Source organism: Gymnoscopelus braueri, assembly GCF_963280865.1.
Source record: "Gymnoscopelus braueri genome assembly, chromosome: 15".
NCBI lineage: Eukaryota > Metazoa > Chordata > Actinopteri > Myctophiformes > Myctophidae > Gymnoscopelus > Gymnoscopelus braueri.
Genome location: NC_137620.1, coordinates 17,803,069 through 17,875,157, shown reverse-complemented (window position 1 = coordinate 17,875,157; position 72,089 = coordinate 17,803,069). Strand labels below are relative to the sequence as shown.

The 72,089-nt window shown below is 43.3% G+C and overlaps 1 protein-coding gene across 3 annotated transcripts; it reads right to left on the bottom strand.

The window, feature by feature from the left end:
* Positions 1-17,976: 17,976 nt before the first annotated feature.
* casq1b (calsequestrin 1b) lies at positions 17,977-51,888 on the bottom strand. 3 transcript variants are annotated; one of them, XM_080450626.1, is made up of 13 exons: positions 51,394-51,888; positions 28,044-28,196; positions 27,924-27,956; positions 24,121-24,214; positions 22,120-22,220; positions 21,668-21,779; positions 20,905-20,978; positions 20,603-20,733; positions 20,441-20,486; positions 20,246-20,300; positions 20,004-20,104; positions 19,523-19,597; positions 17,977-19,103 (listed from the first exon to the last, which is right to left on the bottom strand). In XM_080450626.1, the coding sequence occupies exons 1-13, from the start codon at positions 51,631-51,633 to the stop codon at positions 18,831-18,833; spliced, it is 1,488 nt and encodes a 495-aa protein (XP_080306752.1). In that variant the 5' UTR covers positions 51,634-51,888; the 3' UTR covers positions 17,977-18,830. The 3 variants fall into 3 exon arrangements, with proteins under 3 accessions (XP_080306752.1, XP_080306753.1, XP_080306754.1); XM_080450627.1 differs by lacking the exon at positions 28,044-28,196; XM_080450628.1 differs by lacking the exons at positions 27,924-27,956; positions 28,044-28,196.
* Positions 51,889-72,089: the final 20,201 nt, after the last annotated feature.

Below are 72,089 nucleotides of genomic sequence, written 5' to 3'. Positions count from 1 at the left end.
GGACACTTCAGTAAATCAGTAAAGAGTTTGTTAGGCCTGCTGTTAGCCTAATTTATTTTCTGTATTTCCGTTCTATGGTTAACACCTGTGTGTACTCATTTACTTCATTTGCTTTTGGGTTTTGGGTTTTGCGTATTCATATTATTTTAATGATCTTATTTGCTGTGTACTACAGTAGGTTAGAGGCCCCTTTAGTAGGCCCTGAAGCCTTCACCCCCTTTAAGATCTTGACTTCCCAGTTATAATAAACCCCCTTCCCCTTTGTATTTTAACCTAACTTATTTTTCATACTTGTTGAATAAACTTGACACTTTTGATACATCAGCCTCTGGTTCTGTTCTATTTACAAAATAACTAATGTGCAAAGCTGTCCCTTTGACCCTGATTCATGGTGTCATGGAAAAAAAACATATCGTCATAAAACAATCAGGAAAAAGAAATTCAGTAATATAACTGGTGAAAGACGTATGTACCGGTTTCTCTATCCATAAAACACATGATGTTAACAAGATAACATCAAACCATTGATGATTTACATCATTCCTGCCACTAACATTTTAATGATCTACATTTCCACTGCAGATTCAACTTGTTTCCCTGTGTTCTGATGTGTTCCTGTGTGTCTTAAATGCATCAATGAAAACGACTAGTCCAAACATCGATCTTAGCCTCACAGTATTGGTGTCATTACTATTAATATTTTCTTACTTTGTTTCTTTCTTCTACTTTCTTCTTTTCTTCTTCTTTCTTTTTTAGCACTTCTGGAACCTGGTAATATAGAAAAGCTGTTGAATTAGAGTTCTTTTTAATTAGTGGCATTCTATATCCCCTTTACAGAATTTGGCAAGTGTGGGGACACTTCAGTAAATCAGTAAAGAGTTTGTTAGGCCTGCTGTTAGCCTAATTTATTTTCTGTATTTCCTTTCTATGGTTAACACCTGTGTGTACTCATTTACTTCATTTGCTTTTGGGTTTTGCGTATTCATATTATTTTAATGTTCTTATTTGCTGTGTACTACAGTAGGTTAGAGGCCCCTTTAGTAGGCCCTGAAGCCTTCACCCCCTTTAAGATCTTGACTTCCCAGTTATAATAAACCCCCTTTCCCTTTGTATTTTAACCTAACTTATTTTTCATACTTGTTGAATAAACTTGACACTTTTGATGCATCAGCCTCTGGTTCTGTTCTACTTACTAAAGAACTAATGTGCAAAGCTGTCCCTTTGACCCTGATTCATGGTGTCATGGAAAAAAACATATAGTCATAAAACAATCAGGAAAATAAATTCCGTAATATAACTGGTGAAAGACGTACTGTATGTACCGGTTTCTCTATCCATAAAACACATGACGTTAACAAGATAACATCAAACCATTGCTGATTTACATCATTCCTGCCACTAACATTTCAATGATCTACATTTCCACTGCAGATTCAACTTGTTACAAATGTGTTGTTTCCCTGTGTTCTGATGTGTTCCTGTGTGTCTTAAATGCATCACTGAAAACGTCTAGCCAGCCTGTGTGTGGAATGGCACTTTCTAACGCTCTATACAGCTAGTTATATTTGAGAAGGTATTGATTTTTATTTTATTTTTGTGATTTTGTTTGCAAAAGACAAATTTGTTTTCATTTCAAATGAGGAATTTCAAAAAATAAAATAATAACAAATACAAATATTTGATGTCCAAACATTGATCTTAGCCTGACAGTATTGGTGTCATTACTATTTAATATTTTCTTACTTTGTGGTCTTTCTTCTTCTTCAGCACTTATATGGAAAAGCTGTTGAATTACAGTTCTTAAAATTTCCTTAGCTGTTTCCTTAAATGTTACGAGATTAATACTATAAGTATAGAACTTACCGCAGCAATTACCCATATCAATAAAACAATGGCCGCGTTTCCCAACGAGATTCGTAGAGATGCTGCGTTGAGATCCTGCGCAGGTTGTACGACGGGTCTAACGTGCGTCCACACAATCTGCGCAGTACCATAGCAGCCACGTAGATTTCAGCTCATGCGCTGCCTACGCAGCCTGCGTAAGAGCCTGGGACCCGGCGAAACCAACGCTCTACCCTCATTAGTAGCAGCTGGTTCTGCCCAACGTGCAATCGCTTCACACGTCCACGGCGTTACGTTTCTGCTAAAACTACATTTGGGAGACAGAATGGCGTATCCTACTCTCCTCCTACTTCTGCGAGAGGCGTAGCCCTGCAGTGCTGTCCTACGAAGCAGTTTGTTACTAGCGCCCTGGGGCGGTAGTAACACCGATCGTAGCGAAATAGATCCATGAAAAGACCGACCGACCACACACACACACACACACACACACACACACACACACACACACACACACACACACACACATTTAATTTATATATATATATATATATATATATATATATATATATATATATATATATATATATATGTATATATATATATATATATATATATATATGTATATGTATATGTATATACACACACTCACACACTCACACACACACACACACACACACACACACACACACACACACACACACAACGCGGGCAGCTGCGCTGCTTCTAGCCCTGATTCAGAGCGTTAGTGGGTACAGCCACACATCCGTAAAGCGTCCGTCAAGTTTCCGTACGGTCGCCGGAAGTCCCATCCACTCCCATGTTAAGTTTAAAACCGGAAGTACCGTTCCGTTTTTTTTTTTAACATGGGAGTGGATGGGACCTCCGGCGTCCGTACGGCAACTTGACGGACGCTTTACGGACATGTGTGGCTGTAGTTCACTAACGCTCTGAACCAGGGCTTCGTCCTCTATATGCATGAACCCGAAGTTTACAAATTGTACTCTCACGGATGATCCGATCGTCTGATAAAAATATTAAGCATATGCCAAGTTAACTAAAGGTATATAAATGATGCTGAGCTAAACATGTTTACTTAATTTCGAAGTTTTATAGTTAAACGTTATGATGAAAGTCCCCAGTTCCTCTCACAAAGTGACAGCTGTTGCGCTCGCCATGTTTATGAATGGTTAAAACATCTTTTGAAACTAGCAGATCTACAAGCTCACAACGCTTCACAAGCTTGTAGATTTGCTATTTTCAAAAGATTTTAATACATATTAATTTTGGGAAATGGGACATTCTGCATTCCTTTTGGTATTTTAAGTATATTTAATTTACTTGCATAATGGGGACACTTTAGTGTTTTATTTAACTTGCAGATGTCAACTCACCACTGTAATTTCATTCATAAATATATTATTCAAAAGTTGTATTTGGAGTGGACTGCTTCAGGACATCTGACAGTTGGCTCTGGTATTTTTATGATCCATTTCACTTTCGCAAAGGGTGTTTAAACTGCAGTGTAGCGTGACAGCCCTACGTAGTTTACGTCGGCTTTACGTAGACTTCGTCCAGGAGGTCTTTACGTCTATGCTGTCTCGCGAATGTAGTTTTAGCACACACGTAATGAGAACCTGCGACGATGGTGCCTCCTGAAGCCAGTTTAGATACCACGTAGAGCACACACAGCTGCTACTAATGAAGATAGATCGTGGCGGGGTTGCTACTGCGCAGGTGCGTGGAGGCTCTCACGCAGCTTCTAGGCTGCGTCTGAGCTCAAAGTCGTTTGGGAAACCTGGCCAATACCAGTCCAGCAGCACCAACGGCAATCACAATAGAATTCCACCAAATTTCAAATATGGTCATCTGGTCTCTCCTGAAAGTCAGTTGTGCAATCAAAGCAAGAAATGTACTGTAGTTAGAGGTGAAATATTAACTAGGATGAATCTAATCTCCAGAGGGCATATGTGTGTGGATGCATGTGTAGTGGGTTGAGCTTTCTCTTAGTCATGTGATGCCCTGTAAACACCCATATTCAGGACAGCTGAGACACCTGGCTGATTAAAAGGGAGTCGCACCCAGCCATCAGAGTAGCTGGCTGACTTGTGTTTGCCTGGTGGTGTGTTGGGTCCTACGTGCAAGAGAATGTCATTGACAGTATGCTGTATGCACTGTCTTCACGTGTGTTTTTGTAAATGTGTCTAGGGCTGGACTCACACACAGACGTGAAGCAAGTTATGCCTCGCGCTTATTGGTGACGGATCATAATACGCATCCATTTCCCACAGTGCTCTGCGGATAGTGGGCAGTGGGCAGTTTCTCGAGAGACGCAAACAGACGTAGATTTCAGCTGTGGTCTTTCTGCAGTTATTGAGGAGCGATCGCAATTGCTGCTGCTACAAAAAATATGTCTAGTAGACAAAAAAGGGCTTGCTGTCAAAATCACATCCACATGGTGAATGTCTGTGTAGAGTGTTTTTATTTTGTTTGTGTTAATTGTTTGGAGTGTAAATGGTGTACATGTTGTTTTTGCACACAGAAAGATTAAGGGAACATTGAAAAATGCAGATATTATTGTATGTGCAAGGAAAACAAGACCAGGAGACCTGGTTCTGCCAGACCCACAAGGAACAAATTCCTAGTAGGCAACACACCTACAAACCACTTTATAAGTGAAAAGTATAAATCATTTTAGGCATTTTGTGTGTGTGTTTTCCACTTCCTGTCGATTTGATCCAATGCAATCCAATGAAACTGGTCAGATGACCAATGATATCCAATGAAATCGACAGGAAGTGGAAAACACAGCCTAGGAAACTAGAGGTTACGTAGTTAACCCTGGTTCTTTTAGTTCTGGAGTGAGACACTTCTATGGGAAACCACGCCATCTGGCGATGCAACAGAGCTACACAATACGCTCCCGGGGCCCAAGTATTGGGCAAGAGGGTATGTCACGTGACCGGCCGTCCTTCCCCTTTCCGGAAGGCCATATAAGGCCCGGTCGTGACGTAATACTTCCTCTTAACACAGTTCCTCTGTTTGCAGTGGCGAAACAAAAGGGGTGTTTGGTGAGTGTCTCACTCCAGAACTAAAAGAACCGGGGTTACCTACGTCCTACGTAACCTCTAGTTCTTTGTCGTTCTTCCGTGAGACACTCACTATGGGATCTATAAACCCCCCGGAAGCGTTAAAAACGTTCAATCCCTGAAAGAAAACCGCACATGCCCCCTCCGGCCCTGGGACCCGCACACGGCGGGGCCTGACCTCTGGGGCGCCCAGACCCATCGGGCCCGGCACTGAGGAGGCCGCCACGTCCAGGCTGTAAAAGGCCGCAAAGGTCGAAGGTGACGACCAGTTAGCGGCCGTGCAAATCTCCTGGACCGAAACCCCCCCTAGAGAGAGCCCAGGATGCAGCCACCCCCCTAGTCGAGTGAGCCTTCAGTCCATCAGGTACTGGGTCCCACCACTAGTATAGGCGAGCCTTATAGCCTCCACTATCCACCTGGAAAGCGTTGGCTTGGCAACCGCCTTCCGCTGGTCACCGCGGCCATAGGAGACAAACAGCTGCGTAGACGACCTGCTGGCCGCCGTCTTCCGACAGTAGAGCCTCAGGGCCCTCACTGGACAAAGACAATGCAACCACTCATCCTCCGCCGAAGCGAAAGGAGGTGGATGAAAAGCTACCAACTCGACCGGAGCCGGTGCTACCACCCCGGTCTTGGTAACAAATGCCAGGTTAGGTTTCAACAGAACCCTCCTGTCATCACCCGAGAACCTCAAGCACGCCGAACTTACCGAGAGTGCATGCAGGTCACTAACCCTCTTGGCCGTGGACAGGGCCACCAGGAGGATCGTCTTAAGACTCACTATTTTCAGGCTCGCAGTCTCGAGAGGCTCAAAAGGAGAGAGGCAAAGTGCATTCAGCACCACCGCCAAATCCCAGGCTGGAAACAGAGGCATGTTAGTCGGCCTGGCCCGTCTGGCGCCGCCCATGAAACGTCGCACCATGGGATGTTTGCCCACCGTCCCGACATCGAAACCTTCGTGGCAGGCGGAGATGGCCCCCAGGTACACCTTGACCGTCGAGAAAGCCAAGCCCTGATTTAACCTGCTTTGCAGGAAAATAAGAATGCTGCGCACCGGAGCCCGAAAAGCCACCACCACCGGTGACTGTTCCCGGCACCATGACGCAAAAACATTCCATTTAATGTATTAGGCAGCCCTCGTAGATCCGGCCCTGGCCCCATGGATGGTAGCCACCACGTCAGGGGGCAAACCACACAAGTCTAAGTTGGCCCTCTCGCCAGACCCACAGGTCCAGGTCCCGGGGTGCTTGATCTCGTTCCCTGCTTGTCGCAGCAGGTGCTCGATCGAAGGGAGGCGCCACGGCTCTGCGTAAAGGAGAGGAGTTATCTCTGATCTCCACACGCCCCATGCCGGAGCTACCAGCAGCACAGACAGACCCTGAAGTCTGAACCTCTCTAACGTTGGGCGGATCAGTTCCAGTGGCGGGAATGCATACAGCAGTTCCCTCGGCCAGCTGTGAGCCAAAGCGTCCAGCCCCAACGAGAGGTCCGTCGCCTTCACTGAGAAAAAGCGAGAGCACTTCGCGTTCTCTGCTGAGGCAAATAAATCGACCTGTGGTCGGCCGAACCTGGTCCAAATCATGTCCGCCACTTTCGGATTGAGTGACCAATCCGTGTACCAATACCGGCCCCTGGACAGCAGATCTGCCCCGCTGTTCTGGAGGCCTGGACATGGACCGCCCGGATCGACAGCAGGCGCGAGTCGCACCACATCGTCAGCTCGCGCGCCAGGTTGTCCAACACTCGGGAGCCTCCCTGCTTGTTGATGTAGCACATGGTCGACCTGTTGTCCGTCCTGACCAGGACATGACAACCGCTTATGCGCGCCTCGAACCACTTGAGAGCGAGAAGCACCGCCATCAGCTCCAGGTAGTTGATGTGGGCCAGTTGTAGACTGGAGTCCCACACTCCCCTGGCTGCATGGCCCTCGTGAACGGCGCCCCAGCCTGTTAGGCTGGCGTCCGTCGTGACAACCTTCCGTGAAATCACTGCACCCACACTGACACCCTCTGACAGAAAAAGTGCGTGTGACCACGGTTCGAGTGCCTCCATGCAACGTGGAGACACCACAACCCCTCGAGACCCCATGGTGGGCGGGATGTTGAGATCCCGCACCCACCTCTGAAAAGGTCTCATAAGGAGCCTGCCTATGCCGAAGCCATGAGACCCGCTGCCTGCATGCACAGCCTGTACGTGACTTTCTTTCCTACTCGAAAAGACCTCACACAGGCTAGGAAACTGTCTATCCTCTCCTTGGATAGGCGTGCCCCCAGCTTAGTTGAATCCAGTGAAATCCCTATGAAAGAGGTTTGTTGACATGGAATCAGCACGCTCTTCTGAAAATTGACGGTGAAACCCAACGACGTCAGATGCGAGATAGCTATCTCCGTGTGTCTCGCCACCTCTTGACTGGAGACTCCTGCCAAGAGCCAGTCGTCGATGTAAGTCGACAGACGTATCCCCTGTCTCCTTAACGGAGCTATAGCCGCCTGTGTGCATTTCACAAACACACGGGGGCTCAGGGACATTCCAAACGGGAGGACTGTGTATTCGTACACTCGGCCCTCAAACCCAAAGCGCAGAAACTTTCTGTGCGGTGGGTAGACAGGAATGTGGAAATAAGCATCCTTCAGGTCTATGCTGGTCCACCAGTCGCCCTGACGCACAGTGCGTAATAACGTCGCGGTCGTCAACATGCGAAACTTGAATTTCGTTAGAAATTTGTTGAGACCTCTCAGATCCAGGATGGGTCGTACACCCCCCCCCCCCCTTTTCTTGAGTAGAAACCCAGTCGTTTCTGATCCGGAGATAATTCTCTGATGGCGCCTTTGCTTAGGAGAGAGAGAACCTCCTCTCGTAAGGTTATCGCCGCTCCGCCCTTCGCCTGTGAAAACAATACCTTGTCTGACATAGGAGGTTTCGTGGAGAATTGTATCTTGTAACCCTTCTGTACGGTGCGAAGCACCCAAGGAGACGGGTGACAAGCTTTCCATTGCGCCAAGCAGCGAGCTAGACGGTGGGGGAGGGGTGCTGCTGTCACTTGTCCCACAGACCGTTTGGTCGTTGTCATGGAAACTAGTGACGTGGCCGATCGCTCCGGTGGGACCATACGTGTGGTGCCCACTAGAGACGGTATAGGCGTTAAATGACTGACTGGGACATTCAAGGAAGTCACGTAACCCCGCACGCGATGCCTCCCTGACCTCAGCTTCCGGTCTGGACAGGTTGTAGTCATTGTAGTCGTCTAGCCTACCTTCCGTGCGGCCATCTTGTGGAAACCTCTCACTAAAGTGGCGTTTTGGCACCCTCTCTCGGATGGGAGGATTGGGAGGCAAAACCCTCTGGCGGACAGGGGTGATACTGATTTTATTACCTGCATTGGTGATTTTATTTTCTGCATTGGTGTAGATACATTCAGTAGGTTTGTCCCACAAGTGTTCGGAAAACCGATAAACGGGTTTACCGAGCACTGTGGGCTCATAGGGGGACAACCGAGAACGGGAGGCCGCCATGTAGGTGGCTCCCGCTCTCCCTGGTCTACATGCAGGGTTGGAATAAGACAAGGTTTTGTAACTTGCAACAAATTTATTGGAACAATTACAGGGTATTGCATTACAGACCTGACAGAAATGTGCGACATTTTGCTCTGTTTGGCTGTGGAGGAGTGGTCCATGACTCTGTCCTCGAGATGCAAAAACAATCCCTGTCTCTTCCCCGTTAAAATCGGGGGGGTCCGCGTCCCTCCAGCCTGAATGTGCAGCTCTGGGTGGAGCGGCTGGCAGTGTTGTGTCTCCTCCCATGCCTGCCTGACATTGGGAGGAACAAATGGGCAAATGTCACCTCGCACGCCCGCGACGGGAGCGTGTGGCGTCGCGACGTGGAGCCCTGGCAGCAGGGGTGGGGCGAGATGCTTGAGGTCGAGTACCAACCTCCTCTTGGGGCCTCTCTCTGTCCCTGGACGTAGCCGGTGTGGGTGCGTTCGGGGGACGTCCTGACCTGGTTTGGCGGGAGGAGGAGCGCCCTCCTCTCGCCACAGGTCTCTTCCCTCGGGACCTGGTGTTGGAGGAGGAGGCGAGTGGTTCGAAGACGCCCGTGGTGGCCTCCTGTGTCGTCCTTCTCTCCTCTGTGAAGGATTTGATGAAATTGGCACCGCCCTTGAAGAGGTTCTCAGGGTCCAGGTCGAGGGTCAGAAGCTGCTTTCTGGCCTCCTGGCCGGCTTCGGGAAATGGACGAGGTCCAGCCACCTGGTCCGTTCCTGCATGGCGCAGAGGTCCAAGGACCTTCCGGTCCAATGAGTGGCGTGCAGGTTCAGCTGAATGATGAGCTGCATGACCAGCTCGATCTCCTCAGCGTGTTCGCCCAGTGCAGGTTTCAGGTCCTGAAACGGTCCTCGTCTTGGCGACGAGGGCCGTCGCTTTGAAGGACCTCTCAGTGGCTGCTGAGGCAGCTTTTTGCCGGTGGAAGCAGCCCGTCCGGGCTAAGCATGGTGACGTCCGAGGAGTCCTGAGCAGATGGGAGCTCCTCATCGTCGTATTCCTCCTCGTTGTAATCGCCCTCCTCGTACTCTTCCTCCTCGTTGTAGTCCCCCTCCATGGAGTAGTGGTCGTCCTCCAGCTGGAGGTTGCTGCTGGAGAGGAACGGTTGGGGTGGGGGGGGGGGTAGAGGGGGAGAGAGCCTGGTGCTGTGGGGGCTGAGATCCAGTCCCCATGGCGGCGATGGCTGCTTGTTGTTTTCCGCGGCCCTGTGAGAAGCTAGCTCCGCTCTCCGCAGGGCCCGAGGCGGTAGGAGGTGGCATGCTAGTATCAGCGGAGCGCCGTGAGCGTTGAGATCCACCGCTCGCGGCAGCTGAGGTTGGGGTGGGGGTGCGTGAGGGTTGCTGCGGGGCTAACAGAACAACGCTAGTCCCGCCAGCATTCCCTGCACAGGCCCTGGCCTGGCCGTATCGAGCTCTCAGGAACCTCTCTGAGTAGCGAGAGCAGGCTCCGCAGAAAGAAGCGGGGTCGGAGAGCGCGTTAAACGTGTGAGCTATACCGAGACAGCCAATGCATATACGGTGTGGGTCATCCCCGGCAATGGTGGCGGAGCAGTCGGGCACTGTCTCGCTGGCAGAGGGCCCTCGTAGTGAGAGACGCCCTTGTAGGAGGCCATTGTGTGGTGGTGGGGCTAAGCTACCAGCTCTATTCGGGGAGTTAGCTTAGGGAGGGGTGCTAGTGGCTGTGGCTGTAGCCGAACAGCTAAGCTAGTAGCAGCTAGCGGCTAGAAGGGGCTAAGTAGCAGCTAAGCCGGTTAGCAGGCCAACTCACCACGAGGCAAGAAGAAGTTGATTAACGTTGTTTTTCCGACGCGAGAGAAAACCCGTGGGGTTTTTTATAAGCGTGTAGCCTTGTGCATCTGTCAAACAGAGGAACTGAAGAGGAAGTATTACGTCACGACCGGGCCTTATATGGTCTTCCGGAAAGGGGAAGGACGGCCGGTCACGTGACATACCCTCTTGCCCAATACTTGGTCCCCGGTAGCTCTGTTGCATCGCCAGATGGCGCTGTTTCCCATAGTGAGTGTCTCACGGAAGAACGACAAAGAACAGGTGAATAGGCTAGACCAGCAAACCTTCCAGTCTGATTACATTCACCTGTCCCTTGTCAGTCAGTGCACAGAATAGGCTCTATGCACAGCAGCCATATTGTGAAGACATTCACAGGTGTTACCAATGATACTAATGAAGGCTCTGTTAGTGTAGCACAGTGGTTCTCAGATTTTTCAATTTCCACGACCCCCATAACTCTGAGAGTGTACAAATGGAACCTTACGGGTCCATTTAGTTCCATTTGTACACTCTCAGAGTTACACACTCGTAAGGGGCCATTTGGAAACCCCTTAAGGAACCATGAGGGTCCCTGGACCCACATTTTAGAGCCACTTGGTGTAGCAGAGTGTTTCCAGTGAGCCAACATGCACAATATCAGCACCCTGACTCTGTTTGACCAGAATTGAACAGAGCCTTCATTAGTATCATTGGTTTGGGAGAAGCTCAAAGGACTCTTGCATATTTTCAGATTTACTGTTGTGTATACTTTAATATCTGCTTCTACACTGAACTTTTATTGTACTGATGTCTCTCATAAAGGGAGGAGTGGTGTGATGTTATCTCTGCCTGGACTGTACACAGTTCACAAGACTGATATATCCTTGGACGTTCACAAATTACGGTATACAGGAGTAACCTTACTTTTCTTTTTTCAATAGTATTTCACTTGTTAAAACAATCAATATAAGTCAGGTAATACATTTATTGCAATGGAGTGCAAATCAAATCGTGAATGTTCTCACCTTGCAGACTTCATTTGTGATTTGTCATATCCTATTGATTTGGGACATTGAAATGAGGTTGACTTTACAAAGTGCCCGATACTGCTAGTATTCTGTAATTTGTAAGCTACAGTTTCAGTAATATGTAATAACATAAATTAAATTAATTTTGATATTTTCTTAATAATACATTGTTGCTATTAATTTCCTGTTTAGCATGTTAAAATGGAGTAGACTACTATTATTCCGTTACTGAATAACTTTTATGTCCTCTGACAGGTGTATGATGGAGATTTTGATACAGAAAATCTGTATGAAAATAGCAATCATTGCTATCTTTGGTGTCAGCACCAATAACGCTGGTAATTAAATCCTGCCATTACTCACTATTTATTTACCTTTCTGGTACAGTCTCTTACACACAGATCAGACTCTGAAACTTGATGTGCAAATGCAGTACTCGTAAACGTGATTATTGGTAGCCTATGTAACAAATACAGTAAATATATAAATATATTAATACAACAATCACATGGAAATGAATTAATGGAGAGAGACTGGTCCTCATGTATCAGTGGAGTGTTAAATCTGTCCGTAGGCCAACGTCCAAGTGGCATTTATCAAAGGATCCTATACAGCCAATCCTAGCGTACATTTGGTCGGAGCTTTGATAAATCTGACGGCTGAAACCGAGCGTCATTTGAATAACACAGCCTTAGATATTCTCGAAACGCCCCGATTTTACGACATGAAGAACCGGAATACGTCCAAAAAAAGTGACAAGAATGGGTTATTGAGGGGGATTGCGGTTGTGCCATTGCATTGGTGTAGGCCTGTAGGCGCCGGATGTTGAAGAGACTGCCGTCCAGCCGAAACTGTATGTGGATGCCGTCTGTGGTTCCCAGAGCTTTGTGTGAGAGGAGAGTGACTGCTGAGAGGAAAAGGTTGAAGATGACAGGGGCTAGGACACACCCTTGCCTGACCCCCACTTTCACATTAAAAGAGGGGGATTGCTGGCCTCCGATGCGAACACAAGCTTGCATTCCGTCGTGTAGTTGTCTCAAGGTGTTGAGGAACTTCAGCGGGACCCCCAGCCTTCCCAGTAAGTCCCAATTCCGATTCCGGTTGACGGTGTCAAACGCCTTGGACAGGTCGATGAAGGCGATGTACAGATCCTGGTGGTGTTCCCGGCACTTTTCTTGTACCTGCCTGGCTACAAAGATCATGTCACTAGTGCTGCGATCTCTTCTGAACCCACACTGTGACTCAGGCAGGATGTTCTCAGAGATGTGAGCAACTAAACGAGAGAGCATGACCCGGCCAAGAACTTTTCCAGCAACCGAGAGCAGGGAGATTCCTCTGCTGTTTCCACAGTCGGCTTTGTCACCTTTCCTCATGTAGATAGTAATGATGGTAGCATCCTTCCATTCCTGGGGGATGGTTTCAGAGGACCAGATGGTGTTGATCAGTTGGTGGAGCCGACGGGTGAGGAGGTAGCCACCACGCTTCAGTACCTCAGTTGGGATTCCGTCGGGGCCTGGGCTTTGTTATATTTAAGGCCCTTGATGGCTTTGTGTACCTCGGTGAAGCTAGGCGGGGAGTCCAGATGTTCAACAGGGGGAATTGTTGGGAAATTGGCAAAAATGTCTTGGTCAAAGGAGATTGAGAAGAGTGTTAAAGTGCTCAGCCCATCTATTCAGGATCTGGTGTGTGTCCTTATAGAGGGTGACTCCGTCTGCCGATCTGACTGCCAATGTTTGGAGCGAGGATGTTGCCAAGAGGTCTTGAATTTATCCTTGAGCTGGAACAGGGTGTTGGTGATGATCAGCTGATGTTCAGAGCAGAGTGAAAGGAGGCATAGGCCATTATCATTAAGCCTACCAACACCGTGCTGACCGAGGGTTCCTGTCCAAAGCCCACTGTCAGAGCCACCCTCGCGTTAAAATCCCAGAGGAGTATGAGCTTGTCGGTGGGAGGTGTTCCATCTATAGTGGAGCTTAGGGAGGCATAGAATGTATCTTTGCTCTCGGGTCTGCTGTGCTGTGCTGTGCTGTCCTGTCTGTCTGTATTAGTGAAAACAACTTGACCTTCATTGTTGAAGACAAGAGCTTCTTTTTACCAGCTGCTTGAAAAGCAGCGCAGTCGATAAACAGTATGAGTACATCGTCATCCACGACATGTTTTCAATCATTGACTGTCCTGGCTGTCCTTCATTCCTTTGAGCCAATGGGGACAGTTTCCCCGTTTTAAGCCAATGGGGAGACGGGCCGTACTCCCATGCTATGGGATCATACGCCCCCTCCCCTGTCTATAACAGGCCACACAGCTGAGCTGACCTACAAGCCCACACCGCTTCCATCAGCGATGCGTTGTGGTCTTGCAAATCGACTGGGGTGGGGCTAACAGCTCCGCTCGTCTCCCCCTCTCCCTCTCCCAAGTTCCTCACACACACACACACACACACACGTCAGCTCCGATGAAAACAGCTAATCTACAAGCTCACAACGGTTACATGCATCCTATCCGCGATTATAGCCTATATGTTTGTTGTTGATTTTCCTCTGAGGGCAACGTTGCGTTCAACTGTCTGTGATGATGCGTTAGCTACATGCTAACTTCAATAGTGCCGTTCCTTCTGCCTCTGAGGGACAGAGTGAGGGGCTGAGCTGATGTATATATATATATACATATATATATATACATATATATTTATATATTAGATGTTATATATAATATAATACTTATATATTCATATTATATATATATAATATTTTCATTGAAACAATGACAATCGTGTGAGAATCGTGATCTCAATTCTTATGGAGGAAAATCGTGATTCACATTTGCACAAGAACCGTGCAGCACTAACACGCACGCACGCAGGCACGCACGCACACACACACACACACACACACACACACACACACACACACACACACACACACACACACACACACACACACACACACACACACACACACACACACAGAGAAAAAATACAGCATGCAGCTGGTAATAATATGACTTGTCATTTATTCTTGTTTTACCTGGACTCGGATATGAATGAGACTTAAGTTATATTAAAGAATGTATCATCGCACTACACTTCTGACCAAGTGTCTGTAGAAACAAATTATACTGTTCAATCAATTAGAAATGTGTCATTTTTGTGAACTAACACGTTGACAGGGCTTTATGAATTAGCTTTAAAAAGCTTCTAATTGGATATAATTATTGGGTTGTGTTTCCCCTCTGCATTAATACAATCTATTCCCTTTTTCAATCTTACTCTACAGGAATTGTTGGGAACATTCCAGTGGCTGGTACAGTACTGTAAAATCATTGTCTAATCTTCTAAAATTAAACATGCATATAATTAACCTATAATTTATCTCTTTTGTTTTAGTGTGGCAATTGATGCATGCCCATGCAGGTAATGTCAACACAATTTATCCACATTAATAGATAAAATATGATTTAATAAAAAAAACAGGCTATGTAGATACAGTTATGGATACTGTAGATACAGATAGATGGACGGACGGACGGACAGACAGACAGATTGCTACATTCAAATGGTAATGAACAGGTGTGCCTGGAAGATTTACAGCTGTATGTATTGTAATCTTTCAGTGGAGGCAATTCTTGATCCAGACACTGCTCATCCTAAACTCAAAGTGTCAGAAGACGGGAAGTCTGTGGCACTAGTTGAGAAGAGCATCACAAAAAATGAGGAACATAAATATTTTGATTACAGGTGTTGTGTCTTGGGAAAAGCTGGGTATGACACAAGTAGACATTACTGGGAGATTGACCTGAGGGAGAAAGTCCAGTGGAGTGTTGGTGTTGCCCAGTTCCCAGATGGTGAATGGACAAACCTCCATATAAACCCACATGCAGGATACTGGTGCATACGTTTAGAAAATGGAAAGTTGGAAACATGTGAGTGGAGTCCCACTTCACTTCCCATTGAACTGAAACCTGAGAAGCTTGGAGTGTTTCTGGACTGTGAAGGAAAGACAGTAACATTCTTCAATGTAGAAAAAAGATGCTGCATCCATTCCTTCCATTCCTGTGATTTTAAGAAGACACTCCATCCCTTCATTGGTCCTTTGAAACACTGCATAAAGGAACTTAAAATCTTGACAGTTGAGTAAAAAAGCTTTGCAATGTTAAGGAGACTTAAAAAGGTTTTCAGTGTCTAGAATCTGTACCGGGTCAAAAAATACTTTTGAGGCTGATTGGTCGTGGAGACCACATTGCTGTCCCCTTAAATGAGGGAACAGTTTGTGGCTTCCAGGACTAATTGGCTTCACGTACTGTTGCCTGTTTCTAGGTCTAGTCACTTTTTAACATTAAAAAAACTATTTTATAGAACCCACTAGACTAGTGGGTTCTATAATTTATTTATTTTTTAATGTTAAGAAATATAGTTTCATAGTTTGTTATGAAATCATGTATAAATGTTTGTTATGAAATCATGTATAATTCTTGGTACCGCCCCTGATTACCAGATGGGGCTTCTAGACAATTTATTCACACATTTTTGTATAAAAATATGTAATTTCCTGTTTCTTGTTTATACTTGAAAAAGGCTGCAAGGTTTTAAACGGTGTATCTGCCACTGTTTGCCGTAAATACAATTTGGAGCATTTAAAAGTGAGTTGTGAGACCCCATCTTGTTTTTCGAGACTTAAAAAGGCCCATCGATGAGACTGCGACCTAAAGGTTTAATTTTTTTAATAGGGTTCGTATCCCCCCCCCGCACACATGCATGCCTGCCTGCCTGCCTGCCTGCAGCTAATCTTGCAAAATCAGTATACCGATCACTGCCCAATTTTTTGTACTCACCAGTAGACCAAGAAAGTACATTCTAGAATATATTTCACATATTGTGAACATTTCTAGTGTGTGAGTATTGTTCATAGAGGGCTCGCAGGATTGATATACATGCCAGTTCATAGCTAAAGTATAAGTAGTAGCAGTTTATTTCATAGTTTGTTGCTTCGCTATGCTGGAGCGACATTATTATTATATATATATTATATATAGGGACCGTGGCAGGCCGAGCTGACTGACAAGACACACACACACACACACACACACATACACACACACACACCCACACGAGAAGTGCTGCGGCAGGGAGAGCTCACTTGCTCGCCCGCCTCGCCGAGAGCAGAGCAGGTCAGAGTGATCTGTTGTGATTTGTCGGTGATAAAGGCTATTATTAATTAATGACAGTACAGTATGTAGTCATTTTAATATTCGTTTTTGTGGGTGTGTGGTGATTCCATGTCAGCCTCCGGCGTTCACTGATGCTGCAATACCCCGCTCCGCCCGGTGAGAACCGGGCAAGGTAAGGGGGACCACGGGGGACCGTGTGACAGTCCGCCCCCACATCGCTCTCCTCTCCCCGGCCGGGAGAGCTGGATAGCCTACTTGGTTGTGCACCAGTGGTGCTCACCGGAAATAGCCGAACTACAAGCTCACGACGTATCTCACCAGCACATTGTGAGCTTGCAAATCTGCTATTTTTTGGTACGCGTCAACGGCAAGTTAAAAATCGCGCCCACATTCTGAAACTCCCGCAAATGATACTTTGACTTGGCTCGCTGAACAGGGTACAACAAAAACTGAATAATTAATCTGATTATTCTGACTGAGGACACGCCAACTAAATATCTTGCGTGTTAGTCGCTGACTGGTAAGATGGTGGGGCCCCAACTGACTCAGTCGGGGGCCTCCCAGAGGGCCACCTCAGAAGGTTTGTAAATGATTTGATAACTTCCTTTGTTATATGATGTGCTAAATAGCTCTATATTCTGATAGTAATCATTGCTATAGAATGTTTGTTCAGTAACAGGGGTCTCCCCATCTCTCCACTTCTTTAGTATTTTCAACAGAAAATACATGTTCAAGTCTACAATTTCATCCAATCGGGAGAGAGAACTGAAAATAAACAATTGAAATTGGAAGTGATTAAAATTAAGAAAATAAACAATGAAAAACAAGAAAAGTTAGCTGAATAGGATCTCGATCCTGATTGGATAAAATTGGTGACCCACCTGAACTTTTATGGTTGTTTATTAAAAAGCTGAAGAGACAGGGAGACCCCTCTTACTGAACAAACACTTTATAGCAATGATTAAAATCAGATCAGAATACAGCTTGAGCTTTTAAACAAAACATTTTTTTTAAACAAAAAATATCACTTACAGCACCCTTAAGTACATAATATACACAACAGACTAGTTGAGGGTTTATGTAACCATATCAGTTAGACTAATCAAACGTTCTCTATTCAGCATAAACCAAAATCACCCATCTTGTGATTTCAACAGTAACCACCTAACTGCTATCGTTTAATGTCTGAATGTTGCTCCTCTGTTTTTCCTTACAGTAATTGCATCAACGCAACATTTCTGACCCTATATTTAATGAAACAATACAGGCAGATGTCACTTTAGTGACTGAAACATTAGCCGGTGGAAATGTTTGTTGTGACATAAGCTCTTGCTAATCCCTTCTCCAATCTTTCATAGATGTTTTCCTCTTGCCATCTTGGTCCAAAATCGATAGTGTAGCCCACTAAGGAAGCATTTGCATTCCTTATATTTTCTTCACTAATTTATTGAGGGTTTTGATTTAATTTGTCACCTATCTGTATAATCACACACTGATAAATAAATGACAAGCCATATATAATCACACACTGATATAGAAATGACAAGCCACACCAAATGTTTTAAAATGTGTATTTCTTTTTTCTCATTAATTCCAAATATATATCATACGTTCACATATTTCTTTCTCTTTTGTTTGTCTGTTCCAAAATCGTAATAATTGTACATGAATCTCGTAATCTTAAGACTTACCAGTGAGCTTAAGTTTAATTAATTTTTACAAAATAATACAAAGAAGATTTATTTTCTGTTCGTCCAGTAGAAAACATGATGTTAAAACAGTGTAAAGGAATACATGTACTGTAAGGGCTGGTGCTGATCTTTGAGACACTGGTCGACAACACAACAGGGAACGTATCTCCATTAGCCTACCTGTTCACATTCACCCCACGGTTAGGAGAGATAAAAAACATGTAACAAATGACGTGTGACACATGTACAACCACAGGCCTTATTTTTCTGCTTTTTACCCTGCGTTTCTGAACCTTTTCAGGCAGTTTCAACAGTCGTAGGCTCAAAGCAGATTGAAAACAATCTGAGCTCGTAATAATGGATAAAATATCTTATGGACATGTTTCATAGGCTAGCTTAGTAGATCGTTAATAGCTGTTTCTTGGATCTCAGGGCGACGGTTACAAGCCGGATGTTCACAAAAATGTTGGAACATTCAGGGCAGCGGTGTTATTTGTTAACCTGAAACCATCTACATCCTTTAAAAAATTATAGCTTTCCTTTTGGGCTGTGAGTTTTGTCCATCAAAAAACGTTTGAGGAAACAATACAGGAAGCAAACAGGAAGTGACAGGGCCAGGCTTTTGTGGCAGGATATTAGAAAACTGAAGATTGCTGCTGCACTTGATTTTAGCCATCATTGGCGAAAGGAAAGTAAACTCAAAGATGGTCGTGAACATTTATTCATCATCGTCATCGTCGTCGTCGTCATCGTCGTCATCGTCTTCGTCATCGTCGTCCTCGTCATCATCATCTTCCTCATCGTCGTCATCATCATCGTCATCCTCGTCAGCATCCTCCTCATCGTCATCATCGTCATCATCGTCATCGTTATCTTCATCATCATTATCTGGGTCGATCTTCCCAGACAGCACGTCTTCGATCCACTGCTCTAGCTCATCTGCTGTGGGCATGTCATCATCGTCATCCATTTCCATCCACACACTGTCAGCCTGCAAGGGAAGAACACCATGAAACCAGCAATGTGAGCAATTCATAAAAAAAAAATTACATCTTTTTTTGTTCGTCTTTTTTGTTTGTAATATTAAATAATTCAAATTGTACGTAATGTAAAATGGTGAGGTTCTCGCATAGGCTCCCCTAGGGTATCCCACCTCACCGGCACAACAACTAACCGTCAAATTTCCCATGGAAAGAACTAACATGTCATGCATATGTATATATAAACTGTTGTGCACATCAAATCAATTAAAATGCTTTAATTGCTGGACCTATAAAGGAGAAAGTCACATTAGGCCAGGGACCTCTTTTGGAGCTCGTTTTCTGTTTAGGCTATGCTAAGATTATTACTGGGTTTTTGTTGTTGTTGTTTTGTATTTTGTCGAGAACATTGAGAAGAATTAGGACTTACATCCTCAACGTCTACCACGCCAATCTGAGGGGAGGAGAGGTCAATGCGGAAAGTCTTCTCCCAATAGGGCACCAGCTGAAAGTGGCAAAGAGAGACAGAGAAACAGGAATAAGGGGAAAGCTTGGATTGTGCATGCACTTCATCATTGTGCACATATATCGTATTTGCAGTGAAAAATAGAAAAAAAGAGTTCGGAAAAATATATTTTTGTGCAAATTAATCGCAGGGAAAAAACGACCACAGTGTGTCACCTTTACAAAGTGATAGAACCCTGGGAGATGGATTGGTGAGGTGGCGCACCACACCTACAGTACCGTCAGCTCGTAGTACTTACTTACCGCACACCGCCAACACTGAGTTGCCGGTGGCCAGGATCGATCCCAGAAGCTTGCAATTCAGCACTTTACCAACTAAGCTACAAAATCAATACACGATCGCTATCATTATGATTTGATATGATCACTAGTTCTTGTGTTCATACCAGGGGGAAGTTGTCAGGGTCGATCCAGATGATGCTGAGGTTGGGGTTAGCTGTGTTCTCACGGGCCACCTCCTTCAAGATTTCCAGGAACTCAAAACCATCTGAGTGTGAAGTTCAAAGGTTGTGTATTTTGCTAATACAATGTAATACCATTTTTTTAAATACTCTAATACTATAAATACTATAATACTATAAATACTCTACACAATAATGACATTCTTATTATCATTTGTACTTTTTACCTGGGTCATCCTCCTCAGCAAAGGCAACAATGTGCTCTCCATCAATGTCATCCTCCTAAGAAAATAAGTGTGAGAGGTGAGACAATTAAGGGTTTCCATTATTTCCTCCCCAGATTGACTTTCAGGTCATACTTAATTCTTCAAGTGCAGCAATTGAAGCTAAGAGGAATCTTAGAGGGATTTTAAAAGTCTTACCCAGATCTCGTACATGCTGAAAGGCTGAAGTTTTCTCAGGGTTGGCCTGGATATAAAAACAAGATAATGATAATTTAAAAAACAGCCAAAAAATAAATAAAAAAATCTTAGTCAAAAATGTATTTTTTTCCTTATTACTTTGGAGTCTCCTCACTGTCTCACCTGTCGTGCTCCTCAATGTAGTCTACAATTTCAGCCTCAGTGTAGGGCTTTCCTGGAAGGGTGTCAGGCTCTTCCATGAAAGGCTCGTAGAAGTCAACTTCATTCATCCTCAGCTTCAGTTTCTTGGCAATCTGAAATGAGATTTGAATGAGGTGGTCATGAAAAAAAATGTGAAGGAAAAATGAGACAATACCTTTTTTTCGGGAATGTGAAAAGTATTTGGTCACCACATACTGTACTCTTGGATATTACCTCTTATTAGTCAGCCAAAACTAATGAAATGTTTGATTGGATGTCCATACCTTAGCGTCGAAGGTGGCGTAGAACTTGATGAAGGGATGGAACTCCTCAGCAGCATCGTCATACTCGATGAAGTCTGGATGTTGGAGATTAAAAGTTAAAACGTACTAGAACTACAGTATGTGACAACTGATAACAGTCAGCCATGCTAATGCATTCATGTGGAAACCCTTTAACCTCTTAGACCATGGACACTACTTTGTCATACAAAGCATAATGAAAATCGTTTGTAAATCTGCTGCGTTACCTATTTTTGAAAATCATGGAATATTTTGAAATTCTTTAAAAGTCTTCAACATTTGTAAGAAAGGCCACGTTTGTGCAGGTGTTGTCAATGATGATTCCCCAGGTGTTTCAATTTTAGTTAATATGTATAGCATAATTCACAACCAGTCCCTTACAGGCTGAATGGTCTTATTGGACAGATAGTTATTGAAGCCGGCCCACGGCAATCATATTGTATTGTTTTCAGGTTGATGTCCCGCAGTGTGTAATTTTTAGATTAGTTTGCCTCCAGAAAGGACCTCTGTGCAGTGTGTCATTCCTGATAAGTAAGTGTTGTGGGTTTTGTGCTTCTGTTTTTGAGTTATTTAAATTTTGTGTCATTGTTTGTACTATGTGTTCATTTGATATGGCTTTGTACAGTGTTGCTTTTTTATTAACCTTAAAGGTAGCCAAACAGCAAAATGACCACCATGTGAATAAGGTCAATAGCATATCTACCGGTAGTTGTTTTCATGGTTAGGATATCGTGGTTGCACTTACGGGGGGATTTCTCGCTCTTGAAGTAGCCAACCAGCTTGGTGACCTCATCGATGTTGTGGAAACCCTTCAGCTCACGCTCGTTGTCAATGACCTCCACAGGGTCTTCAATCACCTGTGTAGAGACGACAGGAGATATTATTAAATTTGCATGGGCTTCTGTAGCGGCCAAAATTCATTCACAAACCTGTTTTAAAATGTGCAGAATACAGTTATTTTCAGTTGCACGTTTAGCCATTCAAGGAAAGTTGTGCAATAGAGAAAGGGCATGATAAGAAAGAACTGTGGCACATTGGCAATTTATGACCATTTATCACTTTTGGTGAAAGCCCTTCTTCTGTGTTTGGCTCTTGGCATAAGATCTCCTCAAACTAAGGCTTAATTGATACTTCGCACAGCCCGCCCGACAGAAATCACTCTGCAAAAATACAAAAATGTGCCTTTATATTACTTACATCATAGAGGAATTCCACCAGAGTGTCAGCAGCCAGCTCACCATCATACTCGATGATCTCATTGTCGACAAAGATGTAGATGCTCTCCACCTCATCCAGGCCTGATGAGAGAAAAGAACCCTGTTCATACCTTTCTCACATGCACATGGCAGGGTAATGTGAGATAAATAACTTCAGATGGGCAGATTATTGTGAAACTTAATGCATGGGATGGGAGTGATCAGTAGGCTGCCCCAAAGACATGATTTTTGGATGTCAAAGGTCAAGGTCACAATCAAGGTCAAGGTTCAAATTTACATAATTGGTCACATCTCAGGAACAGAGAGACATAAAACAAGATACCCCAGGTGTGTTTATTTACTTATTTATCTTTTTTAAAGAGAAAGAAAGCACAACTTCAGACTAATCAGTCATCATCTTGGATGTGGATGTGCCACATTGGTCAAGGCAGATGGCCACCCACCCTAGACCATTGTTCAGGTCATGGCTTCTTCAGGAGTTTGTCCTTGCCACTGTCACCAAATGCATATTCTATATGTAAAGTGTTTTTGAGACAACTTGTTGTGATTTGACACTATGATAATATTGAATAAAAGACCATATAATACACGATAAGATCATCAGTGTTAATTCAACTCTGAGAGTGTAGCTCTAATTGGCCAAAAGTATTGTGTTTCTATTGGTGTCCATAAAGCAAGTATAAAAAAGAAAAGTCTGGCATGTTTTTGCTTGCCTTTTATTGGTGGTGTATAGTTTTACTGGGTGCCTTTGTCTGGGCAAAGGTTTATTTAAAAGTGTCAAATAAGGTCACATGTTTTTTTGTGCATTGTAAATCTTACCGAAAATATGTGGTAATGGAAAAGATCTTTAGATTAAATGAGACCAGACATAGAGATAATTAAGATCCTCACTGTACAAAGTATGTATGCTTTACACTTAAGTGTCATGGTCACAAGCAGTGGTGGGAAGCCACTGCATGCAGCCTATACAAGCTTTATGAGTCCAGATGAGATTTATTTCCAAGATTTCTACTTTCTCTTTCGGCTGTCAATGACCCCTTTAGTCATACGCACGCGCATGCACACACACACACACACACACACACACACACACACACACACACACACACACACACACACACACACACACACACACACACACACACACACACACACACACACACACACACACACACACACACACACACACAACGTTTAGCATGATGTCAGTAGTCCACAGTTCTTAACTGTGACATTTCTAGTGACCACATGAGGGCAGTATTGCATCATTTTGTCTCCTTGTATTATCATAGTCAACTGACACATTTCTTGCAAAAGGTCTTTGCTCTTATTGTCTGAAAAAAATTGTTCTTCCTTTGTTGTCAGCATAGGTGCAAAGTTTCACTTAGTACTTGCTTCTCACGGTATAACTACTGATATTCAGCCAGGGTTTGATGTTGGCTTCTTTTCAGGTAATTCTGTATAAAGCTAACATTAGTTACTGTATCTAAGCTAAAGCCTAGAGAGTTTGTATTTACTGTCTGTTTTCATTACATAACCTACTCTAAGGTCACAAATCTAACATTATAATAAGAAAATAAAAGCTAATTCTCAAGAAGAAGTAAATACTTTTTATGGTAGGCATAACTAGAATTCTTTTTCTGGAGATGTATTTTATTACAGTAACTTGAGGATCTGTAACTAAAAGTAGTACAGTACTACAGTACTTCGCAGATGATGTCTGAAAGAAATTGTACAATCTTCAATAGTTATTGAATAACTATGTTTGAGTAAAGGCCATATGTTTAGTATCAGTGTTGTCATATATTGTAAACCACAATGAAAGAACCCAAACCAAGAAGTGGTCATGCTAAGGTCATAGGTCAATGTCACAACATGAATCCAACATTGCATTCACATGTTAAAGTAATACCCCCTATACAGGTATAAGTGGAGGACAAGAAGACAATCATTTAAATAATGTAAATGTCCACAGGCTTACCCAGCTTTTTTGCAACCGCCGTGTCTTTCTTCTCATCCACCAGGCCAAAACCAATGTCCTCATCATCAAGATCATCCAGGACCTGGGCTGCAAGCTGGAAGCAGAGCAGAGAGGGCAGTGGAGTGGTGGATAAAGACAGGGACAGAAGGTTAGTGAAATTAAGGCGGACGGAAAAAGAGAGAAACTGGAATTAGTCTGTTTGTGTGCCTATAGGACGCATCTTATCTCAAAGCTCTTGCTATGGTTATTAATGAAAACACTTGCAGTATACAGTATGTAGGGCTGGGTGATAGGCAAGGGATAATCAATGGGGAGCAGGTCATTATTGAGAAATAAACCCTGACAGGGTGATTTAGACCCAGACGCGAAGCAGAGGGGTCTTTATCACCCTGAAGGGGTTTATTTCTCAATAATTACCTGCTCCCCCATTGATTATATCCCGCTTATTACACAGCTACTAAATACATTAATTAATAAATTGATCCAAAAGTAACAACAAAACTATTTGATTGATTTTAAAAGGATGTCATTGCGTATGGTAATGGCAGTAGTCCGTTAATTTATGCCAGGTGCGTCCAGTGCGATGCAGTCGGCTCGGAAAACAATTGAATGGAATCAATATTTGGTTACTGCATTGTCTATTGCTCGCTTCAAATGTTTTCAAAAACATTCTTGAGTGTTCTGTTTAGCTGTAAATGACATTGTGTGTTTGTTTGCATGGCCGCAATGTTGGATACAGCAAAAATCAAGCCGCAGAAATTGATATGAGCCAGGTGCTCTGAGCCTTTGATTACACAGCGGCCTGTTATTGAGTTCAGCGGTCATTATTAAAAAATAACAGAGCCACGAATGCTGACCAATCATAATCAAGCATTCAAACAAGCCGTGTAATAAGGACCAAATAAAGCATAACAATATTTTTTACCCAGTACCGCAATATCGATATTGTGACAATATTGTATTGTGAAGATAATATCAATGTTCTTTTAAATGTTTAAAAAAAATATGAAATTGGCCGATCTGCAAGCTCACAACGCGATGTAAAGTTTGTAGATCGTCAAATTTCTGAAAACTTTTGAAAGACAACACTTTTACAATATCACGATAAGCAATATTCCAGACGATCTCATCAATATCGATAGAGCACCGAAGTCTGACATCACTGCCGCTAGAGGGCGCTATCCCCCTGGGTCACAGCGTTATTTTTTGTATTGGAATTCCCATAGGGTAAACTTAGATTGCGTCATATAAGAACTGTGTTCGAAAAACAAACAAAGCACCCTGGCGATTTAACTCATATGGATATGAAGCATCAACTGATGATGAAAAGGTACTAATTTATCCAACGAGTAAGATGTTTTTAATACATTTTTCTCCAAACACAGACGTTATCAAATGTAACTCATTATCATAAATGACACAGAGTCACAGAGCCTGACAAAATCGTGGGGGTGGTTCGTTTATTTTTGGAATACAGTTCTTATATGACGTGATCTAAGATTTGCCTATGGGAATTCCAATACAAAAAATAACGCTGTGACCCAGGGGTAGTGGGCGTGACATCAGGACTTCGGTACTCTATATAATATCGATATAAGCACCCAGCCCTGGCTGCATGCAGTGTTACTAACTCCCCAGAGAGCAATGCATTCCTGTGTGCTCCCATGACAGACAGCCACAGATGATCTCTCTGTGAACTGCATGGAAAACACACTTCCTGTATGCTTTACATAAGCAAACCCTTGGCATTTATCCTCAATCCCAAGGCCTTAAAAGCAAAAGCCTCGGAGCGCTGCCTTGCACTTTCTAAATCCGAGTGAAATCTGAGCCAGTGATTGACAGCCCCCGTAGCCAATGGGGAGGGAAAGCTCGGACAGCAGGGGTTCCAGGAGGAGGGGCGGGAGGGGGGGGGGGGGGGGGGGGGGAACTTGAGCCAGCCATGTCGAGGGAAAGAGACCCAACAACAGGTGTGTTGGAGAGGAGGGGGCTTCACGCCTTGTGCAAGCTGGTGTGGGCGCACGCATATACCCTATACACACATACACATACATGTACACATAAATCAGCAGTGTTGCCATGTCCGTTTATTATGAGCGACTTTGGGCTTGTTTGTTGCTTGTAAAATATGTATTGCTAGTTGCGGGTTGCGTTTTTTTTGGCGGTTTCTAAAGCTTAGTTGCTTATTTAGGCTGCCACCCTAAATGTTGTTTAAACCAGTGGTTTAAACATTTTAATGTCAAGGAGGACCCCCAAATTAGAATGTATTCGGCCACCCCCCATCTAACATTATTTTGTGCCAGAGACCCCCAAAAATATTCCACAATTACCTTCTTTTTTTTCTCCAAGATATTTTTTTTTGTTGATGCGACACGTTGTGAGCTTGTAGATCTGCTATTTTCAAACAGCCGTAGCCTAGTCGCTTCTTTTGTACATGTTTTCATGGACCTGGTTGCTTATTTCTCTCGCTAAATAGGCTACACACGGACGTATGACACACATGCAAACACACACATGTAGGCCTACAGTTGCTGTTCTCTCTCTTTCCACATCTATATTGATTTGACATTTTGCCCACGGCAGTATATACGTATGTATGACATAAACAAGCAGCCTGTCTGATGTGAAACTTTATAATGGTTCAAAGGGTGGTGTAGGGATGTTTTTGGGTTAAAATGATATATTTATTGTTACAAACTTGAAGCTCTAAAGAAGAGTGTTTGTTCATTAACAGGTCCAGCTCTTTTGTAAACAGAAAATACATTTTCAGGTGCGTTACACATGTCATCCTCTCTGACAAATGTGAGAGAGCCACTCACATTTGTCCGCTTGTGTTCCAGTTCCAATTTTGACTGCTAATGTATTTGTTTCATTGCATCTGATTTCACTTGTTTATGCTGTCCTACAGGACCTTTAATAATTAATAATTTTGTTATTACTGGATTGTCATACCACCTATCACAAAAAGGATAGAGAGGCATACATTGCCCTTTAATTGCATAAAGACAGACAAAAGCGCCACCTAGTGGAGGACTAAAGATCAAAGCAACAACAACCGCATGGTCATATCGATGGCCGCAAAATGGACGCCAGTCAAAAGCGGCCAAGACTCCACAAGCACCAGCCAAACAAATCGTCAGATTCCTATGCAGCAGGGGAAGTGTTCAGATGAACGGTGCCACAGCCACAACCATCCATTTCTATGGTCTCAACAGCAGCCATGACCTCATGGTTGGACCTGTGCCCAGCAGCCCTTTCCCCTGCTATGGGATCTTGGCCCAGTGCCTGGCAATGCTAAATTAAGATAAGCACCATGTAAAAGCCAATGGGACAGGCTCCATTCCAGGCCAAGATGTTTTTTCTTTGCAAACATGTTGGATGGACGGATGTCAGGATAAAATAATGGATTAATATAGATGGTTGGAACCCATGGCTTGATAGACATGGATGGACATAATACACAAGTGCATATTAATGCCCCCATATCTCCTTTACCCATATGACCTTTACACATGTGTGAGTAAGATGGCGTTATTTGCCATACAGTCCCAAGCCACAGCCAGCTTGAGCCAGATGGCAGCTCATAGCCTCTCTGTGGGACTGCGATGTCTGTTGGTTCTTGTCTTCTCCTGACCACAATCTTGGACAATGAACTAAACCGATGACATACTTTTAAAGGAGATGGAGAACGAACCAGCAGATAATGCAGCTGCAGGAGAAGTTTGCAAAGGGTTTGTTGTTGTTGTTGTTGTTGTTGTTGTTGCGGCCTAGCTGTGGCGTTGACAACAGAGATGCTCAGAACCTACCTGATAGATCAGTGCTTCTCGGCTGTCGTGCAACTGTAAGGAGAATAGGACTTTAGGGAATGAGACAGTAACACAGACACTGAAACACAGGCTGCTGACTTACAACAGAGTTGACCTTACAGGGCAGGGAAACCAACCAGCCCCACATTGCGTGGGCGACTTCCAGGCGGCACGGTAACTCCGCCGGTTTAGAAGCCCACTTCTGGAACCTCTTAAGGGTGCAGTTCCCATTAATCGCCCAGCAGATGTTGTTGCTTTTTCACCTCCTGCAGGCTGCAGAAGCATTTACACACAATACAAGTGAACATGGTTTTGGCCAGACTTCACTTGATTTTTATTACCTTAGTAAACATTTTCATAAAAACTTTGTTTTTTTCAATTATAATGATATGCGTTTAGTAAAAAGAAAAAAAAAAAGTATGATAAAGTAGGGTATGCTTCTAGGGCTTCTACTGGTTCTACCGAGTGTAGACCCGCCTCGCTGTGGTTGCAGCCAAAAGCCGTCGTTCCCGGTTTCTTATGGGGGCCGCAAGTTCCAAGATGGCGGATTTGAACAAGTGACTTGTCCTCGAATATACAGTGGGTTAAAAATCACTGTCCGATCATGTAACTATAGGTGTAACTCGGGCCTTCGTTAGCATGCATATACACACACTCGCACAGCAGGATGTTTTCTGACCATGGCTGTACTGCAGGTGACATTCCTAGATCCTGGTCAGTCAGTCTATAGTACCTTGAATTCATGTAGGTCGGCTGTTACTGTATGTGTTTTTATGACGTTTATCTGAAGCTGTTTATAGCCTAAATACAGCAAACTGTAACATGTGTTCAAAAATACAAAATACCGTACTGCAAGCGTCCAAAATAGCATAGATATACAGAAAATCAAAGGGAGATTACTTTCCTTTTTTTTGGCAAAGTAGGGAATTAAGCAGGCCAGGCCAGAGGAATCACATTTTAAAGCATGGGTCTTCAACAGGGGGGTCCTCAGAGTTACTACAGGGGGTGGCGCCTAATCTTTGTGTGCTAGGAACTTAAAATAAATAGCCGATCTACAAGCTCACATTTCGGCAAAGAGGTTTGGTGTAGACTAGGGATTAAAGAGAAGACCATACAAGTTTTGAGGGTTTACGTGTCTGAAAATACACATGAACATGAATCCAACAAACACTGATGACTGTGCTGTTAAACGAGTCTATGAAGCTATATGTAATCTATGAAAAAGTTGAATCTGCAACACAATTTTAAACAATATGTAGTGGGGGGTCCCTGCTTCATCTCTCTCTCAGCTAAAGGGGTCCTTGGCCGGAAAAATTTTGAAGACCCCGTTTTAAAGCATAGGCTATTGACTGACCATATTCAGTCATATGAATGTGTGTTGTTGCTGTGTAGTCCATCCAAGCCCTTGTCAAAAACACACATCCTACTTAAGCCCCCCCTCCGACCCCCTATGGACCTCCATACTGTCATAGGTCACGGCCATATTTGTAACACATGTTTATTTATAAGAGAGGGACGGCCGTGGCGTGGGAGGGAGGGAACAAAGCAAGGAGCCGCTCAGCTATATAAGGGCTTGTGGGTGAAGGCAAAAGAGTGTAGGATGCAGAAGAAAAAAATGAGGGCTGGGTCTGGTTGCGTATCGGACAACAGAGGTAGGAAGGGAAGGAGGGAGGCGGGACAAGGAACCATGGGATGACGGATGGAAGAAGACAACTGATACTTGTGTCACAGCACTCAAGACCCGCGGGGACATCCATCAATTTCCTCAGGCCATGATCGTTACAACTCCACTTGAACAGCTAACATGTCATGAACTGCATGACTGACTGACTGACTGACTGACTGACTGACTGTGTGTGTCTCTCTCTCTCTCTCTAGACCCATAGTACGGGGTTGTAACGCTCTATAAGAGTGTGCAAATGGTACTGCGCATTTAAATACCATTTTTAACAGTCAAGAATAAACTAATCTAAGTAGCGAAAACATGACAACAAGTGACCTAGCTATAAGGAGTGCTATGGTATGAGATTTGGGTCTCAGAGATACAAATCACATCAAATAGGTCTGGCAGTGGTTCTTAAAGTGGGGTCCGGATACCCCCAGGGGTCCTTAAGGGGGTTCCAGCGAAAGTAGTTAATGTAGCATCACAATCATTTGAACCTCTTTATCCATTTATACGCTGGCTATTAAAAAATAGCATTGCGGCACAAAGTGGGGAAAAAAAATCTAAAATGTTTGGAAACTTTTATGGGTTTTCTTTTTTTTTACATACATATTCTCTTCAGGGGGTTCCTGGCCCAAAAAAAAATCAGATGGGGTCCACGGCCAAATACATCAATTTGGGGGTCCTTGGCAAAAAAAGGTTTCAGAACTAACTGGCCTAATAGTACTGGGGGTGCTTGAAATGAAAACAAAGAATCTCTGTACTACTGTACGTCTGATATCATCCTCCTGAGCATCTCTTACCTCACCACCCTTCTGGCATCCCCCCCCCCCCACCTACTCCTCCAGTTCTGTGTGGGAGCCAAGAGAGAGGTCAGTGCTGGCTAGCGATATCATGGCTTCCTCTGCCAATGCCCAGTCACCGTGAGCTCGGCAGGTGACGCCATGAGATGAGGGCACCGTGCCACCACGAGGTGTCAGGAGACCTTCCGCTTGGCTTTGATAGCAAACAGATCGACCGACGCGGGGTGAGGGAGGGCTGGAAGATGCAACACAGGCACACAGGAGTCACATTTCTTGTAACATAGCCGCCATGTAAAAGGGAAGCCACCGCTTCCTTTTTTTTTAGCCTATATAATGTGAAACCCAGTTTACATTTTTACTGCCCGCTGCTCTCACGTCATACGATGAGTAGAGAAAATAGCCAATCTACAAGCTCACAACGCGTCCTATTGCTACTGTATGTTTTGCATTTTCTTAAACAAAAAACAACAACTATCAAAACAATGTTCACCAACAGTATAAATGACATGCCCAAAATAGGCATGCCAGGTTGAAAGTGGTTAATATCTAAATTGCCGTAACCACTTAAACCCAATATGGTTGAGCGGAATCCCTAAGGGCTCTGTAATAGTGAATTTTCTCGTTTTTGCTATTGTGGGGAAAGCTTTCGCTGAAAATAGCCAATCGACAAGCTCACAACACGTTGGGGTCGATCTGCTATTTTCTGCGAAAGCTTTCCCCACAATACAGATGCTGGGGTTTAAGTGGTTAAAGTGCTATGAATGCATAGCCTACATTTAGCTTAATTGGGATTGAACCCCAACCACATTGATATAAGAATCTTTGTCAGATCTTTGTCTGCGTGTGAAATACAGCTATATGGAGCTAAATGGAACAGCACTGTATTTTGTTGGCACGGTATGCATCACTGTTCTGCTACACACGTGGCACAATGTGGAGTTTTGTTTGCCATTCGTCATAGCTCTCTCTATTATGTGAAATGATCTAGATAAATGATAATGTCTAATACTTTAGTAGAGAGTGTAAGAGGTGGTGACATCACTGGGGTCGTTTTGGGGAGCAAGTGAGTTCTGAACAAAAAGCACTCTAAATTGACCCAGACTGTTTTCATCCAATTTTACAATTTACGGTAAGCATTTAGCAGATGCTCTTATCCAGAGTGCATGATCCCAGTAAATGGCATGAAACCCTTGTCAACAAACGACAAGAGTAAATGGCAGTGGTAGAAGAAGTACTCACATTTTGGTATTACATTTTTACTTGAGTGAAAGTGCAAAAGTATTGGCATCAAAATATTGCCTACTTAAAGTACCAAAAGTAAAAGTACTAATTTTGCAGAATGTCCCATTTCACAAGTTTTCGAATGTGTACATTTATAAATATCCTTTGAAAATAGCCGAATTGTACATAGGGCTGACTTGGTATGTATGTACTGTATGTTTTGTAATAAGCCAAATCTAAAAAGTAACTATAGAAACTAAAGTTTTCAAATAATTGTAGTGGAGTAAAAGTACAATATGTGCCTCTGAAATGTCGTGGAGCGGAAGTAAAAAGTATTTCTCTCTCTCTCTCTCTCTCTCTCTCTCTCTCTCTCTCTCTCTCTCTCTCTCTCTCTCTCTCTCTCTCTCTCTCTCTCTCTCTCTCTCTCTCTCTCTCTCTCTCTCTCTCTCTCTCTCTCTCTCTCTCTCTCCCCCTCCCCCCCCCCCCCCCCCCCCTCTCCATGATTTATAAGCCTGCATGGCCTTTATTTAGAACAAATTTGTTTTGGTGAATGAAAAGCAGTTTGAGCTGCACTGTCATCATGCTGTCGTTAATGACTTCAGTCGCTGAGTCACGAATCTGTGTGCATCACTTTCTGATGTGAGTCATGTCTCGATAATGATCACTACTAGAACACACGCACGCACGCACGCACCCGTGAAATATAGTGGATGAGTACTAAAAGTTTAATGATGAGTTAGTCTTCATATGTTGCTTAAAAGCTTTACCTAAGTCTATCTATTGTATACTGCACTATACTATGCTACCATATACTATAGAATATACTAATAGTCTTCCTGGCTGTTTCTTTTTTAAACTTGTTTATTTCCTTTACCAACTCTATCATTCCAAAGCATTCTATGGGCATATTATTTATAGCTACATTGTATAAGTTTCTGTCTTTTCCCCTGCTATTGGTTGCTTGTTGAGGAGGATATAGGAATAGGAAGCGTGTTCTACAGCTGCACTCTCTCTTTGGATAAATTTACCCCCACATGAAAAAGTGTCACAAACATCTCATTGTAGCTAAAAGTCAGCCAGGGTTTTGATGGTGTTAGAGAAAGTTCAGGAGTTAACCACCTACACCCCCAGCATCCGTATTGTGGGGAAAGCTTTGGCAGAAAATAACAGATCGATCTGCTATTGTCAGCCAAAGCTTTCCCCACAATAACAGAAAAGACACTAGTATAGAGCCCTGAGGGATAGAAGTGGTTGAGATGCAGGAATGACCCAACGCAGTGTCCTCGCAGTTTAACTTCAGCATCCAGTGCAACAAACATTCCCCAACTTCAGACGTTTCTGTCTTGGGACCTGAGCAGACGGGCATCGCCCCCTCCCCATCCACCCCCCCCTCCCTGCATTAAACTAGACAGTAAATTATTAATGGCTGCCGTAACGCATCACAGGCTTCAGCGTGGAGCGTGTTATATAACACTGAACCGGGGTGGCCATGAAAGATTCAGATAAAAGTATGCATATAAAACAAAAGCAAGCGCTACGTTCTGCCGTCGGCTAGAATAATGCCTGGAACGTGAAGGAGGAGTGTGTGGAGATGGGTTTGGGAGGGAGATGTGTTATTTTGCATGTAAATAGGAAAGTTACTTTTCGAGCTAAAGTTGCTCTCTAAAGTTTACATTTTGAGGACTCCCAGTTGTTTGCTACCCATTTAGGCCAAGGACCCCTGTAACTCTTGACAGTGTATGGAAACATACGTTAGAAACTTTTAATTGTCCATTTGGTTGGGACCCCCCCTGGAACCCCCTGGAGGAGCCCTGGGCATTCCCAGACCCCACTTCGAGAACCACTGTTCTAAATTACCAATGTAGAATCAGTCACAGGTTTACAGGTGTAAATCAGTGGGTGAAATGTGTTTGTTATAGCTTGCAAACTTTCCAGGAATAGAAAGACTGCAGTTTCTATTAGCTTGTATTCCCCTTCGATGATGTCACAAGTAGACAGGTTTCTGAACTGTCCACAGCCCTCCTCTTAGACACAGACCGAGGAGACAAAAATGGTACCATATTATAATGAGCATTAGTGAGGACCAATGAAGATAAAAATGGGTGAAGTCGTCCTTTCATTATTTTTAGGAAATAAAGAAGGGGGGGGCAGAGAGAGGGAGAGCAGGTATGTACATGAGGTCAGACATAATGTGCAAACAGTAGCAGCATCCACATAAGAAGGTGGTCCGCACACGGAAAACTTTCACAGGTAACAATCCACGTCAAAGTATAGCGTGGAGCTCACACTAACGCTCGCTTCCCTCTCCATGGCACGCCATGGTTGATTTAAAGATAACCCCCATCAACTCTCCCTCCTCCTTCATTATCTCGGGGGAAATTAAGACGGAACACAAATAGTATTTGGAACTTTTTTCACTTCATCATGATGCTCCTCGGCGTCCCACTGGCCTCACAGCACGCTGCGTTCCCATTGTGAAGATGGAAGAAGGGCCTCCAACTGTGAGTGACTCACACACCGACGGTAATAAGCTGCTTCTGAAAGCTGTCACACTCTGAACCCCCGACTAACAGACAGCCCCGCCCCCCCCCCCTCCCGCCTTTCACCAAGCCTGTTTGCTGGGCCAGTTATGGAACGCTGCAGGTGGCATGGTGAACAAAATGCCATCTCCATCTATCTTCAACTGCAACTTCACTTCATTTGTCACGTCGCAAGTTTGCACGTTTTTTTCTTTTGTACAAGCTACCTGCAAATTACAGATATTATTAGCAATAGTTTTCGATCTGGATCAGGAAATCTTAAAAGCGTTCGTGGACCACACGTCTGACCACGGAAGCCGTGTATGAGTGAAGTGACAAATGAAACCTCTTTGAATCTTTGATCACAGTCAAAATGGAAATAGGCTATAAAGAGAAAAGGTAGCAATGGAACATTTACAAAGAATGTCGTGTTTCCAGAGCTACACCCCCTCCAGCTGCAAGTACACATGAAACAAGGTTGTAAATGGTGGTGTTCAGCGTCACTTAAAATATTCACGAAGCCCTTTTGCTCCTCTGCATTTCCACGACATTCTTATCCCATGAATAAATGATACGTGTGTGTGTGTGTGTGTGTGTGTGTGTGTGTGTGTGTGTGTGTGTGTGTGTGTGTGTGTGTGTGTGTGTGTGTGTGTGTGTGTGTGTGTGTGTGTGTGTGTGTGTGTGTGTGTGTGTGTGTGCGCGCGTGCGGTATTCTTCTTTGGGGGGGTAACTTCAGAACTGGAGAACTTTGGGCCTCACCCTAATCGTCTAATGTGTCCATGATTCTAAGAGAGGTTCTGCTGTTAGCATTCAGTAAGCTTAACCGTTTTGCCTTTCTTTTGAATGTCTGGAATTCTAAAAGTCAACTCTGACAGGGTTATCAATAATGATGATCTACAGCAGCAGTCTACAAAAAAAGAATGGACGGAAATGCACCCGCTCTTTTTCTGTAGACTGCTGCTGCGGATCATCGTTATTTAAGACCCCTAAACTTCATCAGAGAGTGTGGATGTTTCTTCCTGATGTATATTGTCAAGAGTCTGCACCAAGTTCCTTCTCAAGACTAGCCTACCTCAAGACTGCCCTTTGAGTTGAGTGAGCCTTTCCCTTGAAGAGGGTTATCAATACAAATGGGTCCCTGATTCAGATGGTGAAAGCTTGAATTGTGACATCCTTGATCTCCGTAGCATCAGGAGTCAGTTCGGCTTATGCTCATTTCCAATCACTTCAGGAAATGGCTATTGAAAATTGGGAGAAATCTTTTACGGTTCTTGCACCTACATTAGAACTGGACAATTAACCAGTATATTGAAGTTGATATTTAGAACTAATAACCGATATAATCTTGCTCATGTAGGTTAATCGAAATATCGAGAAGCAGGTTTTTTTTTTGTATATATTTTCTATTTATTTCTTATATATCAACAAATTGACAACAAAGAATTAACCACTTAGCCCTGTGTTACACTTGGTTGTACAATGGAGGTGAACAAAATAGCCGATCTACAAGCTCACAACACATCACAATGCGTTTTGAACTTGTAGATCGGCTATTTTGACATAAAATGTATCTTTTGGGTCTCGAGCTAAGACGTTTGGGAACCACTGACATCCAGTATATCGTCCCTGTCGATTGTAAGTCTCATATGTCCAAAATCGTTACTTTTCAGGATTCAAATAAAAAAAAAACAGCAAAAGTAGCAGATCTACAAGCTCAAAACGCGTAAGGCATCAATTTACGAAAAAACACACAAAGTTAAAGTATGGAGATAGGATGTTTCTGACCGACAGCAACCATATTAGAAATGCCCCATGAATAAACATTATCAGCTGCACTGTATTACCCGTACCAGTAGGAGGAACACCCAGTTCATGCAAATAGAACATTAGGGCAGTTATCACGAATTAGATCACAGAGGAGTTTATGTCCAAAAGCATATGAAATTGAACAAAAAAGAAAAACCCTGTGTACCAATGGATCCAATGAAGTTATTATTTAGTCACAAGCCCGTGTTCACACTTTTCATTGGTTTAAATATTTATAAAACCCACAGACAGACTTAACCTCTTTCAACCTGGCGTCTCTATTTTGGACATGTCATTATAGGCGAAAAGATATTAAAAAAATTCAAATATTTTAAAATCTCTCTAGGTCGTCCTCAGACGAACCAATATCGTAATGACAACATTTAAAGGTAGTGTAAGTGATATTTTTTGGTTAAAAACAAAACATTTGTTTTGGTTAAAAGGTTAAAGCTCTATAGTCTGATAGTAATCATTGCTATAGAGTGTTTGTTCATTTTCAGCCAATCAGGAAAGAATATCCATTTATCAGTTTAAAATAGCGTCCCAGTGTCCAATTTTGTATGCTATTTTCTTAGTGCCATCACTTCCAATTTCACTTGATTAATCTCCTGTGCAAGTTCTCTCTCCTGATTAGATAAAATAGGTATCCCGACCTGAAACTGCACTTTCTGTTTACTAAAGAGCAGGAGAGACATGGAGACTCCTGTTACTGAACAAACACTCAATGATTACTATTAAAATATAGAGCTATTTAACACTTTTTTTAACAAAAAAAAATAACAAAAAAATCACTTACACCCTACCAGTAAAGGCACACAGTGCATTGCAAATGGCAAACAAAAAAGACCAGATGGGTTCGTGGAAGTTGTATGTTGAATGCGAGGAGCATCAGTGTCAGAGTGAATACATGGGAGTGGGTGAGGTGAGGTGAGGTGGGGGCAGGCTTGGCATCCTCAGCAGGACATCATGGAGCCTCTGTCCTCTGTCGTGCACCGTGGGGACTATTCTGGTCAGCCTGTTGTTAAAGCTGCTGACAGGCTCCCTTCCTGAGTCTGAGCCGCCCAGCATAGGACATGGAGGCTTCTACCCCGGCCAGCACTATGCAGCAAAAAAAACTTTACTTCTAGATAAACTGTCTGGGTGGGAGATTTGTACTTTTATAACAGTACTTTCACTTGGGGGAGTTTTATACTTTTATCACAGTGGTTTCACTAGTAGTTTAACCACCTAAACCCTGTACTTAGTTGGCTGGAGCCCCCCAGGGCTCTATACTAGGCCTTTGTTTGTATTTCAGGTTATAGGTTTTCACTCAACTTTGGGGCCATTTCAGGACGCTTTTTTTTTTTTTTTTTTTTTTATCTTGCAAAGAGGTTGTAATTTGTAGATGTTCCAAATATTTGGCTTGTATTTCAGAAACGGGGTCGATGGGCATTAACTAGATTGATTACCACGGCAGCCATGCGGGTGCGTCACGTTCACATTGATAAAACACCCATAAATAAGACAAAAATAAATCTAAAACAAACAAAAAAGACGTTACCCTGTCCTATATCTTTAAAATCACATATATTACATTACGCACCACACAGACGCACAGTCATGACTGTGACTGATGAGATTTACATCTATACCTTGAGTGGCATGCAGGCAGAGGGGAGAGAGAGAGAGAGAGAGAGAGAGAGAGAGAGAGAGAGAGAGAGAGAGAGAGAGAGAGAGAGAGGGTGGTCGTGATTATTAACCACTTAAACTTAAACCCTACTGTACAGTATATTCCGGGTGGAAACCTCATATGTCCGAAACTGTTACTTTTCAGGATTTAAATTAAAAAACATCAAAAGTAGCAGATCTACAAGCTCAAAACATTTCGAGCTTGTAGATCTGCTACTTTTGATGCTTTTGTGTGATGCTGTAGTAGTGTAGTATGATCCAGTAGGGCGTTCATTTATGGGGGAAAAAAACACAATAAGTTAGAAAATGGAGATATTGAGGTTTCTGCTCGACAGCAACGATAGCCTATACTTTGTCGACCGGGGTCCTACAGGGGTCTTCTGATAGGGTCCGCTACTTTATTCCCTCTACACCACAGTGGTTCTCAAACTTTGTATTTTCAATGACCCCAAATAACTAGAGTGTACACATGGAAATATATGTACACTCTCAGAGTTAGAGACCTGTATAATGGGTCCATTTAGAACCCCCTCAAGGAACCCTGAGGGTCCCCTGGACCCCATTTTGAGAACCCCTTTCCCTTGGACCCCCAGGGGTCCTTGGGTCCTCAACCACACACATTGCAACACGTTTTTCACCAAATACTGCATTAGCTTATTATGACATGCCCAACTAAAGTGTTTCACACTGAGGTATATCATTTCAAAAGAAAACGATAAGGTGTCGACACACGTGACCAATTAAAAAAAGAAAATGTTACATTCCCAAAATAGGGACGCTCCAGGTTGAAAGTGATTCATGAATGTATGGTTGCAGACGAGAAAATGTGTCATAACATAACATAAACAACACGAGCAAGTCGTTGTGACAATTTGGCCAATGTTTGACAATTGTTTATAGTATAGTTGTTGGTTACTTTTGACATAGCAATTATTTTTATTTTAGAGGTATTAAAAAGGTGTTAAAAGTCTTTAAATTGTCACTTTCGAAATCCTGTATACACTTATACTATATGTTGGTTTGTTTACTGTTGAGTGAGAAAACAATGTTGCACATTAAGCAAATCAATCATGGGGACCCCCCAAAATCATTTGGAGACCCCCCTGAGGGTCCCGACCCCCAGTTTGGGAACCATTGCTCTAGGGTGTCAATCGTCATCCCCTGGGAACCCCAAACGACGTCCTTGGTTCCACAGTGTGGAAGATGCCAAAACATGTCTCAGCTACAGTACTGACGCGCAGGGAAATCATAAGCATACCGTTGCTGTCGGGCAAAAACCTCTTATCTCCATCTATCTTCTAACTTTTTGTGGTTTTTCGTAAATTAATGCCCTACTTGATCATACTATACTACAGCGTCACACAAAAGAATCAAAAGTAGCAGATCCGCAAGCTACTACTTCGCGGATCTGCTATACTTTTGCCGTTTTTAAATTTGAATCCTTGAAAAGTTACAGTTTCGGACATACGAGGTTTCCACCCGACGGAGACGATATGCTTATTAATACTACACTGAACAGGTGTGTCCTTCACACAAGTTTATAGAACCACATGGAATGTGATTTTGGCCGCTCTCGGACAAACATCTCAGCTCCCATTTGCCGTGGTTGGGATGTCAGCAGCATATTAAACCCTGCAGGATACATTACCTAAGCAACTCCTATCACATTTAACCACGTACATAACTGAGAAAGTGCTTCTTAATGCTGGCCTTCTGTTACACTAGGTAGAGTATAGCTACTGTAGAACAGTGGTTCTCAAAGTGGGGTCCGGGGACCCCCAGGGGTCCTTGGAGGGGTTCCAGGCAGTCCCCAGCAAAAGTAGTTAATATAGCATCCCTATCATTTTAACCATTCAAAAACAGCAAGCTCACAGCACGCTGCGATCTGCTATTTTTGGAAGGTTTTGTAAAATATTAAAAAAAAATAAGAAGAATTTTGAATTTTCTTTAACACAAATCTTCTCTTCTGGGAGGTCCCTGGCACATAACCTTTCCGCGGCCCAATATATATCAATTTGGGGGTCTGTGACAGGAAAAAGTTTGAGAACCACAGCTATAGTCCTCTGCCATGCGTTTGTAGGCTACTGCTTGCATGCATTAGTAGTTCTTTCTTTAGTTCTAGTGCCTCTTAATAGACTCATTTGACTCATGAAACCCCTTGCAATTTCCGGTGAAACTAAAAATTGTTTATTTTTCCCTCATCCTGCTTAGGCGGGAGTTCAGCAAGCATGTAGTAAAAAGTGTAACTTCTAACTGTCAATACTACAACTGCATAAATGTCCAAATTAAAATGTGGACACATGTTCACTGCCTGCTTGCTGTAATTTTGCATTGTTTGTGAAAAGAAATAAACTATTGCTCCCTTTTCCAGCTGTCAGAAGTAAAAAAAAAAAAACGCTTGACAACTTGATGGTTGAGTTTTGTTCGATATTACATTGCCCAGCGCTGAAATTGAATGGATTTGCCTGCAGTACTTATTCAAGCTGGATGAAGGATTTCTGTAAGGCATTGGCATTGATGAACAGGGGTGAAAAGTTCAGAATGTTTCCTTAGGGCCCTGGACTATGGGGGCCCTGAATGATGCCAACATTTATAAATGGCATTGTTTAACCCTAGCATACCTATATTCTGGGTCAAATGTTTGGTTAAGCTCACAACGTGTCGCAGCTTTTCAGATATCAGCTATTTTCGGTAAATAGATTGGTTTAGAGGGAGAAAATCGGCATGCCAAGGACAGAGCCCTATAGTGGGGGACCCCGGTCTAATAAGTATATCGGGTTTAAGTGGTTAATAAATGTTTCGGGGGATGATGTCATGGGACCCACAATTCCTAGCAGCTAATTGGGTCAAAATGGGTCACACTGTACAATATCATCTCACATCAATATCATCGGGTGGAAACCTCATATGTCCAAAACTGTTACTTTTCAAGATTCATATTCAAAAACGGCAAAAGTAGCAGATCTACAAGCTCGAAACGCGGCGCGAATACTTTTGTGTGACGCTGAAATATGATCAAGTAGGGGCATTCGTTTATCGTTTATTCGTTTAGCAGCGATAATCTGGGAGAGACACGGGGTCGTATTGAAGAAGAACAGCCTATTCTAGAGTTCATAAGGTAAGAGGCCCTCTGGGACGTGGCCTTTTGGCTCCCCTCTGGGGATGGGATGATTTGGGGTAATGAGATCCTGGTTACATTCTGGCTGGCAGAGGCGTTGCTTTCTGTCGCTTAGTGTCAGAGTCAACAGAAAGGGTCTGGCTGCCCGTCAGGCACACTGCTGTACACATGCATGCTTAAAAGCAGTGTTGATTTTGTCAACTAAAACTATGACGAAAAATGTCTGTCGACTACCTTTTTTCACTGTCTAAAACTAAGTAAAAACTAAGCTATGATGACTAAACATACTGACAATTTCGTCAACAAATAAAAAACTAGACTAAAATTTCAGGGAGGGACTAGTGGAGAAGAGATCCAAGAACTAAAAGACAAGTCATTTTATGTGTGGGTTTGCGCTCGGTTGTTGCGCTCTGAAAATAGCAGATCTACAAGCTCACAACGCGTCGCAGTGCCACACGTTGTGAGCTTGTAGATCTGCTATTTTCAGCATGCAACCACGTGTAAAATCGGGCATTACGACGCCATCAAGGCACCGCCACAATACATTTTGGTCGACAAAATCATCTGTAGATTTAGTTGACTAAAATGTTATGATATTTAGTCGACTAAAACTAGACTAAAACATTTCAGATGACTAAAATATGACATAAAACTAAATTGCTGTCAAGATCAACACTGCTTAGAAGGACACACATGCTGACGATGCAGGATAAGATATTTGGTGTAGATTTTATAAAAGAGCGCACCAATTACAGTTGCAACTCGGGTCCATTTAATTGACTAAGTATAGAGCAGTGTTTCTCAAACCTTTTTGTGCCAAGGACCCCCAAATTGACATTTATTTGGCTATTTTTGAATAGCCAACGTATAAATGGAGAAAGTGGTCGAAATGATTGTGACGCTGTGTTAACTACTTTTAACCCTATATTAACTGCTGGGGGACCCGCTGGGGCCTCTTGACCCCACTTTGAGAACCACTGGTATAGAGGGTTTAAGTGCTTACATTTGAGGAGTTTTATGGTAGCCTGGAATCCACCCTGATTCACTACGTTCGTCTTTTTCTCACTTCGCTACTCAGTCTGGCCTATTTGACTCGTAATGTCATTACTGTACGTAGGCAAGTCAGGAAGGGACTCGTGTTTTACATTGGACAAGACTGGTCCCACCCCCCACTATAGACCAATCAGAAGCCGCGGGCTGTTTTCTCCCGTTTGGGCACGGAGATAGGAGGCTTTCCAGACTGTGAAGCGAAGTGAGAGAAAAAACGCCGAACGTAGCAAGCAGGCTGGATCCCAGGCTAGTTTTATGCAGCCTCTTTTAGTTGGACAGTCACAGTTGCCTCAGCCTCCATCCTGGCAAGAGGCTAAGCAGAGTGGGAGCAGCATCTCTCTGACACGTCCTAGTTTGGTTTATCCTCCCAGTGAGTTCCCTACAGCGTTAAGCCCCTCTGTGATTGACAGAGCCAATAAGCTGGAGCCTCTCTCTCCACTGTGGTCTGGTCATTAAGCAGCGCTCTATCAGAGAGAGGAAGGCGTAAAGCCTCTCTCCACTGTGGTGTGGTCATTATGCAGCGCTCTATCAGAGAGAGGAAGGCATTTATGGACCTCGGGTCGTAAAGTTAAAGAGAGGGCATGGGTTGTTGGGACTTTGAACTGCAGAATTGCCTCGCACTGCATAGTAGGGGTGCAAAAGTTAATCAAACTCAAATCAAATTAAAAAATGTAATCGTTAGTTATTAAAATATGTATATATATATATATATATATATATATATATATATATACATATATATATATACACATACATAATAAAAATTATAAAACTCTGTTCGTAGCAGAGTCTGCTTGGTTAGCGGTTGCCACGGCTACAGCCTGACCTTTCCCCCGGCTTTCTGTGGAGACAAGACAATGCAGACACCTCATCCAAGCCCTTCAGGGTCATAATACATTATAAAGCAGACCATAAACCACAGTGTGCACCTATCTGCCCTCTTGCATTTGTAATGACTCGCATAATTCATCAAGAGCCATATTTCACACTCTAGAAAGATTAACTAGGACAAACGCTGCTCCTTTTCATACTGTGGAGTGGCGCTTCGCTACGGGATTGCATTATACCCTTCACAACAAGAGCCATTTCCAAATCCAATGTTAGTAATATTGTGTGGTCAGTTAATGAGAGATATTTAGTTAATAATAGAGTGCCAAATGTGGAAAATGTGCCAACATTGATGAGTCAAGCTAGGAAAGTATTTGACAACCTAATTATCACTGGGCAAGTCAAAAGATCAACGCACACCTGTATACATAGCGGAACTCGATTACATTTTTGTGTGTGCACAAAGGACTGATATGTCATGTAATGTAAAATATTATGCATAACTTTTAGTATATACATTGCAATAATAATGAGTACTGTAGTTGTCACAACTGTCTACAATATAAGCAGGGTCTATTAGTCACAAGTGCAAATCACTGGGATGAAACCAATACTTTAGGTCTTATATTAACATTGCTATAACTAGAGAAGCACGTAGTGTGGATTAACAAGTGACTGGGTGCAGCAATGTGTTTATTCTCCTTGGCTCCATAACAGTGCAGTACGCTGGTCCCCCAGCCCTGCATTATCTTAATATGAGATGCATATCATATGTCCGTGGGGCCAGAGGATAGGAATATATGACATTAAGAAAAGGGGGTGGAAAGAAGGTGTGGCCATTTGCTGTCAGGGTCATTTATAGCTACCCTCACGGCATAGAACTGCATAACGTCTCGGTCCGGTTGGAAACCCCATACTGTATGTCCAAAACTGTTACTTTTTCAGGATTCAAATTCAAAAGTAGCAAAAGATCGACAAGCTCTTGTAGATCTGCTACTTTTGACGATTGTGTGTGACGCTGTGGTATGGTCAAGTATAAAAAACACAAAAAGTAAAAAGATTGAGATAAGAGGTAGCAACTATATTATGTGCATAAGTTATACGTACAGTATTTCTCCAGTCCAGTCTCTCTATGCCTGACCTGCTTGATGTGGACATAAGCATCAAAGAAAGGGTGCCATTCATAATCTGATCCTTCAGTGGGGTCTAAAGAGAATCTCCCCTTTGAGTAAAATGTGGAGAGAGTACATTTTGTATGTTTCTGTATTTAAAGGGATATTTCAAAAAAAAAATTGGGGTAATATTATAACATCCACTCCAGATTGTGTGAGATAGAGCCCAGATAGTTTTTAAGTTCATGAATCAGTATTTAGATATTATGGTTTTTTTTTTATCAGACATGCACCTTATAAACCCATTGTAACTTCAAACTCCATTTTAACCATGATAGATTCATTGAAAACACCCATCCTTGGTTCTGTGACTGATATTGCCCTTCTAATGTGTGAGAGGCCATGCTTTTTCAATTACTTTTTTCATTTTCTTTATTTCATTTTATAATTTGTATTTAATTCATTTACAATGGGTTTATATAGGGAGGGGGCGTGTCTGATAAGAATATCAAATATCTAAATACTGAATCAAGCAACTTGTCTGGGGTGTTCACAAAAGCCCGAGTAGACTTTAAAATGACCCCAAACATGTTTGAAAGTGAAACATCCATTTAAGTATATATACCCTGAGAGTGAAGTTAACCGAGAGTGTAAAGATGGACCTTAGTGTCCATTTCCTCCGTTTGAGCAAGTGCTTTCGCTGCAAAAAATGTATACAGAACTAATGCATGGCATGGGTGACGATGGTGACAAGAGAGGGATCGCTGTAAACTGAGCTGTGCAGAGCGCCGTGACTTATACGTACAAGGCATTTACTGTACAGCAAAGGTCGGAGTTCAACATCACTGGACTGAAATGGTCACACCACTTCGACAAGGGGAAAGGGAGGCACTCGAGAAATGAAAAAGGTGTTACACTGAACATCATGACGGTATCTGGTTTAAAATGACTCCGATATTAGACTTGTTAGCACTCGGGAAGCATTTCACCTTCATAGCACCCTTGGGGCAAGGAGGATGCATCCCACTACTCCTGCGTCTTGCAGTGGACATTACATTCTAATAATAAAAAAAAGAATCTGAAGCCCATGAGTTCGCAACTGTCAATCAAGTGTTGCCGTCGACATTCAAAAGACGGTGATGATTGAGTGGAAAGTCATACTTTTATTGCACAGAGCAGAGCCATCGCTCTCTCACTCATTCTCCCAGACTCACAAAATGTCAGTCAGTCATTGCTTCACTCACATTCCCACCCACACCTTAGTCACTCACGTACGGTATTTCTCTCTCTCTCTCTGTCTTCCTTGCTCCCATTCTCTAACTAACACAAGCAATTCAATAGCCACACGTTCAATGCAAGTGAACATTTCCTCGCAACACAAGTAGCGAGCATGCTCTTTGTCAACATCAGCATCATGCTGCATCTCTCTCTCTCTCTCTCTCTCTCTCCATCACAACTGTGAGCTCTGTTATTTTGCAGAGAGTGGAGATGGTTCCAGGCAGGCGAGGTCAGAGGTGAAATATCAGACATATTTTTGGTGTGACGGCGTAACTCTTTCCTACACCCTCTTTGACTGTAATGCTGAGTCTGCTGGCGGTATCACGGCGTGTGTGTGTGTGTGTGTGTGTGTGTGTGTGTGTGTGTGTGTGTGTGTGTGTGTGTGTGTGTGTGCTGGACCAGGGTTCATATTTTCAGGGGGTCATCCTACCTGTCATCTTGGCTGACAGGATTTCTGGTGTGTCTGCACTTTCGCCTCTCTCCCTGTCTCTCTTGCTGTCTCCCTGTCTCTCTCTCCCTGTCTCTCTCTCCCTGTCTCTCTCTCCCTGTCTCTCTGTCCTCCTCCATCCCTTTCCACTCTCTCTGTCCCCATTCTTCTCTATAGCTTTCTCTCTCTCTCTCTCTCTCTCTCTCTCTCTCTCTCTCTCTCTCTCTCTCTCTCTCTCTCTCTCTCTCTCTCTCTCTCTCTCTCTCTCTCTCTCTCTCTCTCTCTCTCTCTCTCTCTCTCTCTCTCTCTCTCTCTCTCTCTCTCTCTCTCTCTCTCCTCCTCCCCCCCCAGAGAGACATAGCGACAGATACCATCAACTGTTTTATTTCTGTGTCATCGATATAATCCATCATTGTCAAAACAATGGAAAAACTAAATGAAACAAGACTTTACAGCAACTAAAAACTGTGTAGTAATGCAGACATACTTGGCATATAACATAACATAAGTTGTATGGGTGCAATAGTGAATAATTATGCTATTCTAGCGTGACAATACAAAAGTATTGTGTGGCTAGTTCAACAGTACAATGGACTTGTTTTGTTTGTTTTATTTATTCGCACAATAAACTACATACATACGGTAACAATTATTAAAAGACACAGAATTAAGTGCAGCTGAGGAAGACAACCCATATAGGGTTTATACAAGGTTCACACCTAAAATAAAAAAGCAAGTAGTAAGAACATAGTAATTAAACATAAGACACGACAAATGTAAAGTACTGTGTGCGTGTGCGTGTGCGAGCGTGTGTGTGTGTACAGAAGTAAGGCTACATTATATCGTCTCTGTCGGGTGGAAACCTCATATGTCCAAAACTCGTACTTTTCAGGATTTAAATGCAAAAGTAGTAGATCTACAAGCTCGAAACGCGTCGCTCCGCGCCATGTTTCGAGCTTGCAGATCTGCTACTTTTGATGCTTTTGTGTGACTGTATCAAGTAGGGCCTTAATTCACGAAAAAAAACACAAAATGTTCAAATATGGAGATATTAAATTTTTATCTTAACCAGCACTTCATGTGACAAATCGACTATCAGGACTTAAAAGACGAACACTGGCTGTAAGTCATGTTAAGAATTTTAATGTATTCTGTCTGTCTCTATTCATAGCTGTGACATCATAGAGCTACGGTTTCATTAGGACATTAGATTACCTCATCCCTTCTGTCTGACCGCAAAAAGGGAGAAAAAACAGCCAGTTCTTTAGTAGTGATTTAGTGCTGCATATAGAAAACATCCCTTGTTGGTAGAATGTAGAACAGGTCAAGACAACTGTTGTGACCATGTTTCTACAGCCAGCTGTTCATGCAGAGAAGCGGGGAATACGTTTACGGCTCTGTGAATGAAATTAATTAACTTTTTTATTTATATATATACTTAGATCTTCTACACACGCACGCACGCACACCATTTTTCACAGTTTCTAAAGCAATTAACATTTGACTCGCTCTTAATAATTCATACTTCCTGGGCGCTAATTATCAGCTATTCTCAGCATCCCTGCTGAGCACCCTGGGAGCTCATTGATGCTGATTGGCTATATTCAGGATTGAGACTGGCAGGATGTCAAGGTGTGTGTGTGCGTGCGTGCGTGTGTGCGTGCGTGCGTGCGTGCGTGGCCGACTTGATGTGCGTCACTGACGCTTTCGGTGTGTCACAGCCAGTGTTGCCATGTCTGCTTATCATAAGCGACTTTGGGCTTTTTTTCCGGTAAGGTCGCTTGTAAATATCGGTGCATGTTTTTTATTATTTTTTTGGACTTGTTTCTAAATTGTAGTTGCTTATTTGGGCTTGTTTCCTAAATGTTGTTTAAACCAGTGGTTCTCAAACATTTTCATGTCAAGGACCCCCAGATGAATATGTATTTGACTGCAGACCCCCCCATCTGAACACATTTTGTGCCAGGGACCCCCTAATCTATGTTCCCAGACGTTCTTGCATAAAAACGGGGGGGGGCGAGGGTCCCCATACCAGATTTGTGTTGTTAAAATGTTTTTAAAAATACTTTACATTTTTCACTTTAAAATTTCCCCCAAGATTTCTTTGAAAATACACGGATAGAAGCTATAAGCTTACAACGCGTAGCATTGCGACACGTTGTGAGCTTGTAGATCGGCTATTTTCAAATAGCCGACGTATACAGTAAATAGGTTTAAAGTGCTCATGTGGCCTATAGTCGCTTCTTTTGGTATTGTTTTCCTAGACCTGGTTGCTTATTTCTCTCACAGAATCTGGCAACACTGGTCACGGCCTTCACAGCAGTAAAGACCAGTGAGATATGGAGCCTTCACTTCTCTCTCTCAATCTCTCTTTCCCTCCCTCTCTCCCTCTCTCTCTCTCCCTCTCTCCATTTCTCTCTCCCCCTCTCTCCCTCTCTCTCTCCCATCCTCTCCCCTGAGGGCTGGTATAGCCTCTGGCTAAGCATTCAGCACTGTCCCAGGCTATTTCCAGAGGTGACTTATACCAGCCACCGCAAGGCACACTCTGCCACTGTAAGCGGACACTCACTGTTCTGGGAGAGTCAGTCAGTGCAGACCTACAGCCTCTCCCTGAACACTATCTGCTACCTGGGTGGGTCGCACTGTAGGCAGCATGCTTTGGGTGAATGAATGTGGGCTGTTTTATTTATTTATACAAATAAATATGTTATTTTATTTTTATTTATTTTTATTCATTAATTCATTTACTTTTATTAAAATATGTGTGATATATATCTATACAATATTGATAGCATGATAGGAAACTTTTATACTTGATGATTTTGCATGCAAGAATTGCTGATCTACAAGCTCACAATGCGCCACGTTTTGGAATATTTTTTGCCTATAATGACGCCAGGTTAAAAGGGATGTCTTTACCCTGGTCTTAAAAACTGCATTACAGTAAAGTAATCTTATCTATTTATTCCTTCACGAAACATGTCTGTGTGTGTGTGTGTGTGTGTGTGTGTGTGTGTGTGTGTGTGTGTGTGTGTGTCAGGCATTACTCGGGTGTTGTCTGAACGAACGGCTTCAAACTTGGCATGTGTGTCCTATAAGACCCATTGTTGTGCAGTTTCAAGTGACAACTCTGTCGGGCCAGTGGTTTAAAAAAACGCAGAATTACTGTATCTGTATCTGTCTATCCGTTGGTCTGCAGAGGACACACCAAATCTCTGTGTGTTTCGGAGGGGTGTGGCCACCGGCTTCCCTGACAGACCAACCCGAACCCGAACTGATCGGCCGTCACATTTGTGACGCTGCAGCAATGTGTTTGTTATGTGGGCAGGGAACCGGCTTCCCTGTTTGGCTAATCCCACCCATCGGCTTCACTGACTGACTGGCGTTGCGTCAGATTTGTTCCGCTACGTCAATATAAGTGGCAACGTGTGAGAAGATGTGAGATAAGCCTGAGACTCCAACATGTCACATAACGCACAACGACTACATCGGAGTATTGCACAAACTTGCATCACTCCTGATTTTGTTGCCACCTGAGTAGTAACTAATAACTTATTAGACTGCTCTGAGCCTGGCTGAAATGAACAACTGCCTCTACCTGATTGGTCATCACAGCCACATTGCTGTTGCTTTGATGCTGCAGTTGTTGGTGAAATGGAAGATATCAAACTGACTACTTCCTTGGTATTATGTGTATATACTGTAACAACATGAATCAATATTCTAACGTCCAAACTGAACTTCTCAGAGCACCAAGGGGGAGGGGCTTACAATACCAGCTTTGCCAAAAAGCACACTTTGAAATCTCCTTAAACTTTCTCGAGATCAATCAAACTGTGAGAGATCAGCATTTCATCCCGTGGTGAATTGAGGGATTTTGAAAGGTTGCAATGGGCCCACAGGCATTTAGTTTGTCTCATACTGTATATATTTAGGTATGTGGCACAGTATAGACGTCATGTTTTGCTTGGTGGGGAAAGGGAAGACAAATAGCTTAGTGTTCTGATGTAATTATCTGAAACTGGTCCCATAACTCTGCAACTCACTCTCACACATCACTGTTTCCCTCTCTCAATCCCTGCCTCTCTCTCACACACACTCTTTTCTCCTTTTCATATCGCCCCCTCTATCTTTGTCTTTTCTCTCCTGTCTCTCTTCCTCCCTCTCATCTCTCTTCTACAATACTTCCTGCACACTTTCACCAAATATCCATCTCTCTCTCTCTCTCTCTCTCTCTCTCTCTCTACCACCCCTCTCTCCCTCTCAAACACACACACTCACACACACGCACAATATACAATACATGCACCTGATGTGACCATGATGTGTTCATATGATTGTCTTCAGCCAACACAGACCTTAAGAGTGACTTTAAGAGAGTTATTTTCGGTGTGACATGGCGCAAAATAAAGTATAACTCAGGCATTATACTCCCTCTTCTACCCACATCCCTACACCTCACCCTGATCTTCTCCCTCCCTGGTCAGGATCTATTAAGTGATCCCTGACATGTTTCAACCATGGAAGTGATCCATAAACGCTTCCCTTCAACTTTATCAAACACTATAATCTTGCAGCAAAAGCACTGCATGATTCATCAAATGCTTCAGTTGCAGGTATGACACATTGTGCCACGTTTTCTCCATGGTTACAACTCAGACCTTCAGAAGTAACTGCATCAAGTAAAAAACACCTCTTTAATCAGAAACCCCTTTCCTTTATGCTTGACTCTATCCCCCTCACAGCAAACATGTAGCAATGGACCCAATGCTGCCACGTTCTGAGAAAAGGGCGAGTTTCAATGCATTGTCTCTATGGAGATGAGCGAACACTGCTCTCCCCACTGCGGCAGTAGGCAGAGCCAGCAAAACGTGGGGTCAAAGTTGAGAAAAGATAAACTTTTCTGCTGCTACTGTGTGGTAAGACAGAACGGCAGCCAGCAGGAGTGTGCTCGACTAAATAGGCGCACACACTCGACACCACAGAAACAGACTACGCCATGGAAGTAGTGAATATTGAGAACGTTTTTAACAGTGTTGTAGGTGTGAAAATGTCAAGATTGAGGAACGTTATGGCCTATTTCTCACCTAAAATATAAATCATTTGCAAACAAGCTGTCAGAGGTGATCATCAAGTGTCTGTACGGTGAGCTCTGCTGCTGGGTGCATGCTGCTGACTTTGATCCACTCAGAGCAGCATTTACAAGGTTGTCAGTCATAACACGGACACGCCCCTTTTTAACACATTATGTCCGCACTACGATACATTCACTCGCAGCTGCCGGTGTGACTGGTGTGAATTCAGCGTGAGTATGTCACTGAGTGCACCCACCAACCACCCCATCTTCTTCACCTTGTCACCCACTGTAGGGCAGGAGGCCAGTGAGTGTCATGCTGCTTGGCAAAGGGGCAAGCACCCTCAGCTCGGCCAACTTGTTCTGAAACTGCTTCTGCAACTTATCTCCCCTCCCCTCCGCCCCACCCCACCCAACCCCCATCACACGAGGCAGATTGCCCAGGCTGTTTCATGTTTGCCTGGCAAAGAAGGGAATTCCACTTCCATGGCCAACCTCCTTCCCTTCCTGCCACCAGTTATCCCCAAAGGCCCTGCTCCCCACACCAGCCCCAATTTTAACCACTTATAGGAGTAGTTTACCCCAAAAAAATACTTATTTTCTATCAATTACACGGCCAATGAAGCCTTTAATTCGTGGCGATTTTTTGACCGGCGGAGTCTCCGGTAGGATACTTGCGGATTTTCCTACCGGAGACAATAGCCTCTTTCAACGGGTCATCAATTTATTGGCTTAGGAATGCGACAAAAACAAAAAATCTCCATGAATTGAAGGCTTAATGGGGTGTGTAATTGATATAAAATAAGTAATTTGTTGGGTGAACTACTCCTTTAACTTCACCCCCATGGCAGAGATCCAGGTAGTCACAGCGTGCCCATGCGCGGGGGACGGGGGTATACACACCTCCAGGGCCAGCTCCTCGATCTTAAGCTGCTTGGTGGCGGCGCGGTTGCCGTCCACGTTCTTGTGGTAGTAGAGGACCATCACGTCGTACTTCTTCATCACCGACTTGTAGTTCTTGGCATTGAGGTCATGGACGCGGTCCTTGCCGTCGTACTCTGGGATCTCCAGGCCGCTCTCCCCCCAGGAGAGGCTCCCTAACGAGAGGAAGAAGACCACCGCAAACGCCCAGGCCCACTTCATCGTGGTCACTTACTTAGACGCCACACACCCTTCTCTGCTTAAAAATCTCGGGAAAGGGGAAGGCTGTCCGTCAGCCAGCTGGTCGGCGAAGTGGGGGGGCGGGGGGGGTTCACAAGGGGGGAAGCGATATTATTATTGATAAAAAAAACACACAGAGCGTTGTTCCTAATGAGAGCTGGCGTGGACTAGAGGGAGAGCACCAGGAACAAGGACTGTGTCGTTTCCCCACCGGCTAGAGAAGAGCAGGTCGGAGTGCCGAGCCGTCCCTTTTAAAAAAAAGGATACAAGGTCCGCACGTGGTCGAGTAACAAGGGGGCGTGGCCCTTTTTTGGAGGGGGGGGGTGTTAGCCGATTATGTTAGGAGAGCGTAGTGGGATGGGTTAGGGGAGGCACTGCCTACTGACGGGTGTCCGAGCCAGGGAGAGGGTGGGTGATTTGGGGGCGGGGGGGGGGGGGGGGGTGTAGGAGTGAAATTACGGTGGGGGGGTGGGAGTGGGAGAATGGGGGAGTGGGGGCAGGGGTTGCTGAGTAAGGGTCAAGAAAACTGCAATTGGGCAGCAACATGGGCGGAGCTATCTTTAGGTTCCTCCAGCCACCTGTCCGAGTGCGGCTGCAAGGGCCCATGCACACTGCCATGGGTTTATTTAAAAACATACCACATCCTGGAGAATTCATTCAGAAATTGATTTGGAAAGTCATTAACTTATATTGCATTGCATATAGGGTTTCTTCTTTGTACATTTTTTGTCATATGAAATATATCAGTTGTTTTCTAGATTGTGAGAGGTTTCTTTTGTTGCCGTTTCCGTAGCGTATAGCATGTTTTTACAGAGTAGGGATGCTAGCCCTATGTCAAACCACTGGCCATTACTAGCCATTTGTGTGTGTGTGTGTGTGTGTGTGTGTGTGTGTGTGTGTGTGTGTGTGTGTGGGGGGGGGGGGGGGGGGGGGGGTACTCTACAGATGTAAGTGGAGAGACTTTGTTGCTGCCCTATGTGCCAGCCAGCGTAATGGGAATACGTAAGTAAGTAATATTGTGAGAGAGAATGCAAGTACCGGTAAGTACGTAAGCATGAAGGAGGGAAGGGCTGAGGGAGAATGATAACTACTACTGTCATGTTGGAATGGATGGATGGATGGATGGATGGATGGATGGATGGGTGAAGTGGATGGATGGGTGAAGTGGTGAGTAAAAGATGGCTCCAGGATTCCATGGCCATATTAAGTTTTGTGGAGGAACCTGACCCTGGCTAAAAATAAGGCCCCTGTGGAACAACAGTGTGGACAACATGGCATCCACAGTCCAAGCAGGGCTATGGAGACACTTTCTATGAAGCCCATTTCTGTGATGCATTATAGCCATACTTATATACATACTCATATATGCTGTGTAACGATAATGACTTCTACTGACTTATAATCACACTTGTAACAGTTATTAATATAGATTATAAATTATTATAGTGTATCACAACTATGAGTGTTATACACTATGATCCTTGAAATGAAAATGTCTGAGTGTCCAATGTCCATGCAAATATTATGATACTTGACCTTATAATTCATTTAAAAAATACTTTACAAAGTCATGAATATTTATGAGTGCACATTACTATAAATATACAGTGTTGTAAGTAGATGATAATGCATTATAGACATGAGCTCCATAGAGAGTGCTGCTGAAACTTTCCTTATTGGGTGCCTGTGTTGTCCAAAAGTCAACTATACTATAATCCCTATGTTGTACAAAATTACGAAAAGTGGAAGTGAAATGTGAACTTTTTGAAATGTTTTGAAAATCTTACCGTGGCATGCCCCAGATAAGAATGCCAGGTTTAAAGTGGTTAATTACGGTATAGTTTGATTATTACATAAATACATACATCAATTTATTGCGTTTAATTAACAAAAAATAAAATCAATCATGTGTTCTTTTATTGATCATGGAAGATGGAAGGATGGATGGATGGATGGATGGATGGATGGAAAGACGGACAGACAGAAGGACGGACTGACAGAAGGACGGACTTGCATCAGTGCAGTGTGTCAGTGTGTATTGGGTGAGAGTAGAATATCGAGTCCATAGCGATGCGTGTATATGTCACAGGGTGAATGGAGATCCAGGGTGATTGAAGACAGAGCGCTCGTTTTTAGGCACGGGGCTTCGGGGCGATGCGGGGCTTTTCGAGACAGGGTTTATTAGCGAGGCTCGCGAGGAGGAGGAGCTCCTCCTCCTTCTCCTTCTCCTCCTCCGTGTGTGTGTGTGTGTGTGTGTGTGTGTGTGTGTGTGTGTGTGTGTGTGTGTGTGTGTCAGGGAGAAACTAAAACAAAAGCCAGCAGAACACAATAAAAGTATCTTAACAGTCCACCTGATTCGAATGCTATCTGCATTGAATGGGGAAATAGGCGAGTTTATTAGACCTTTGAATGGGCGAAATAGGCGACCTACTTACCTACCCACGATTTATCAGACCATTCATTGGGTGTTATCAAGACATACTAACCTACCAACTGACATGACTTAATAGTTCAGTTTAGGTTTCGCTTTTGGTTTTGGACCCTGACGGAGGCGCGCAGTCACAGGCGAACTGTCACCCCGTGAAGGACCACAGAGGGAGCTAAGGCGACCGAGTTGCCGTCCTGAACGGTGTGACGTTCGCCTGTGCCTACTCAGCGCCGTTTGAGTTATGTACCGATAGGCACAGAATCGTAAATATTGTTGTGCGGACTGCTCCGCCTCCAAGTAGGTCAGTAGCTCCTGAATGAATGGTCTGATAAATCGCGGGTAGGTAGTAGCCTATTTCGCCCATTGAAAGGTCTAATAAACTCGCCTATTTCCCCATTCAATGCATTGATAGCACTCGAAGCCGGTCACACACGCGCGCACGTGTGTGTGTGGTCGCGGCAATATATGCTTGTGCACAAGCCTGGCTTGTGGCTCCCTCTAGTGTTGCTTCTACAGAATTGCTGGGTGGGTGGTAAAAACGAGCGAGCCTTCTTCAATCACCCTGGTTCTCCATTCACCCTGTAACATATATATCCCATTAAAAATGTACAGGTGCTGAACAGCAATGCATACCCTGGAGAAGGAAGGGAAGTCCACACACCGTGTTTCAACTCCCGGGTCTTCTGAAGACCCGTTTGGGTTGAAACAATGCAATCTCACTCCCAAATGGCAAACGGGTGACTTACTTGGATCGGATTTGACCAAACTCTAATGTTTGACTGGAAGGGGGTACCCTCGACGGCACATGTTGACTAGGGGGGATATGAGGTAGCTCCTTCCAGTCACACGTTTGGTCACATTTGGCCCCAAGAAGTCACGATAGGCCGCTTGGGAAGTGAGAGTGTGTTGGTTGAAACGTTGTCTAATTGTAATAACGTTTTTTTTTCTTTTTTTTTACTGGGAGCTGAGACACAGTGTGCAGACTTCCATTTCTTCTCCTGTTGCATACTGTGGGTCATACAGCATAAAGATACACTGTATCATAAGACACATGCAGAAAGGTAGGACTAAGAGGGGGGGGACAGGGGAAATGAGAAATATGAACACACATCTCTTAATGTCAGAATGTTAGTGATGTTGAATTTCACAGTTGTGTGTCCAGCTGTCAACAGACTGTAAATTATTAACTTTAAAATGCTATAGGCACAAAGGGCTCGATCCCAAATCTAAAAAAACAGAAGCAAAATGAAGCTATTAGATTGCTGTAACCAGACCATAATGACTTTAATCGATGGAAGAAGAAAAAGAAGATATAAACCAGAAACAATCACTGTCTGAGAGTGGGTGGAGATAATGCACTTTTGGGTTTCTCATCCTTAAATCATCACTTTTCATGACAGCTTGAATGAGGAGAGTGCATGTGAGTGAGAGACAGAGACAGAGAGAGAGAGAGAGAGAGAGAGAGAGAGAGAAAGAGAGAGAGAGAGAGAGAGGGAGAGAGAGTGAGGGAGAGAGGGAGAGAGAGGGAGAGAGAGAGAACATATATGTTGACGCATGACGACGGCTGTTCCACAGAATGGCTGACATGACAGTGTCATGAGTTGGTGTGTGTGTGCGTGTGCGCGTGTGCGTGTGCGTGTGTGTGTGTGTGTGTGCGCGCGTGCATGCGTGTGTACGTGCATGCATGCGTGCGTGCGTGCTTGTGTGTGAGAGAGAGAGTATATTTAGGAAAGCTTGGCGTACAGTAGTCAGAACCAAAGACGTGTGAAAGAGAGAGAGCGAGAGAGAGAGAGAGAGAGAGAGAGAGAGAGAGAGAGAGAGAGGGTTAGAGAAAGTGAGAGGGTTAGAGAAAGTGAGAGAGAGAGAAATGTCTGAACAGGGAGGGGGAAATTGATAGAGAAGTAGGGAGAGAGATGTCACAAAGTAATGAATTGAGAGAGGGAGAGAGAGAGAGAGAGAGAGAGAGATAGAGAGAGAGAGAGTTAAGAAGAGAGTGTGAGAGCATTTAGTCGGCTATTAGTTTACAAAGAGAAAGAGGAGAGGGCAGCTATTAATAACGGTGTGTAACGTGATCTCTGCTGTCCTATGGTGCCTCAGACAGACAGTGGGTGCCTATCTGGATGCCACGGGTGCAGGGGACCAGGGTATAGGGTCTGGCACAGACCAGCAGCATTATCACAACAACACCATGGTCGAGCTGCAGCCGCCACAGCAGCAGCAACAGCTTTCAAAGGCACACAGTTCTGCTGTAGCTGGTACAGGAGATTAGAACAGACCTAACCACACAGACATGGAAATAGAGTAGGAACTGGAACGTGTACCGGAATTTTGTTAGTTTTAATTTTTTTAATTGATTGAATTGAATGTGTTTTTTTAAATGTGTCTTTATTTATTTGTGTTTGTTTTTTTCTCTTCTGCCACAATGTGGTCAGAGACCAACTGTACCAGTTATCGATGTTCTATTCTATTCTATCCTATTCTATCTGGATTTATCTGTGGCAGTTGTCTCCCATAGGGCGGGGTAATATGGACAAAATCAATCAATGAATCACAATATTTCTGACCCAATATCGATAGGCTACTTAAGATATCCAAAATCCCAGACGATGTCTATAGTCTCATATGATGATTCCGATATAATATCAATATATTGCTCAATCCTATCTCACCATTAATGTTCTATATTCAGCCAAATAGTTCTGAAATATTTACTCATCAGTCCAAGTAGTAGGCTCTCTGCTTATTTCTTAGAAACTCAGGAGGTTTCCGTGGTATGGACACGTTGTAAGGAAGGAAGAGAATGATTGGGTGAAGAAAGTAATGCAGAAGACCTGGCAGATGGCCGTGTTGGCTGACGATGAAAGCACTCGGCATCGACCACGAGGTGGCCATGGAACGTTCCCGGTGGAAGAAAGCCATAGCGAGAGTCCAGTCCAACCCAGAGGTGCCTGGAAAGCGGTCTTTAAACCGATGATGATGATGATGAGGAAGTTGGATTTATATAGTACTGTAGGCCCTTAGAGGTATTGTACATTGGAGTTGCTTTGGTGACATAACAGATCACCAAAGGATATTTCCACTTTCAGCCTGGTGTCTCAATTTTGGTCATTATAGGCAAACACAATTGTCTGCTATTTTTTGGAGTGGTTAACCACTTAAACTCAATTATGTATACTTAATTGACCAGAGTCTCCCAGGGCTCTATATTAGGTCCCCTCCTTTTTCCCTCTATGCTAAAGTGTCACAGCTGAAAATAGCGAATCTACAACCTCACAATTGCATAGTGCTACTAATAGTATTTGGACCCCAGGAAGAGAAGCCGTCACTGTGGTGAAGTCTAGTTGAGATCTGTAATAAACAACACAATACAATACAATACAATGCGTTGTGACACATTGTATTGTATTGTATTGTGTTGTTGCAAATAGCTTGCAAATTGGCCATTTTTGCCAAATGTTTGCCGCCCGAAATATGGAAGCTAAGATTTATGTGGGTTAAAGCAAAAGAGCCGGACAAGACAAGACACACAAAAGGGCCACACATCACTCTATACAGCCAACGTTCTATATTTAACTTTAACATCCTCTCATGTGCTGCTGTACCTTCATTGTTGATTTATGGCTTTTTACATATTGATGTTGGATGTTCCTTGTGTGGCTCATGGACTTCCATTCATCCTCGTCACAATTCTGGTTCTGGTGCCATCATGTAATATAATCATCCATTCCCCCTGTTACACTCTGTGAACCGTGTGCCCCATAGCAACGGGTGTATCTATAAGTGTGTGTGTGTGTGTGTGTGTGTGTGTGTGTGTGTGTGTGTGTGTGTGTGTGTGTGTGTGTGTGTGTGTGTGTGTGTGTGTGTGTGTGTGTGTGTGTGTGTGTGTGTACGTGCGTGTGTGTGTGTGTGCGTGTGTGTGCTGTTTATGTAAGCATTGGTGACCAAGTGACCACCCTATTGACCAAATCGTTTCGCCTCTGGAGTAAACAGCACCCTCCGGTGGCCGTTGCAATAAAAGCCCTGTGACAGCAAATGAACACAGTAAACACAGAACTTCTCTCATACATTCACTTATCCTCTTAAACCCCATATGGGTGACCGGAGTCCCTCAGAGCTCTATACTAGTGTCTTTTCTTTTTTCTGTTATTGTGGGGAAAGCTTTCGCTGAAAATAGCAGATCGACAAGCTCACAACGCATCACAGCTGTGGTTAAACCAGCTCATGCTGTACAGCAAGGGTTCCCAAACTTTTTCAGCTTGAGACCCAAAAGATACATTTCCCCAGAACCCAAATTCACAAAAAAATACATTATAAGTTAATGTATTACTTAAGCCATATTGAAATGGATATTTCACTTTCAAAACATGTTTGGGGTTATTTTAACGTCTACTCGGGCTATTGTGACTTTGTGAGCACCCCACACAGTTTTTAGGTTGCTTGATTCAGTGTTTAGATCCCAAATAATTATAAAAAAAATACATGGCTGTGAATGATCCAAGCACCACCGAATAATCCAAGCACCACGAAGAAGAGCACACCCAGAAATCACTTGATCGCCACAAAAAAAAGCTAGGCACCTTTCATGTTAAAGGATTTATAAAAGTCTATTTTTCTGCTGTTTTTCTGCTTGTTTTTCAAAAAACAAGCCACATTCAAACGGCCATAGCTCTGGAATGAAGGATCGCGGCCAGACGGATGTACTGTGAGCCTTACTGGGGCGAACTACAACGCCTCGAACTGTGAGATGTTGTGAGCTTGCAGATCGGCTATTTTCATGAAGGGGTGCTGGGGTGGATCATGTCTCGACTCTCGAAGGTAAAGGGGTCGTCAATGTGATTGCCTTGTAGGTCATCGATCACCAGTGTTTTGAATTGGATGCTGGCAGCAACCGGATGTCAGTGAAGCCAGGGAACGCAGAAGGGGGAGAGAGACGTGTGAGAGTACAGGGAAGGTTGAAGAGCATGACTATCATTCTGGAGTACTGTGTTCATGTAATCATTACCGTAGCATTGTGTTGAACCTTTAACCACAATGAATAGAAGGGAAAATGGGCTCAGAGGACACTCAATAATTCACCACTCATCTTCCTCTTACTCATCATGTCTCTACGGTGTGATGAAAGGCCTCCGTGTTCCGTCACCTCCTCCTCCTCCACCATAATGGAGGGTGAGAGCACGACGTGTCCAAGTCACACACACCGCTAATGAGATCCAACACTGCGGTTGGAAGAGTGTGAAGAAGAACATGAGGAAGAGATTGGAGAGCAGGAAGTAGAGAGAGAGGGCGCAATGTAGACATAATGGAAATGAAATATTAAATAGAATAGAATATTGGTTCTCAAAGTGGGGTCCGGGGGAGGGGTCCTTTAGGGGTTTACAGGGGGTCCCCAGCTAAATGTGTTAATACATTATAACCCATTTATCTATATTTTATACTTTGGCTATTCAAAAATAGAAGATATACAAGCTCACAGTTTTCTTTTTTTTAAATATTTTGTTTGGCTTTTTTGGCCTTTATTGATAGTATACAGTATATATCGACAGTAAATGGGGAGAGAGAGACGCAGCAAAGGTCATTGGGATCAATTTGGGGGTGCTTGACACAAAAAGGTTTCAGAACCACTGGAATAGAATAGAATAGAATAGAAACATTTTATTGGCATTAAAATACAACAATAAAAAAGCTAACGTGGATGGACACAAAAAAAAGAAGCCGAAGCTTGTTTCCGTTGTGGTCCACCACTAGATAAAAACACCCAACACAGTACAAACAAAGACAGAAATAACATGCAAATAGGACTAATAAATAAAACAAAACAATATAAGAAATAAAAAATAAGAAAGATAGAGAAATTGTACCAAAGAGAGAGAGAGAGAGAGAGCAGTGTTTGTTTGCAGCAGAAGAGAGGGAGTGAGAAGAAGGGGGGATGCATTTAGGAAAGAGTGGAAGAAAAGAAAGAAGCAAACAAGGCAGAAAGAATTGGTAGAAGGAAATTGAAGTGGGTAGAATCCAGGAGAGACTGTGTCGGTGGCAAACACAGCACAGTGGTTTATAAAGTATAATAGGAGCACAGTGTGTTCTCTCGAGGTGTTCGTATAACGCACGCAGACATGCACGCACGCACGCACACATGCACACACACACACACACACACACACACACACACACACACACACACACACACACACACACACACACACACACACACACACACACACACACACACACACACACACACACACACACACACACACACACACACACACACACAAAAGAAGAACTACTTGTTGTAGAAAAAAACAGCAATTTCAGGTTTCTACAGCCCTTCAATCAAGCGCTGAGTGATCAGCCTGCCCGTCATCATTACCAGGATGTTGCGTTGACAACGTATTGCGTCATGAATGTCAGGTCTATATATGGGCATATCTAGACACAAAGACACCACCAACTTGAACTTTATGGTAGACCCACTGTTTCCCAAACAGTGGGTCGCGGACCCAATTTTTGGGAGGGTTGCTACAGATTTTCAAAAGAATTTCATAAATAAAATAAAAAATCCATATATAAAAATAAAAAAAAGATTAAGCTAAAAGAGTTATTAGTGAAAATAGCAGCATAGTAGATCGGCTATTGTCATTAGTTTGGGTCCCACATCAAAGTTCTCTTTTGGGTCACAAGCTAAAGAGTTTGGGAACACCTGTGCTAGATGATGCATCAACCAACACTGTCTCACTCCCCAAAAGGCATATTGTGACTTAGTGACCAAACGTCAACATGTGCCTTGAAGGCGGGGCAAATAAGGCACATGTTGACTTTCGGGACTTCCGCATTACAGCAATGCATAAGTCCAGTTCTCAGCGTTTTTGACGGTCCGACAAAAGAAACTGTTAAATTCCCCAAAATTCCTATTGTGACTTTTTTGTCACCCCCCCCCCCCCCCCCCTTCACATCACATGTTGACGTTTGGTCAAAATTGTCCTAAAAAGTCAAAATATGCCTTTTGGGAGTTGCATCAACATCATCTACCATAATTTCCTAAATGCATCCCCTCTTCTCCCTGCCTCTCTTCTGTCTGCATTTCTGCTGCAAACACCCCTCCCTCTCTCTCCCTCTCTCTCTCTACTGCATCTTGGAAGCAGGAGTGGGAGGCAGCTGGGCCCACACAAATCCATCACTTCATCTGGGACCCACGGGATGGCTTCAAAGACGGCGACAATGTACCCTGCTGAACCACCTATGGTCGGCCGCTTCATATCATCCATGAAGAAGTGAGGCCTGGCAGGCAGCGCAGTATGCGAGTGCGGCGAGTCTGAGCAGACTGCTGAACAGAATTACCACCTGCCCCCCTATGGAGACCACCCGCAGAAGCTGGCCTCTTCGACCTACTGTAGGTCCAGAGACTGTTTTCAGTTATTGTATTATTTTTTTCAAAGAAAAAAAAGTTAAGCTGAAGTTTAACTGAAGTTGAAGCGGCACTATGTAACTTTTTCTAATGAATATGTAATTTTGTCCAATGTATGGTAGAGTATGTTAATGCAATATACTGTAACTTATACAATTGAGGTGGTTGTATTTTGTCTCCCTGCTCTTTTATTGAGACATTTAGATTGTGTCAAAGGTCATGTCTCACCTACACATAGGAACTTACTCAAATTTTGACCCGATGGTCAAGATTCAATGTATCCCCTGAGCAAGCAGCCAGGCTCTATTAGCTCAATAGTAAAACAAATTCAACACAGGAAACCGGGTTCAAATCTGGGGTAGAAGAGGAAAGTTACATAGTACTGCTCTAGAGAAATGTTAGTGGTTGTTGTTTTTCTGATGAGGATTCAGATGGCTAGTAATGCCCTGGGTGTTGTTTTTGGAAATGTACTCAGATCAACGCCTCCGGCCCCCTGCTGGGCCTCCCATGGACCCCCTGCTGGGCCTCCCATGGACCCCCTGCTGGGCCGGCCATGGACCCCCACTGTCCCTGTGCTGGCATCAATGATGCTAAATGTGCCCCTGCCAGACTATCCTATATATATACACATATATAAACACACATACACACGCACGCACACATACACACAGGGCTGTCACGATTATGAAATTCTATTTGACGATTAATTGTCGCTCAAATAATTGCGATTATCGTTGTTGTTTGTGTTTCATAAGTATTAGTATATAATGTTTCATAAGTATTATTGGAACAAGTGATTTTCTTTGCACTTAATAAGATTCTTTTCCACTTTTTTATCATCCAGCTGGCAACCAAAATCCTCTGCCCAAAATGCTCTACTACTAAAATTAGGGGTGTTAATAAACATTTGAGAGTATATGTAACTTATGACTGTCTTCGTTAAAGAAGAGGCTTTCATTCATATATTTTCCAAATTAGCCACCCTCATTCCCTTTTATATTGTGGTACAGATTGGATATAACTCCTAAATTGTAAATATCTGAAGAAATGTGCTTGAGGCAAATTAAATTCAGTCTTAAGTTGGGCAAAGGATTTCAAGGTACTACCCAAAAATAGATCTTTTATATTAGAAATACCAGCATCTTTCCAGACTCTGAACCCAACATCTGAACATGATTGAGCAAAATCAGGATTACAAAACACAGGAGCAAGAACAGAATAATTGATTCGTAATACCAAAATGCCTTTGTATCTGATTCCAAGATTTAAGAGTGTTTCTCACAATAAAGTCCCAGGAAGTGTAAGTATAAATGGTATCTCAGATAGAGCTGACCCACAGCCAACAGCCTCCAAATCAAGAAAAGTTGAATTATGATCATTTCTTATCCACTCTGCTATATATCTAATTTGGGATGCACAGTGGTAATACATCACATTGGGAAGAACTAATCCCCCTTCTATCACTGGTGCCCCTTCTATCACTGTAATTTCTCCAATTTAAGCCTAGGGCGCGTGTTTTTCCATACAAATCTGCAAAACATACTGTGTATTGCACACATTGATACACATTCACAAGCATAATGTACAGTTTACATGTGTAGATTATGCACACACTCATACAGACATACAGACTGTCTGTACACATGTACTGAATCCGCACACATACACAGAGACATAAACATGCACATTATGTACAATCAAACGCAAGAGAGAGAATGAGCGGACAAGCATGCTCTATCACACACACGACACGCACGCGCACACACACACACACACACACACACACACACACACACACACATACACAATTACACACACACACACACACACACACACACACACACACACACACACACACACACACACACACACACACACACACACACACACACACACACACACACACACACACACACACACACACACACACACACACATACAAATACATACAACACACACACAATTCCCTTTTTGGCATCAACTGAGGCACTGGGCAGCCTCTCAGCACTGGTGTCCAGGCAACCAGAGAGGGCAGAGAAGAGTGCATGTGTTGGATACACACTCAGTACATGCACACATGCAAACATGCACGCACACACACACACACGCACACACACACACACACACGCACACACACACACACGCTTGCGCGCACACACACACACGCACGCACGCACGCACGCACACGCTTGTGAAGCACTTCCATGACATGTGGTTTTACATTCTGAGCAGCCATGGTTTTGACATTCGTAAGAGGCTATGAAAAGAGCATGCTCAAACACTAAGATGTATGTCCTATATCCCATGTGGTTCAACAGTCCCTCTCTGGTGAGGCATCACTCACAACCTAGTGCTGTCAGATCTCATACATCAGTGGTTCTCAAAAGTGGGGCCCAGGGACCCCCAGGGGTCTTTGAAGGGTCTGTAACTCTGAACGTGTACAAATGGAACCAAATGGAACCCTATACGGGCTCTGAATTAGTCTTGGGTGTGTTTTGGATCGTTACATTAATTAAACCAATCAGAGTGCTGCGGGTCCTATCACCTCAAAGGACAGCTTCACGTTCATCATGGTGCAAATGGCATTTAAGCAACGATTTTGGACTGATGCCTTCCACCATAATGGGAGCAGCATTATTAAAGCGGCACTATGCAACTTTTTTTTTTAAAGGATAAAATGTAATTTTGTTCAATCTGTATGGTAGAGTATGTTAATACAATATTATCTAACCTACAATCCCGATTGTTGGCTGAAAGCAACGACCAAAAAACCCACCAAAAAACCCGACCAAAAAACCCGCTGTTGCCAGATCGTGCGCGAGCAACAAGCAACCTAAGCGAGCAACAAGCAACCTAACACACAAAGCTGCCCACTGCGCATGCGTCGACGCACAATTTACACCCACTTCACGCTTACAAAACCTGGACATGGCAACGTCGCTCATCGTTCTGTGATTGACAGCAAAAGCTGGCCAATCAGGTGGCGAGTTCGAGTGAGCCCGAATGGCTCCGAGTGCAGCCGACAAAAAACGAACGCCAGCCATTGTTTTGTGCGAGTCAGGGTGCGAGTGCCTTCATTTCTTACTTTAGCTTATACAACGCTCACAAACTTCTTCTCTGCCGCACGGAATTTACTTATAACATATCGTTTGGATAGAATTTAGTTGTTTCACTTCATATGTGTGGTCAATTATTCATGACAGAGCCTATTTAAAAATAAAAATTCAGAGAACCGACAGGGGTGGCCAGTCACACGCAGCGACAGAATTTTCGCTGACGGACAGAGAGAGACAGAGAGACATAGAGGGAGAGAGAGAGGGAGGGAGAGAGAGGGAGAGAGGGAGGGAGGGAGGGAGGGAGAGAGAGAGAGAGGGGGAGGGAGGGAGGGAAAGAGAGAGAGAGAGGGAACGAGGGAGGGAGAGAGAGAGGGGGAGGGAAAGGGAGGGAGGGAGGGAAAGGGAGAGAGAGAGGGAACGAGGGAGGGAGAGAGAGGAAGACAGGGAGAGAGAGAGAGAGAGAGACACACGGAGATGGAGAGAGAGGAAGGACGGCAGGAGGCGATGCGCTGTTAAACATTTCAAAACTTTTTTGGGGGAAATTTTTATCCCACGATTTTTGAACCCCAAAATAAGCGAGCCCTTGCTTATTTTTGCGCGGACGTAATTTGTTTGTCACTGTGGTGAATGTTTGTGTGTGCTGCTGATGTTTGTTGTGTGAAGCTTAATGTCAGAGTGTTTGTGTTGGAGCGCCTCAGTGCGGCTGCAGAGTTCATGTGCAACATCTTGCATGCGTGGCTGTGGCTTCACAGTTTTCCTTCGCAGTGTCTGTAGGTCACGGCCTGGAGACCCCAGGGTCTCCAGGGACCCCTAAGGGGGGGGGGGGGGGAGACCCTCTGGGTTTTTTTGGGGTTTTTTTTTATCCCATGATTTTGTACCCCCAAACGACATTTTCTTTGGGGGGGGTAGGGGGGGGGTACTAGAATTCTGCCCGCGTAGCGGGCAGAACTTCTAGTAGCCTACAATAGGGGTGGTTGTATTTTGTCTCCCTGCTCTTCTATTGAGACATTTAGATCGTGTCAAAGGTCATGTCTCGCCTAGACACAGGATCTGACAAAATATTTGACCTGATGGTCAAGATTCAATTTATCCCCTGAGCAAGTAGGCAGGCTATTTGCTCAATGGTAAAAAAAAAAAAAAAAAAACAGCACTTGCGCAGGAAACCGGGTTCAAATCCGGGGTAGAAGAGGAATGACATAATGATGTCAGGAGACGCGGGGGGAACAAAATAATTCAGCTCTTCAAAGGATGCTGAAGATGGAACTGCCAGGTAAGAGGAGAAGAGGGAGGCCAAAGAGGAGGTTTTTGGATTAGGTGAGAGACGACATGCAGGAGGAAGACGCAGAAAACGGAACGAGATGGAAACTGATGATCCGCTGTGGGAACCCTGATAGGAAGAAGCCGAAAGAAGAAGAGGCTATACGTACCTAAATATCTCTCTCTCTCTCTCTCTCTCTCTCTCTGTGCCATTGGAAACGCAAGGTCCGAGACTTTAATTTCAACCACTTTCAACAGCCATTGATTGATCACACTTTGCTGATTACAGAGAACCTTTATATAATCAGTTCCGAATTGGGTGTGCGATATATTAATGAATGAAACTGAACAGTGTGTGTTTAGCAGCTATAGCAAAACGCACACCACTTGCATTTTAAATCATTGTCTTTTATTAAACTGGTAGATTAGTGGCGTAATTTGTTTAGGATGGGTGGGTTATGTGAACCCTTACTCTGGATTTTACACAGCAAGTTTTACAATGCGTTTAGTAAATTATAGTCCCGTTAATTTTTAAATGAATGATAACGTAGGGTATGTTAGGGCTTCTAGAAATCGAGTGAAGACCTGCCCTCGCTGCAGTTGCAGCCAATGGCAGTCGTTTACGGTTGCTTTTCGGTACCTGAAGTTCCAAGATGGTGGAATTGAATTTGCAGAAAAAGCGGCTTCAAAACGGGTTTGTAAAAACCAATGGGTGACGTGACGGTTCCTTTGGTCCATATCTTTTACAGTCTACGGCTGGCTCCAAACAGCTGGCAAGATAGACACAGACTCACTCCATTTTGCCCCATGAACGTTACTTTGAAAAGTGTAAGGAAACGTTGTTTACTCTGTCGCTACCAGTTGAGATGTTCTTTTTCAAAGTAAAAGTGACTGAACTGCAGCAAGGATTTAACAACATGGGTGGCGACACGTTTAGAGCTTGTAGATCTGCTACATTAGCTATTTTTGAATTTGAATCATGAAAAGCAACAGTTTTGCACATGGTTTCCACCCGACAAAGACGACATGTAATGTTTGTAAAACATGTATCCTATATTAAAATTGCCAGGAGGGTCAACCGACCAACGGTGGGTCAACGGCGGGTGGAGTCCACCCGGTGGACGGACGTAATAAATGTAACATGCAGACCTGCGAGGCGCACCGTGCTCCATAAAATAAAATAACCCCCAACAGGGTAGGGTGTTGAAAGGGTTAATTTTCTCAATCTACGGTGTGTGTGTGTGTGTGTGTGTGTGTGTGTGTGTGTGTGTGTGTGTGTGTGTGTGTGTGTGTGTGTGTGTGTGTGGGGGTGTGTGTGTGTGTGTGTGTGTGTGTGTGTGTGTGTGTGTGTGTGTGTGTGTGTCTGCGTGAGTGTGACACACTAATTAGACCACCGGAGAGATGCCTGTGGTCCTTTAATTAACGTTATTAGTGGTTATTATACCTGTCATTTTATATTCACAACTTTGGACCCATATAGTATAATGAATATAGACCAGGGTTTTTTCTGTAAATGGCTTTCTTTTGTACATCACATCTCTCTTATCATCGCTGTCGGGCAGAAACCTCTTATCTCCATATTTTGCCTTTTTTTTTTTTTGTGCAAATTAATGCCCTACTTGATCATACTACAGCGCCACACGAAAGCATCAAAAGTAGTTACGAGCTTGTCGATCTGCTACTTTTGCTGTTTTTGAATTAGAATCCTGAAAAGTAACAGTTTCGTACATATGAGGTTGGAGACGGAGACGATATGTTTATGTTTGGTGTTTTTACTCGCCCACATTCATTGCCTTTCACGTTGAGAAGGTTGTGGAAAAATACCGTTCGACGTGAAACGTTGCAAGGCATACAGTAAGCAATTCAAATCCTGTGAAAAACCACGGCAGCGCTGTTTATTTTCTCTGAAATTACTGTATTACTGTTCCAACAACCCCAATGAGCCGCATCTTAAATATGGCAGGAAAACATATTTCCTTTCAAGAAGTGTTGCATTTAAAGTCACATTTCTATCTTGAAGAACGTCATCTTAAGTTGAAGTGAGGTCCTGTCAACATCCACTCAGGCATTCACTTAAATAGGCTGTGCCACAGTCCTGTTTCCTCCTAAATAACGGAGGAAGACTTGTTTTTTAAAGGTTTGTTTATCTGTGGACACATGCCACAGTTCATTAAGAATTCCAGGTTTGGACCTTTAGGACCACCCACTTCATACATATTCCAATATCTGCTGCTACAAGAGACTGAGATATTTTGCCTATATTTGTATGTAATTACTGAATTAATTAATGTATTTATGTATTTATTTATTTGTTTTTAATTTTATTGGACATATTCTTTATGTATATTTGACATTGTTTGTTTTGTTATTTGACATATTCCTTTTCTTCCTTTTGTAACGGCTATGCAATTCATGAATAATTTCACAAACTCTTTTGCACCTTTAGATTTGTGATGTGTCAATAAACTTAAGCATGAATCTTGATACCCACCTGTGTGAAGGTTTGGCCCTCGCGAACACCCTGGTTTGGGTTGGACAACTAATGGAGAGATTATTCTGGCCAGAGAATCAGTAGTATCATTTAATTCCCATTGCCGGCAGGAGGTTACAACAGTGAATGCGTGTGTGTGGTCTCTCATTCATGCACAATCACACGCAATCACAAAAATTGTGAAAAGGGTCAGTGGTCCCGGCTATCTGTCTGTCTGTCTGTCTCATCATTGCTAATTTGGTGGTGCTCCTCAATCATATACAACCACGCAAGCAATCTTTTTAAACACTCCTATGTTTTATGTTTTTACAGAAGTCCCTTGTGCCTGTTTGACAGAAGAAGCTTATACCAAAAGAAAGGAATATATCCTCACATAGAAACTTTAAAACATAGACTACATTATCTAAAAACTAAAAAAGACAGACAGACACGATGGATGGATGGATGGATAGATGGATAGATGGATAGATGGATAGATGGATAGATGGATAGATGGATAGTTCATTAATGAAGCATCATGTAGTCCTGGTGGGGATGCTGACAGACACACACTGTGATGAGGTTGCTTAGTAACTGCAAACCTGACAGACGGACAAACCAACCCTAAACTGAACAGTTGGTGTATGTAGGCTGCTGTGTGTGTGTGTGTGTGTGTGTGTGTGTGTGTGTGTGTGTGTGTGTGTTCGTGATATGAGCATAATTGTTCTGCCAAGGACCTGAATGAAAAGATAGATGGAGTAGAAACAAGATGGACAGAGACAGAAAGAAAGAGAGAGAGTGGGAAGATGACAGAGAAGAGAACAGTTCTCAACTCTTTACCCAAATGTGTACGTGCGTGCATGTGCATGCATGTGTAAAGCAGATGGTTATTCAAACAGAGCACACACAGGCCAAGTCTCATCTTTTTCCCGTTTCTTGCTCAGAACATTTTCTGTTTGTTTGTTTGTTTTTTTCAGTTGAGACAGCACTTCAAAGCTACTGTACAATCTAATTAACAAGTCCGTATGGTAGAGACAATATAGTACATATGCAGTGGAGGCCCCCTGAGGCCCCCTGAGATTTACTCCCTTAACCACATAAACATTTTAAGAAACTTTCATATGACAACAGAGAAAAGTTCATATATGTAAGGTAACCGTCACAGTACATGAAACGGTGTCTCTCAACAGCCTGTGGACGGTGGATGCATCTTACTATTAGTAAGATAATAAGATCCATAAAAAATGTCACACAGCAAACACCCCACAAGTATTGTTGATTTTACCCGCAAGTGGGCCGGTTGTGGCACAGCTGTTTACAAAGCGGGGGGGGGGGGGGTTCTGACACACGAAAGCTTGACCTCAGTGAAAGACACATTGCACTAAAAAAAAAAAATTCAACACAAGAGGCAGAACTGCAGGGCCAGCGAGGACCTGTGTGAAGAGGTGCGTATATTTCCCTCTCGAATGCAAGGTTTGACTCGAGTGTCTATCCTCTTATCAAGAGGCTATGATTAAAGCCATAACGATTAACTAATATAGCTATTTTATTTAGTATAGCAGTGTGGTAGTGAGGTGTGATTTGGGTTCTGCTGTGGTTGGAGATCGGAGGAGTGGCTCATGGGAGCAGTGCCAGGATGTATTGAGTGGCAGGTGTTTGTGGCTAATCAGGATTGTCTCTATTTAGTAGAGTTCTGGACCTGTGAGGTGTGAGGCTTCCCACACAGACAAGAGACACGGAAAAAGACACTGGTAGAGAGCTGGCAGTACAATTACACATCTGAACCAAATCCACGTGCTAGGCAATTTTATTTGACTTTAGCTGACTTTATTTTGGCACTGGCAGTATTTATGTTTATGTTCAACTGAGTGTCCCGTGGGAGGCCAATAAATGTTATCTTAACCCGCATCCAGTTGTCGCTGAGAGGAACCCACTGAAGGTTGCAGAGAATATTCGATCGCCGAAACTGCCGCCATACAAGATCATTGCCCGTTTTCACATGAGATGGATTTCTAAAATGTCCTCTATTACTGCCTGCACTTTGGCTATTATGTGAAAATGCGGAATAAATATCATTCTGTACAGTCAATACAACATTATAGGATGTGATATGAGGGATGTACTGGGCCAGCCACCTTTCTCCAACACTGTAAATGCAACACACTCCTAAATGGAAGGAGGTAGGGTGGAGCTATATTCATTGGTTGCATACTGGCTTTATTTTTTTTTCATGGCTGTTGGGTAGAAATTGTAACTGTCACTTTTCAGGAAATGGGGGTAAAAATCACCTGCATACGGATCCAATGTAGTTATTATTTAGTCACAAGCTCTTGTTGATACTTTTCATTGGTTCAATATGTATAAATCTCACAGTACGTACAGTATATATCTGTTGGGTGGAAACCTCATACTGTATAACTGTTTCTTTTCAGGATTCAAATTCCAAAATACAAAAGTATTTTTTTTTTCAAATCCTATATCTGCTACTTTTTATGCTTTTGTGTACTACTACTACCTACTTTCTTCCCTTTTCATCTCTCTCCCTTTATTTAATTGTTGTTGCTTTTCATTCACAATCCAATAGTGTCATTATTATTATCTTGCCATTGTATTGTATTGTTGTTGCACAGCCTTGTGGAACAGGACACTCAGACATTTCACAGTGTGTACCTGTCTGTATGAGTGACGAATGAACCCGAATAAAAAACTGTTGATGAGTCAAGGTTCTGATGAGCTCTGAGCTGGCAGCTGCTGTACGTGTGCTCCTTGTGTTTGTGTGAAACCCTGCAGATAAAGCCGTCTGCTCTTAACAACAGTCCATTGTCCATTGGCCATGGTCTGTGGCTGATGTGAATTTTAAGCAGTGGTGGAAAGTAACTAAAGTACATTTACTCACTCATATCACCACTGCAATATCCATCAGAAGTACAGTTTCTTGAGTTTTGATCGTGTTCTGTTTTTTAAACAGGTTTGCGTATATATAACGACCTTACATGGTCTGTGCCCGCCTCCCTTGAGGGAATTCATGAAGAGGAAGACTGTTAGTGGGATCGGAACAAGGTCAACCACTATTATGGAAGTCCATAGGTCCAAAATAATTCTAATAAAAACCACAATGAAATAAAAAATGCATTATTATTTATTTCATTGTGAATTAAAATCCACAATAAAAAACGCAACGATATAAATAAAAAATACAAAGAGATAATATTTAACTTTTAAAACTTGCATCTGAAAACTTTGGCACCTCGCTGTTCCTTCATACTTTAACCTACAAACTTGATTCACAATTAAAACACTCCACCTTACTGTGGACATGCATGCTTGAGATTTTTACTTTGAAATATTTATCTTTAAGCAGCCAATGCATTGTCAATGACAAGTTTTTGGCAATGGACATCTTACTGTGGACATGTTTGCCTGAAAATGTATCTTTGAAATGTTTCATGGTTTTAAAAATATACTCCTAACCTTTAAAAGAAAATTATGATGTAGGTCAATGGAAGATTTTGGCACCTCAAAAAACACTTTCATTTTAGAAACTCATTCACACTTTTTTAAATTCAGCTTACTGTGGAATGCTTGAACTTTTTACTTTTAAATGTTTTGTAGTTTTTGAGATATTTTAACTTTTAAAACTTACATCTGAAAACTTTGGAACATCGCAGTTCGTTTATACTTTAACCTATAAACTTGTTTCACAATTTAAAAATTCCACCTTACTGTGGACATGCATGCTTGAGATTTTTACTTTGAAAAGCGTTCTTTTGTATATTGGCCTTCAGTTAGGTAAAGTTGAAAAGCAATGAATAGGAGGCCTAGGAT

Bases quoted from the DNA above. Each gene is read 5' to 3' on its own strand.
- casq1b (XM_080450626.1), bottom strand. From the start codon at position 51,633: ATGAAGTGGGCCTGGGCGTTTGCGGTGGTCTTCTTCCTCTCGTTAGGG. The intron at 22,221-24,120 runs GTAAGCCTGTGG...TTCTCTCATCAG, and splicing joins GGCGGTTGCAAAAAAGCTGG to GCCTGGATGAGGTGGAGAGC. The intron at 20,105-20,245 runs GTAAAAAGTACA...CTTCACACTCAG, and splicing joins TGCTGAGGAGGATGACCCAG to ATGGTTTTGAGTTCCTGGAA.